The 70,807-nt window shown below is 37.5% G+C and overlaps 1 protein-coding gene across 1 annotated transcript; it reads right to left on the bottom strand.

Moving 5' to 3' along the window:
- Positions 1-18,881: 18,881 nt before the first annotated feature.
- Positions 18,882-62,755, bottom strand: PCSK1 (proprotein convertase subtilisin/kexin type 1). Its single transcript, XM_025923656.2, has 14 exons — positions 62,169-62,755; positions 59,213-59,317; positions 55,758-55,868; positions 53,676-53,822; positions 52,321-52,397; positions 46,791-46,879; positions 43,681-43,853; positions 42,403-42,615; positions 39,807-39,907; positions 30,166-30,399; positions 27,317-27,474; positions 25,847-25,980; positions 24,145-24,306; positions 18,882-21,897 (listed from the first exon to the last, which is right to left on the bottom strand). The coding sequence occupies exons 1-14, from the start codon at positions 62,346-62,348 to the stop codon at positions 21,520-21,522; spliced, it is 2,262 nt and encodes a 753-aa protein (XP_025779441.1). The 5' UTR covers positions 62,349-62,755; the 3' UTR covers positions 18,882-21,519.
- Between the last annotated feature and the right edge of the window lie 8,052 nt (positions 62,756-70,807).

The raw sequence follows: 70,807 nt of genomic DNA, 5'->3' as shown, positions 1-70,807 counted from the left end.
GTGTGTGTGTGTGTGTGTGTGTGTGTGTTAAGAACAATTAAGATCTAGTTCTCTTAACAATTTTGAAGTTTATAATGCAGTACTGGTCACTATAATCATAATCATATATAAATGTATCAAGTCAACACATTGTATACCTAAAACTTACACAGTGTTGTAAGACAATTATATCTCATTTTTTATCCGTTCATTTAATTTTTCTTTTCAATATGTAAAAATACCCATAACACAAAAGTCAAAATCATACAAGTAGGTAGACTCAGAGAAGTCTCCTTCCTATCTATACACCTCTACCCACATCTTACCTGTCCCATATATAAAATATTGTATTGGCTTACAATTTTTCCCTTCTGTATTTCTTTCTGCTTAAAGCAAACATATTCGTAAAATATACACATATATATTTAAATGATCCCTTCTTTCTTTTCTTTCAAGTTTTTTGTTTAAATTTCAGTTAACATACACTATAATATTAGTCAGGTGTAGAATTTAGTTATATCATTTATAAAAAAAGTCCGATGAGAGGTTAAAATCAGGGCCTGATTTTAGTGTTATTTTGAAGAAAGTAGCGTGAGTTGCTTCATGTGACTCAAATACATTTTTCTTAAATTCCTTTTGGGTGCATGTATGTGTATGTGTGGAGGAGCTCCAAGGAATTAGACCTAATGTCATTGACTAGTAATGTACAAGTGTACTGTTTCCAGGGGTTGATGAGGCTTATTGAACTGTGTTACATGAGAAATGTGGCCTCCAAGGTTCATTGCAATAGCAGACCTGGTGTTAAACCTTTTCTCCAAGTAGGAAGTATGTGTTTTCACCAACAAGGTTAAAACATCCTTTTTAATGCAATACCTAGAATAGAATTAATTCTTCCTAAAAGAACCAAAATTTAGGTAAGGAGTACTTAGGTTTTTAGACAGGTGTGCAGCCTTACTGTGGCTGTGGCCAGCATTTACTGAAATACAGAAAGAAGCAAACTCTTGCAAATATTGATTAAAAACCTGAATACTCTTCTCTGAGTAAGTACATAAACAAAAACTAAGACTTAGTTTATTACTATCTACAAAAACAGGTAAAGTGTCTATACTGTTAAAAGGGATAGAAAGGGAAGTGAAGAAACAAACCCAGATTGTATCTTCAGCCTCACTAGAGCAAAGCTCTGGATTTGTGTGTGTAATCTGCCTACTAACCACATCCACTCAGGTATCTTTTTGTTAATGTTTCTTGATTTTTTGAGTGAGAAAGAGAGAGAGCATGAATAGGGGAGGGGCAGAGAGAGACCAAGGATCTGAAGCAGGCTCTGCACTGAAACAAAGAGCCTAATGCAAGGCTTTAATTCATGAACCCTGAGATCATGACCTGAAAGAAGTCAAGTCAATGCTTAACTGACTGAGCCACCCAGGTGCCTCACTTCGATTCAGATATCTTAACAGGCATCCAAACTTATATGTCCCATCTGCATTCTTGATGTGCCCCCTTCTTTAACCTGCTTTCCTGTAGTCTGCCCCATCTCAGGAAACTGAAATTTCATTCTTCCAGCTGCTCAGGCAAAAACTTAGATGTCAGGTTTGACTCTCCTCTTTTTTCCCATATTCTGTATTCCATGCATTGGTACATTTGGTCAGCTTTATTTTAAATCTGTATTCAGAAGCTGACAATTTATCATGGCCTCCATTGTTCTCAATCTGGTGGATGCCATCACCATTCCCCTTCTAGATAAAGCAAGAGCCCCTACTCCTCTCCTTCTTCCAAACTTGTTCTTTTAAAGACGCGTCTCTGAAAAGCAACCATTAGGAATTTTTAATATTTGTGTTTTAAAATATTTCTAATATTTTTAAAAAATATATACACAATTTAAAGGTCAAATAATTTCAGGTTGTTATTAAAACAACAGTCCCTTAACATCACCACCCTTCCTCCCATTTACAGCCTCCCAGAGGTGGCCACTTTGATCTCTTTTATCTGATTCATTTGGTAATGATCACATTTCATTAAATGACAATGCCCATATTTAGATGAGGCAATAAATGTTGCCAGTTACACCAAGACCACCAGTGAGTGAGACATATCCTAATTATGGAGGTGTTGAAATAAATGTGGAAAAATAAGGTGACTCAGAATTGAAGAAATGTGGCACTTTCATTCCTTTGAATAATATGCTTTCATATAAATTTACATATATATATATATATATATATATATATATATATATATATATATATGTAGTGTGTGTGTGTGTGTGTGTGTGTGTGTGTGTGTGTGTATAGTCTTAGGTTTAGGCACTAAACATTGACTTCCACTATGAGAGGTGAAGGTTTATAATGCTTTTATACCCTCTCCCACTGTCCCCCTCATCCACATATAATGCATTTTTTATTATACTAATATCCTATGCTTTCATAGTATGACTGTATAAACATTTTCAGAGCTGGACCATATGATATTCTTTAATTGTATATGTTGTCACTTCCTTTTCTTCCCTTTCTTTCTGTTTTTTTTTCCCCTAGAGTTACTAATTATCTTTTTCTTAATTGCTTGAGTTTCTATATAATTATTCTCAAACTCACTCCCCTATGTACAAATCTTAGAAACATTCAGTTCTTCCTTTCAAAGCTTTATGATGCACTCTAGTCAGGAGTGACTGATCTCTAAGCATGCTTCAGAACTGTGAGCTTGGCATTTCTTTTCACCATCTTCCTGGATTCTTGTTCTCTCTCTCAACAACCCCTGTTCCTTGGATCTTACATATTCTTTCTTGATTTATTTCTTTGTATAGAGTGTTCATTGTTATTTTTATGGGAAAGTTTCAAAGTAATGTTTTGAAAACTTGCTTGTCTAAAAATAATTTAATCTTCCCTACATTTATTTGCCTGGGTATGAAATTTCAAGCTTGAGAATTTCTCTTAATGTTTAGAAAATATTGCTCCATTTTCCCCCCTAAAATCCAGTATAGCTGCTCTGTGAGCCCTGTTTTCTCACTTTTTTGAAAATGCTCATTTCCTTGTGGCCAGAAACTCTGAAACTTTACAATGACTTGTCAGTAGTTCTTTGAATTATTTTTTTTTTTAATTTTTTTTTCAACGTTTATTTATTTTTGGGACAGAGAGAGACAGAGCATGAACGGGGGAGGGGCAGAGAGAGAGGGAGACACAGAATCGGAAACAGGCTCCAGGCTCCGAGCCATCAGCCCAGAGCCCGACGCGGGGCTCGAACTCACGGACCGCAAGATCGTGACCTGGCTGAAGTCGGACGCTTAACCGACTGCGCCACCCAGGCGCCCCAGTTCTTTGAATTATTTAATTGATTTCATCTCCCCCTATTCTCCTCCCATATTCTCTTCTCTCTCTTAAATTTTTATTATTTTGTATATTGATCTTGTGGATTGTTGTCTTTTTTGACATATGCATTTTATAATTTTTTCTATTTCTCTTTTCATTAAAGTTTATTTATTTTGAGAGAGAGAAAGAGAGAAACAGCGAGGAAGGGGCAGAGAAAGAGAGGGAGACAGAGAACCCCAAGCAGGCTTCTTGCTGTCAGCTCAGAGGCTGACGTGGGACTCCGTCTCACGAACAGTGAGATCATGACCTGAGCTGAAATCAAGAGTCTGATGTTTCACTGGCTGAGCCACCCAGGTGCCCCTATTTTTTCTATTTTTGATTTTTCATCTTTGCTTAGTTTTCTATATTTTCTCTATCTTTGACTTATTTCCTAGAAGATTATCATGCAACCTTCTTACTGCATTTTTTTCCTTTTTTAAGGCATACATTTTATTTAAAATTGTCTTACCCAGATGTGTTTTTTAAACATTTAAATATCTGTTTCTTCTCTCAGAACGTTGAAACTTGTTGACATTTTTTTTTCTCCTTATGAAGACTTTGTTTCTTCTACTTACTCTTTCTGCTTTTCAGTTTTCTCTTTGAACCTTGAAATTAATGGCTGTCCTCAAATATGTGTCAGTCCTGGATACCTGTTCATATTTAAACTGGGCACCAGAGGGGCGCCTGGGTGGCGCAGTCGGTTAAGCGTCCGACTTCAGCCAGGTCACGATCTCGCGGTCCGGGAGTTCGAGCCCCGCGTCGGGCCCTGGGCTGATGGCTCAGAGCCTGGAGCCTGTTTCCGATTCTGTGTCTCCGTCTCTCTCTGCCCCTCCCCCGTTCATGCTCTGTCTCTCTCTGTCCTAAAAATAAATAAACGTTGGAAAAAGAAAAAAAAAAAAATTTAAAAAAAAAAAATAATAAAATAAAAAAAAATAAACTGGGCACCAGAAAGCTCTTTTGGAAGCTGTGGGACTGAGCTTCATTCTAATATAACTTGGCTGAGCTATTTTGTTAATGAATACACAACGTGCATCTCTTCAGATCTTTTTTCTTGTAGCAATCATTTTCTTCAGAGAAGGATCTCCTGTTAATCTCCTTTATGATGTCTAGTCACACCACTGTCAGAAATCTGGGAGTAAGGGAAGATAGCTGAGAGTGTCAACTAGTCAACTCACAGTAGGTAAATTTCACTCAATTCCCCTTTTTTCAGTTTGGTACTCCTTCTGTCAAGTGATTATCTCTTTATCCTGCTTTATTTTCCTTCTTAGCACTGTTTACTGCACCGCCATAATATTTTCAGCTGTTAATTTGTTTATTCTTTGTCTTCTCCAGTTAGAATGTAAGGTCAATGAAAACATGGCTTTATCCCTTTTTGTTCACTCCTGTATCCCCAGTGTCTGATAATGCCTTGTAAATAGAAGGTGATCAATAAAAAAGCATGTGATAAGTTAGGTTAAATCATAGGGAACTTGTGCTATTAAACTGTTTTTTGACCTTCAAAATACAACTTCATATAGTTCAAACTAAATAAAAGAAAATCCAAACAGCTAGGGATTATCATCATTTTCCTAGTGAAATGGAAGTGATTTTAGGAGGTATTGAGTATCTCTTATAGTTTATTTTATAAAAGTAACCTAATAGTGAGGAAACTCAAGCCTAGAGAGCTTACATGACTTCCCAAGAACAGACTGTGTTAGGCAGTCAGAGAACCAGGACCAGAATCTTGTGTAAACCTGATGATCTGAAGATAAACCTGTATCTATTTTAGTCTATGGTCTCTGTTGGGTGTTTCTGAAGCAAGAGTGAGAAGAAACAAGCAAACAGAAATAACAGGGCATTGAATGAAATTGTTTTTATTATCTTGCAGTTTCAGCTAAAGGCTACAAACTTGGGTCAATAGGCAATATGAACCCTCATAAACTGAAAAGAACAACTTGGAAATGCCAAACCTCCCCTCCAGGGCCAGCCTTGTTCTTCAACTCACACCCCTACAACTACATCCAGTCTATATATGCTGACTACTGAAATTCATAGGGAGAGGGGCACTGATTCACAGTAATGGGTAGGCCTAGGAAGAGAGGGTAATGCTGCTTTGTCTGTGCCGTGTCCATATTTGGGTTGAGGATATGGTAAAGAGTTTGGATTATAAGTGCCCACCCAGATTGCTTCTACTATATGGCAAAACTGTTACTCTAGAGAGGTTTGTTGTAGTGAAACTTTGAGTACATAAATAAAAACCTTCAAGCAAAGTGATAGAAGGAAGCACATATCCCTACTTCTCCCATCGAAGAATGAGAAAGCTTGAGGTACTAAGTTATAGATTTACCTGTTCATAATGTAAATCAAATTGGAGGGCTCTCCACCCATGTAGGACTAAAAGAAACAAAGTTGATGTCCATAATACAGTCACTTACACTTCCAATTCCTGGTATTTATCTTCATATTTAAAGGAAATGTAAAACATTTATTGAGCAGATGGCAATCTACATAAGGCCCATGAAATACACCTGTGTCTCCCAGGCTGCAGGTACAATGAAAACAGCTGTTGACCTGGACCAGCATGTGTTAGTTTTCCATTAGCTCATAGTGTTCACCAGGCCATCTGTAGCTCAGAGCTAAGTAAATGGAGTCATTTTTCCGTGGTTGGCTCATTTCCATAGGTCGTTATGTAGAAAAGCTGATAAAACATGATTGCTTCGAAAGGTAGAGGGGGAGAAAACCCTCTGAGATTCTGGCAAAGTTTCCAGGAAGGTCATCATTAACAAGGTTGTTCAATAAAATCCCCACTGCCTGTAGATACTTGAATAATCCTGTGGGAGAGGGTAGGTCCACTCAGATTGCTGTCAAATGTCAATGAGGTATGAGTCAGAGGCTTAGCATATTCACTTTTATTTTATTTTCTCATGGTACACTGCTCTTCTCTATCCCTTTCTTTTTCTTTCAGAAACAATTTTTCCAGTAACATCCTGATAGAGTATTCTATAAGGTGACCATATTCTCAGGGTGTGAAATAGCATGTCCCTTCAATTATCTTAAAGAGGCTGTGTCTCTTTCATCTGTTGACCTATACTTTCCAGGAAGGAAGGAACCATTTTGAGTATTGGGTCTTTATTGCCTATGATAGCATTTAGCACACAGTAGGTACTCAATAAATACCCTTTGGCTGAGATTATGAATAAATTATATATATGCATTGGGAGTAATTTTGGTCATAAGCCTAAATGGCCAATCTGTATTAGTCTTTTAATAACACAGCAGATATATGGGCTGAAAATATAATAAAAATGAAGATAAATAGAAAAAATCCTTAAACACAGCAGGATTATACTTGGCTGCCTTTGTTATCACTGCTGTAAATTCCTCTAACTCACTTTCTGATTTTTCCTTTCAACAAATTGCCCTTGTTTAAGTTTCTTTTTCAATTTTAATTTCAGTGCACACTAAAGAAAGCACCTGCATCATCCTTTTAGAAAATTAACTCCTGGATGTCTCACAAATTTAGACTCAATCCCACAAAATAGAACTTCACTGGTTTCCTGACAATCTATGTCTTTACCCAGCTCTTGGGAAACAAGAATGGAGTCACTACATGAGGCTTCCTGTAAGCTTACAGTTATTCTCAGTTCCCCACATCTCTGAAACCCCACTTTGAGCCCATCCTTCTCTTTGTTCTTTATGATCAGTTCCTAAGTTGAACTGCAGTAGTTCTTTGCTCATTGGCTTTGGCATTTCATTTTGAATTTATTTAGTGCAATGTCCAGGCATAGCTAAAAAGGAAATTGTTTGATAATTGGGAAATGAACCCTCTCTCTTTTGAGCTAATCCTCAATTTTTGTTTGCTTTCTTTCTAATGAAAAAAATTCTTAACATCTGCTTGAATTCAGGCATGCATATCTTTCCACTATAATACTTTCCATTTGGCAGGCAGGATTGTCTTACAAGGAAAAGCCGAGCACTGTCAGCTGATTACGTTACTTGCCTTTTAAAATTTTGCTTCTCAAAAGTACTGGATGACAGTGATGATGACCTATGAAAACCAATTAAGGCTTCAGGATCATTTCTACTTGTGATATGGGAATGAGATGGCAGAGAACACTAAGGAACAGTTTATAATGGATAACAGGCTCTTTAGGTAAAGCGCAGGGTAGGACGTGAAATATCTCAGATTCTGGAGCAAGGTGTGTTTTCCTCTGCCAAAATAGGTAGACAAAGGCAGTAGAACTCTCTAATGTCAGTAGATCAACTTAATCTTCTCAGTTTTTGCCAAAAATATTCCATAGAGAGTATAGCTATTTGTCTTTTTCAGGAACATCAGGTTTTTCTTTCTTACTGAGGTATAGAAAGTTTTTTCTCTCTTACTAAGGCTTTCAGAAAATTGTTTAATATACTGGAAGATTTCTGGCCCTGTGGACATTTCCATAGAGAATAGGAACAGCTAGTCCTTTTGAAGACAGACTCGTGAATAACTTCACATTTAAGAAAGGAGTTGTAATATTTCAAAGCACAATAGCAGTTTAGTCATCTGTGAGGCTGGTTGTGCTGGACATGGAACATGTGATTTCATATTTATGGAATGAGTTGTTGGAGTCTTCTCATTCTTTGATTCACTGGAGGAAGTACCTTGAGAGATTATTTTCCTATTTTAGTAGTAGGAAGAAGCCTGAATGAGAATTTTCAATCTTTCACGATTCTAGAAAATTTCGACTCTGTGTGTTATCTTCTTGAACTGGTTAGTTTTGCTAGAAAGAGTTGATATTTTGTCTAATCAGAGTGTGCATAGTAGGATTTGCTATTCAATTTATATATTGAATATATCAATATATTCAAGTTGATATATAACTTCAGTAAAACTTTAGTGAAAACAGTAAGACCAGGCACCTCGTGTAGAGAACCTATTATACTCCACTAAAAATTGGATAATTGCCAGCTATTCAAATGTACTTGGTGGAAAAAATATGAGTTTCCATGGTACCAAAGCAATGTCTGTCTGAGCCATATGTTTTCCAATCCAAATGCAGAGTTTTTTGGATTCAGAATGTTCTCCCCCTAGATTTATCTGATTTTTGCTGATATTACAAGTGAGAAAACAGTAGGAAATGTTTAGGACCACATAACACAGATCTATTTCCAGAAAACAAGCCAGTCCTTTTGAAAAGGATATCCTAGAAAAATCTTTTATATGCCTATGGATATTGAATCTATTCTGGAATTTTTGACATTGAGAAGGTATAATGGAAAGAACCATGCACTGAAATAATTTCTGATTTGACCTTTTCAGGTGAGGAGAATTCCAGACAATGAGAATACTGGCCCAAGCCGCCTTTGTGGCTCACCATATTGTCTACTTTAATCTGAATAATCTTTGTGTCAGTGAATACAGTAGGCACCCATGGCTGCTCAACATCTTTTGAAAACACTCTTGGTCTTAATAGTTTCCACAGTTTGAGTCCTGTCTTGTCAAGATATGATGTACCATGATCAAGTGGTATTCATCCTTGGGATGCAAGGATGATTAAACATATGCAAATCAATAAATATGGTACATCTCACCAATAGACTGAAAGATCAAAAGATCAAAATTAAATGATCTCAATAGATGCAGGAAAAGCTTTTAACAAAACTCAATATCCTTTCATGAAAATAAAAGCCCTCAAATTGAATATAGAAGGACTATACCTCAACATAAGAAAGACCAACTGTAACAAGTCCGCAGCTAACAGCATACTCAGTAGTGAAAGATTGAAAGTTTTTTTGTTTTTTTTTAGGATCAGGAACAAGACAAGGGTGCCCAATCTCACTACTTGTATTCAGCATAGTACTGAAAATCCTGGAGTCCTCTTAAAGTATAGTCTATAGACACCTTATAGTCCCCAAACTCTTGACACCCTTTAAGAGTTTCTGCAAAGCCGAAACTATTTCATTGTAATCATAACACTAGTTGCCTTTTTCACTTGGTTTTCATTTGCATTGATGGTCAGCAGGATAGCAAGAATCAAGGCAGTGGCACCAAACTGTACTAGTAGTCATTGCCTGCCTCACTATCACACACTCATAGATTAAAAACAAAACAAAAAACAACAACAAAAAAAACAATGGCACTCAAGAATACCCTGGTGAAGCACTAAAACACTGACCCTTGAATATGTACCTTTTAAATAATTTAGTTGACAAAATGGGAAATCTATATAAAGTACTTTGCTGTATACCAAATTTTCATGGTTGTCTTGAAGAAAAGCAATTGTTTCAATTGCAGTTTGAACTAATTGGGTTTTTGTTTTAATTTGTTTTCATGGCATACTATTTTTACTTGAAAAACATGACTGACAGACAAACTATGGTTACTCTGGCCTGGATATTTGACAGAAGTTTTCAGGCAAATGAATAAAGAGAGCTTGACTGCTCCTTAATACTTAAAGACTTGTATGAGATTGTTGATGATATTAACTAATGTGTTTTTTAAAAAATATCATAGTGTGAGGAAATGTGTCAACACATGGAATATCTGGATTACTCATGGAATCAATGTTTTCCAAATAACAATGAACAGTGTTATAAAATTATGCATGGGCAAAACTTCTATTCAAAGTTCAGGATAGACCATCAGATTTTAGTTTAAGAGAGTGCAAAAAGCTTGATAGGATTTTAGAGTCTTTATTATATCTACATTTTAAGAAGCTACTTGTTGAGTCTTGGTGTAGTATCAAACAAGAATATCTACAACTATACTCCTTCCTTTTCCAGTTATGTCTATGTGAGGTTACATTTTCTTAATAAACTTCAACGAAAACATAATTTTGTAGTAGGTTGAATGCTGAAGTAGATAACACAATCAAACTTTCTTTTATGAAGCCAGACATTAAAGAGATTTGAAAAAATATAAAACAATGCCATTGTTGTAACTTTTTGTTTTGAAAATATTTATTTTCATAAAAATATGTTATGTAAATGTTATTTGCATTAATATTCAATGGGCTTGTTATTATAATTTTGGAATTAATAAATAGATTTTTTCCATTTTAATTTTTCCAATAGGTATAACCCACGTCAACAAAAATTCTGTGGGACCCTTAATAGTATTGAATGTAAAGGGGACTTGATTTCAAAAAACCTTAAAAACTGCTACCCTAATAAATTATTCCTGGGGAATTTTGCATGTGAATACCATGAGGCTATACCAAGCAAGATATAAATTCAGCAATAGATTAGGATGACCTTCTGATTTGAATGTAAAATTGGGCGTAATGACCAATGATAGTCAAATAAATAATTAAGAGAAGTCTAAAAGAAAACCAAAACTTGAAAAGCCTGTTTAATACTTGGTTCATGTGCCCAGATGACTGCTGGATTTGGCTGCTGACATGTGACATTGACTGCAGCCCTTGGTCTCCTAGGGAGGCTGTTTGCTTTGCCATGTTACATGCTTGCTTTTCAAATCTCACATACTCATCATCTGTCTGGCTTCCTTGTATTTAATACATCTGACATCTGACTGGTTTCTTTGTCTACCTTATAGTATGTTTTTTCATCAGGGTACTTTGAAATCAGTTTGGGAAGTGATCAGCTGACTATAATTTGGTTTTAAGTGCATTTCCTTATTAAAATACTTAGAATTGCAGAATTCTTATGTTATCAGTTGAAGCACTGAATCCTATTATGTAAAGTTGGTTAAAACAATATAGTCTAACATAGTTAAGTATATTATTACTTAATGTAAAACTTAAAAACAGAAGAGGGAAAAGGTTATACAAGATCTTGATAACTAAGCAGCTGGATGAAAATAGCCAGAGAAAGAAAAGAAAGATATTTTCCTGCTGCTTTTCTGATGTCAGTGTTTCCCTTTGTGAGCTTTAAATTTCTATTCCCATTTCTTCTCTCCCTGGGACTTTGGATTCTCACCTAGAGTTTCATATAACTTAAGGATGCAATCAATATAGTGAAGTTACCTGTATGTACTTGGATGCATCTTCACCATTTACTTGACCTTGATCAAGTGACTTCAGCTGTTTGTACTCCACTTCCCTCTCTGTAAAATGAGGATAAGTGGATCTACATCACTGAATGAAGATTAAGTGAAACAACACATGAGCCATGCTTGGCATTCTGCCTGCCACCCATTGAGTCCTCCATGAATATCAGCTTGACTGTTCTCTACTTTTACTCCTTGGCAATTTCATTTCAAATATACATTAAATGGATGGGAAAATAAACTCAATTAGAGAATTCAACAAACTCATATTAAACTATTATATACCAGGCATTGTGCTAGGTCTTCGGATACAGAGATGGATAAAAACAATGTCCATGAGGGGGGAGGCTATGTCCATGTAGCAGATTATTCTATTTCTGGTCTCTGTCAGAGCACTTGACATACAGTAGATGTTTAATAAATATGTGCCAATGAGCAAACAACTAACCTTATGAAGTAAGTGTAATTGCTCTCACCATTTTATAGATGAATAAACTGAGACTTGGAAAGGAAGAGTCATTCAGTATCACCCAGGTAGTAAGTCACAGAATCAGAATTGAAATCACCTCGGCTTGGCTCACCTTGGAGCCAGTACCTATGCTGCATCTCTAGGAAGGGAACGCTAACACTAGCTATCCATGCTGTTTGGGAAGCGTGAATCTGGCTCCCGAGTTTCTCATTTTCAAAGCATAACATTGCCCTGTAGATACACCAAATGCTCAATATAACATTGCCTAAGTATTGACTGAGTATCCACCTCTTCTTTAAGACATTATTTTAATATTTGAGGATATAACAGTTAACATGAGAGATGTCAGTGGAAATCACATTCCATCCACAGGGACAGACCCTAAACAATTAGATATGTGATCACCCTTGTGATGAATGCTATATGGGAGCATTTGGCAGAGGTTCTGACTTAATCTGGCACACTGGTCAGGAAGGCTTCCCCAGTAAAGGGATTTGTAAATTGAGCTCTGAATGGGAAATAGAAAAGAATTAACTAGAAAAGGTATGGAGAAAGAGCATTTCTTGCAGAATAGTTTGTCCCCAAGACTCATTTGGGACATTGCAGTAAAAGAAAAAAGCCAAAGAGTGAATTAGGCAGCAAAATGGCATGAAGCTACAGAGGCAGGTTAGAGCTAAAACTTCTAGGGCTTTCAAGCCAGGCTAATTTTGGTCTTTTCCTGAGTACAGTGGTTTTTAAAGAAGAGAGTGATGTGATAGGACACAGTTTAGAAACATCACAGTATGAAAGTGAGAACTTTGTTGAAAGAAGATGGTAGTGTGGACCAGGATAGTGACATTGGTGATGGAGACAAGTGGGTAGATTAAAACTAGAGTTTATATATTTGGTGACTTAGATTAGGAAGATGAAGAGGAGGCAGATCCAGGTGTTATGAGACCTGAAGCTTATGGAACTAGGGAGCTCCTCCAGAAATCGATTTACTACATAAGGGAAGGTGTCTGGATATCTGGTTAGATCCAGGACAATGAGGTCTGGATGAAGAAGAGAGACTTCCTTCTTTGCATCTCTTTTTAAAAAGGAGCAATACTTCTTCTAGAATCTTCCCCAGCACTCACTCTCAAATGTAGGAAATTAGGTACAAAAATAGATAACTACTTTCTAATTCAGAGACTCTCTGTGGTAGCAAGAAAACAATTTAGGTAAATTCATTATCATCTGCAAGTCAAGAAGGAAAGCCATATGTATGAACTACTAACATGTTGTAACTATTGTCCAAAAAGATATTTTGAAATACTAATTTATGCTGAGACACAGAGATAAACTGAGCTTAATTGGGACAGTGGCCACTCTATCTAGTATGGACACGAGTGACTGGTAGATTCCCTCTTTTTCCCCACATCTCAGTAGTCTTCCCTCAAAAAGATGGGTTCCAGCTATCCTCCTGTATTGGTTGATAGATTTTGACTCATTTCTTTGCCAACAGTTGGCACCTGTTTTCTGTCAGCTGACTGGCACTGCAGCACTTTGCACTGAGGGAGGAGAAGGCATGAGCTGTAAGCTTTCAGAAAAGATCAGGCACGAGGTGAACATAAGCCTAACTTCTGATAAAACCCAGAATCAAGTTGGGAAATGATTAACTGGAGACAGCAGGAAAATAATGCCTCCCCAGAAAAAAAGATTCTGTTTGGAGAAATTCATCCACATCTTGGACAGTCACAATTCATACTAGTATACTAAAAGGACGTCTGGAAAATACAATGAAGAAATATGAAAATATAAATTTTTAAGTCAGTGTTTTACAAATGTATGTGACTAGGGAATCCTTTTTCAATACACACACTCACACATACACACATGCATACCCCACTGATCAATATGTTAAAGAACATATTTTGGGGAAAAAAAGGGCAAATTGGAATCAGCACAGAAAGACCAAGGAATGGGAAGAGAAATAAAATGGTTCAACATAGTAGAAACTCAGACTTTGTGCCCAGAATGTAATGTCCCAATTTTCAATATGGTTTGGCAGCTCTGGGTCTGTACAAATTCATATGAGGTTGATTTTTTTATTCAAAGGATGTCTGAGCTGTCGAGCTGGCCTATTGCTCCCCTAAGAAGAGTTTTGGTTTATTTCAAGATGGGTCACAGAGTGATGACTGACAAGGACAACTCCTTCTATCACTTTTAAATTTATTAGAGTTTCCAAAATTTGAAGGAAAGAAGCAATATAAAATCTATCTAGTTGTTTCTGGAAGCATGAGATTGCCTTTTAAGGCATCAACTTAAAAAAATATATTTTTTAAACAATTTAGATTTAAAGTTAAAAAGTGAAACAGTTTGGCATAGTGAAAATACAGGGTCAGACCGATCAGTTTTAAAATCCTGGCCTAGTTGTGTGACTTTGGGCAGGTGACATAACCTCTCTGAATCTCAGTTTCAAGAGATTCAGGTAAAAATATTTCACTTGCAGAATAATGCAAACTTTAGAAATAATATATCCTATTCTCATGAATTAACTCATCCCTCTGAAAACATAGGATATATGTATTTAATATATTGTAGTAATAATGTAGTAATAATAAAAGCTATTTCTCATTTCAAATAGTAGAGAAAAGTCAGTAGTATAAGATACACAGTACTCATTTGGTTTTCATACTATAAATATCTTTTAAAATGTTAAGTCACCTTTTCATCTTGCTAACATTAGGTATATAACCTGGATTCTGGAATAACTGCTAGATTAAAATTTCAACTCCACCCCTTAGTATCTGTGTGATCTTGAACAAACTACATCACCTCTCACTGCCTCAACTTTCTCTCTACAAAATAAGGACAATTATTTATCTTCTATTTGTTTTATAATTCCAAGAGAGTGCAGTTAGAAAACGTACTCACTGTACTGTGAATATAGTTAAGGACTCATTGATTTTTATTTTTGTCAATATCAGTACTTCTCAATGATTTTTAAATTTTTATATTCGAAAACTAGTACTCCAACTGATACACAAAAGAAGATTGGGCATAAGACAAAATTAAACAAATGATTTCCTTTTCCTGATACCTCCTTTCTCTTGTCACTTCTGGCTTTCTGTGGCCCCTCATGACTACTCTTTTAGTCTCAGCTGTCACTTTGAGAACTCCCTTGTCATTGCAGTCTGGTCTACATTGACTACAATTAAATGGTTTTCATTGTGACGTTAGGAGCAGAAAGTTCACATTGGAATGGCAATTCCCCAGGCAACACCATCTTGACCAGTGACAATTTATGGTATTCCTCTCTTTTTCATGGATTCTAATATTGTCTTCTTTATTGAATTTATAGATAAGAGCTACAAATTTGAATCTATTTGGCTCTAAAGTCCATTTTCTTTTCATGACACCACAATACTAATAAGAGCAGTAGTGTCACTAATAATAAAAATGAACATTTATTGAACATTTACTAGTACAGCAACTGCACTAAATTATCTGCAGTGTTTTACTTAATCCTAATACCAAGCCTGTATGTGGTAGACTTGTTATAGATGAGGAAATAAGGCCTAAAGATGTGAAATAACCTGCTCAAAGGCACACACGTAGGAGATGGTAGAACCAGGATTCAGCTTGACTTGTGGCTGACTGCAGAGCCCACACCCCTAGCCACTTTGTGTTGTTACATTGTCAGACTTTTTTTTTTTTGCCCTTTAATGATTAGAACAACATCATTTACGGCAACTAATTGATAAGCTTAAGGCTTATGGCTTTTTGCTTTGTGTAAGTGCAAATCACATCATAACAAAGTGGCAGCATATTTGGGGCCATTCATGCATGTTTAGTAGATACAGAATGACTGGAGCCAGGGAGTGAATGTTCAGATAAACAAAATGAGCTTGACCCACCTGTGAGAACTCTGTGGTAAAAGATAACGTCTTACATGTGGGTTTTCTTCATTCTGGTTCCCTCTGACATGAGAACTTGAAAAAGCCCATGAATTTCTCTTTCACTGCAAGTCCCTCTTAAAAATTTCAGCTCAAAAATTGTACTATCCAAGAAGCATTCCAAAATAAACTTCCAAACAAACTGGCACACTACTGTGGAACATCCAAGTGACACTCATTGCTGTAAACTGAAAATTGTGCATGAAATAGGGAGAGCACTAGACCCTCTCTAAGTACAAATTTTGGGCTGGGTCCTGGTGGTATCCGGACAAGGAGAAATGATGATACAAGAAGTAACTATAAAGGATTTAAGGCAAAGCCTAGAGGTTATTTTGCTCACTTCTAAACATCATCTAGATGTTTAGAACTCTAGATGTTTAGTCACTGGGACTCCTAGGGACAGTGATAAAGGAACCAAAGGTGGAAGGGAACAATCATGACCACGCTGCAGGAACAAATCTGGGAATGTTTCCCCTGCCTTCTTCCATGAATAAGAACTCCTTCTGAACTTATGTCCCCCTCCCCAGGTAAATATTCACGAAGATACTTACAATATGGGCTTAGGTGGAAGTGGTGGGTATGTGGGTATAGAGGAGAGTAAAAGTGCTTTGTGGAGTTCCAGAAATAACACACATTGTGGAAATAATGTGTGGAAATAACACACATTGTAGAAGTTGGGCATAGAAACCAGGAAAGTGATTTCTGCTTCTCTCTACATGCCTTAAGAATGGTAGACACAAAAATTATAGTCACTTCCTTGTCCTACATTGAGGATAGAGTAATGCTTTCATAATATCTATGTGTAGCAATGGACAGGCAATATAAACTGTTTGTATAAATACAGATTGCAAGCCAAAACTCAGGTGAGCAAAAATTACTTCTTTTTTTTTTTTTTTTGTAACAGAACTGTGTTCTATTAAGAGTTCCCTTTCTAATAAATAGTGTGAACTTGATGTAAGCCAATCAAGTTTTCTTCTCTTGTCCTAGGGTTGCATCTAACTTTGGAGAGAAGATAATATTAAGTATTGAGGCACTGGATTGGGTAGGGATGGGGGAGTAAGGGGAGCCTACGTGTCTGTTCTGAATTATCTTCTGTCAATGCCATTATCAGCTGAAACATCAGTTCTAGTCTTTGGGAAGCCCTGAGCTGATCAGTATTATTCCATGCTACTCTCAAGTATGTGTGAGTCACTTCTGCTCTCCACTATTACCTGAAAAATAAATTACCTGTACAAAAGTCATTCATGATCTCAGCTCTGATTTCAGGAGGAACTAAGCTGAGACTTACCTTTAAAAATGAAACTTTCAAAGCTTGGGCAAGGCCTTTTTCAGCTATGGAATCAGCATTAAGTGGTGTATGATTTGATACTGCCTTTTTATTTATTTATTTATTTTTTTTGTGCTCTAGGCTCAAGAAGGCACAATTTGAAAGGGATGGTATTGATAGCGGAATGAATAAATGGAATTTTTATTGTATTAGTCAGTTTTGTTGCACGTAAGGCTGCATAACAAACTTACTCAGGACTCAATTGCTTACAAATATTTATTCTCATTCTCCTAACTGCCATGGTAACAGTTCAGCTTCTTTAGGTAGTCCTCATCTGGTCAGCTCTGTTTCATGCTGTGAGTTGGTTCGATTTGGATCCAGAATGTAGATCTGCTCCATATATATTTGTTTTGGAAACAGGTTGAAGAGGCAGTAGTTCCCTGGGGCACACTCTTCTCATTGCACTAGATGACCGAAAAGCAAAAGCCAGGCCAAATTGTATAAGCACGCTGAAGGTCTTTGCTTGTATCATGTCCACTGGCCAAAACAAATCACAGGGTCAAGCTTAACATAGATGGCCCAAGAAACTACCCTTGGCCCACAGGGGCAAGAGGATGGAGCAACACAGATGGCAGAAGTTTGGCATAGAAACCAGGAAAGTGATTTCTGCTTCCCTCCACATGCCTTGAGAATGCTGGACCAAAAACTGTCGTCGTCATCATCATCATGTGTATTAGTACTGTAGCCTTACAAAATTATGAGGCAGTTAGGAAAACATTACTCTTCTTTCTTAGGGATTGAAATTGTATTTAAGAATTAATGTTTATCTCACTGTGTATTTGGATTTGGATTTGTAGCCTATACATGGCTAATCTAATAGTTACCAAATGAGCATTCAAAAGTAACCAGAGAGCTATCTTCAGCCCTCCTGGTGGGTAGACTTTAAAGATTGCTGGACTTTGAGGACAAAAGCCAGTTAGAACAGTTCTTCTGGAATTCTGGAAAAATTATTTTATTTTGAATTAATATTTGTAACTCAGAAGAAAGGAATGGAGTCTGGGGGAAAACCACCTCCTGGAAAGAAGACAGATTCTGAAGTGGCTGGGTGGCCATTCCAGGGATGGAGGTTTGAAGCAAGAGAGGAATGTGGGCCTGAAGATGGGAGATTAAACTTGGAAGTTGGGAACTTCTGATAAGTGGCCTCTGGCGGAGCGGGGGTGGTTAATGTGGAGCTACTGTATCTGGCCTATAAAAAAGTCATTTTTGATGAAGTGTTGAAGTCCTTTCTCTCACACATAGTAAGTCCCTTTGGTTTGTGCTTTGCTTTTTTTCCTCAACACTTCAGTGAAGACTCAGTCAAATAACTTGGAATGTTGTCAAAACAAGTAAGAGAGGTACCTGGGTGGCTCAGTCGGTTGGGTGTCTGACTTCGGCTCAGGTCATGATCTCACTGCTCGTGGGTTTGAGCCTGCGACGGGCTCTGTGCTGACAGCTCAGAGACTGGAGCCTGCTTCGGATTCTGTGACCCTCTCTGCCCCTCCCATGCTCGTGCTCTGTCTCTCTCTGTATCTCAAAAATGAATAAGTGTTAAAAAAATTTTTTTAATGAAAAAATAGTAAGAAACTGAGCTATGAAGGAAAATGAAACATACCTGTTGAAGTAAATTCTTAAATTGACTTTGAGAAAGTCCATTTGTCTCAAAAGGAATTAGCTTTTTTTTTCTAAAAGGAATTATCTTCTTAATGTACATCTTCAATTTTTCTTTTTTATAGTTCATTTTAGAAACATAGAGAAGGAGATTTTGTTTTTGTTGGAAACATGAGCTTTTTTTCCTTTTTAACTTAGTGAGAAACCATTTATTCTTCAGATATATAAGCATATTTTACATATTCTGGTTAATACAAGTGTATAATTTGGGAGTTCCCTTAAAAATGCTAAGACCACGCATGTTAAACACATTGTATTAGGCTATTAGACAAATGTCACTTTTAATATCATAACACATACATATTATACATTTATTTTCACTGACAGAGGAACATGCCTTTCAAAAATATTTTATTGGATGAAACTTTCTTATTCTCAGGAAAGTTTTGGTTCTTTAATATAATTTATTATGCTTTTTAAAATTCTGATAAAAGCATTGGTATATTATAAATACCTGTAAAGAAAATATAGTTTAAAATTCTGAGGGAAATATTATATAAGTTTCCTGTTTTACGTTTTCACAAAAATCCACAGGCACTAAGAAAGACTGACAAAAATATTCTATGTCTGAACAATATATTCCAGGTTGGAAACATTCAAACATGACTTTATTTAAATATTAAAGCTTCTCTAGAGTGAACCTTTGGCTACAATCCAATGAGTGGGTTGGGGGTTTCAACCAGGAAAATACATTATTAGAAGGATTAAAAAAAAAAAAAAAAGCTTAATACAATTAGCATGAGAGTAGGAAAGGGGAAAGGATGCGGTTTTGTTTATGACTATGTATTGGCCTCTCTGGGCCTTAGCTTTGTTTTTTAGTTGAAAACTTATCTAATAACTTGTTGGTCCTTTTTGGCTTTAATACTTTTTGATCTACTTCAATTTTCAAAGTCTGTCCAATAGTCTATATTGAACAACATGTGAAACTTCCAAGGATAGCGTGATCCTGGAGTTCTTTTAGGAGAACATACTTGAAGCATCATGGTGATTGCTCTGCACATACTTTTATTCTGCACAACTGCAAACTGTAGACGAGGAGGTGAAACATCGTCTTATTCACTACACTTCAAACCATAGCAAGTGACAGACTCTAGTGTTCTCTTCCCAGTCTAGTTCAATGTAGTTAACCTCCTGGTCCAGTTCATGTGTGACATTGTGAAGTTCAAACTTTAAGAAAGAATTATAAACAGCAGACTCAGTGGGAGAATGCCTGCATCGTAGGTGACTGGAGCTTTTGTGAGCACATAGAGAATGGGAATCCAGAGGTTGTCCATTAATGAGTTAGTGTAAATGAGAATCCAGGGAAGGTGAGATTAAATGAATATGTCAAACTGGATTTCAGAGGTGCTTTCAGGGGTCTAAAATATCATTTCCCCTCACCTATAAATTAACTAGATCATGGCAAGTTCTCATTATGATTGATTATCACACAGATCCTACCTGGAAGAAGTAGAGGATTTTTTTTTTCCTTAATGCATTTATACTTTATGTAAGTTTGTTTAGTGCAGCAGTGGGAAAAATCAAATGCTTTTTGGGTGTTGACCAGTAGGGTAGCCACTTTAAGCCACATGGAGCAGGGCACCTCAGGGACCTGGTACTCAAATCTATCTGGGCAGCTGCTGTTCAGCTCTAGCCAACTGTTGCCAGGAAGGGAAATGCGTCTGAGAATCAAGCTTTATGTGAAATTTCATATTTTTAATAACCACTCATATGTTTAAATCATTTGATGTGCCAAAGGAAATCTACCTGAGGGACAAATGTGGCCCATGGACTGCCAGCTTGTGGCCTCTTGAGCTGAATATTGGAAGCAATTTGGTAAGATTTTGGATACTGTCAGCTGTAAGACTGGGGAAGAGCCTTTAGTGGCAAGGAATGAACACTCAGTTTTAAGGATCCAGAAAAACCTGTTCTAATGAATACAATTTAAAAACAAACAAAACCTACCTTTGGCTCTCCCCATTATAAATATTTTCCTATTTACATTGGTTCCTGGTGTTATGAGTGGTTTTCTGTGATTATTGTGAAAAAATATGACAAGGGATTTGCCAAATCCTGAGCGTAAGTTTATTCTAAGTAGTATAATTACTTCTCTCAGTATTCAGATTGTGGCCGAGGAAGGAGATAGGTAATGAAAATATAAGGGGAAATAGGGAAAGGCCAGAGCACACACCTTAAGTCCTAGTCACCTTTAGGTCCACAGAGGCCTCTGCGTAGCACACCAAACAAAGAAAAATGTTCTAAAACTGCTCAAACCAGATAACACAAATTCTGAGAATTGTTTCTGGATCTAAATTACTCAGTTTCTCTCCCAAATGACGAAATCGCCATTTCCTGAATGAGTCGTACTTTGGGGTAGAAAAGCCAAGGATATGGGTCTAATAGGGAACTCTTTCATTAGAAACTTTCCAAACCTATCTATGGCATCACAGTTCAAAGAACCGTGTGGCAAAGACAAGGGACAAGTTGTAGGAACAGTTTTCTTCCCTCTCATTCTTTGCAGATTTACTTCTTCAAATTAATATGTTACCCAGGCGATGGCATTTCTTTTGAGAAATGAAATCGTGGCTCAAGGAGGCATTCTAATGTGGTATGAGGACCACAAATGAAATGAACTGTGGCTCCGGAAAGAACAAAGCATCTCACTTGTGCAAGCAGGGAATATGTGTTTTGAAAGAGTCATTATCAATTCAGAAAGTTGGATTTTCTACTTGAGCTCATCCCTTTCAAACGCCCAGTCGGGCGAGCAAAAGCAAAAGTACCACAAAGGATATCATAAGTATAAGAACCAATGGCAAAAACAACCACTTCAGACACAGGCAAAATCTAAGGGGAAGGAAGAAGCATGAATATTTCCAACTCAGGACTCCACACTTATTTTAATTTTCTTCCCTCAGAATGTCCACCAGAGCTTGCAACAGCCGGTCATCTCTGTGCTTATAAGGTTTCGTGTTATAGAAAACATCAACATAGTCGTTATATAGACTGTCCTCGGACTCTTTAAGCTGGGAAGGCTTGTTCAACTTTTCCAGGGCTTCATAGAAAGTTTCATAAGGGATGTTGAGCTTTGCACTTGGAGGCTTCTTTGGTGATTGCTTTGGGGGTGAGTTTTTGTTGAAAGCACTTTGAAGGAGTCTCAGCATCGCCTCGGATGGGGCTGCCTCTGCCAGCTCATTCCTCCTGTCCCCTGTACTGTCGCCACTAGGGCTCTTTGACATGAGGGGGTTCTTTTTCAGGTTCTCTTGTGTGGGCTGCTCCTAAAACATAGAACGCCACCGACAAAAGGAAGAAGATTCATTATTTAGAACGTGGCAAGCCAGCTGCAACACATGTCCACTGCACACTTTTTAAGAAACCCTTTGAGAAGCAGAGACAGCATGAGGCTTAGAGACATACTAACTTGGGCTTCAGTTCTCATTTTTGCATTTACTCATGTTCTCCTGGCACCTGTTTAATTTCCCTGAACTTCACTTGTAAAATGAGAACAAGAGTCTTTCATTTCTGGTGGTTCTGAAGACTGAATGGGATCATGTATATGTATTCATACCTTATTGGCCTGCTGTACTTGTCAGCCTTCTATAGTAGAATTCATTTTAGGGAATTTAATAATTTTAGATTCCTTAATTTTAATTTTAATTCTAATGAAAGAAAATATTTTTTTTTAAATAATACAGTTTCATCCTATGGAAAGTAAACAGTTTACCATTCCCACTGCCTTTCCTCCCTGCCCATGTTTTGGGAAGAAATTGGTATTAAAATATTTAATAACTCATACAGAAGACACCAGCAATGTTTCATGTGAATGAAGTTTCCTGTAGGCCCCTTGTTCTGTCATCAGCTACCCTTTTAGCCACTGAGTTTGTTTTGTTTTGTTCTGTTTTATTTCATTTCATTTTATTTCATTTTTTATTTTTTTTTTTATTTTGAGGGGGGTGGTTACAGAGAGAGAGGGAGTGAGAGAATCCCAAGCAGGTTCCAAGGTGTTAGCACAGAGTCCAACGCAGGGCTCTATCCTACGAACCTTGGATCATGACCTGAGTGGAAAGCAAGAGTTGGATGGGTGGCTCAGTTTGTTAACAAACTCAGTTAACAAACTGAGTCACCCATGTGCCCCTCAGCCCGAGTTTTATAAAGGGGTCTTGGGACAGACCAGGGTGATAAGCCACATGGGGTGGAACTGGAGATATCAGAGAAGCAGCTTTGTCAACCAATGTGGAAGTAACTCAACTTTTTAACAACTGTAGGGTCTGATTCATACCCCTTAAGGAATCTTGGAGGGAGAAATACCCATAAAGTCAACTTGCCTCTGGGACTGTGAAGAAAAGGCCTCTGGGGTGGGGGCCCCCAGGGGGCGGGGGTAAGCTGCTTTGCAGAATGTAAATGGAACCAGAATCTGAGCTGAGGACTTCATACAACTAGTTTATAAGTTTCTTAAATAAGTACATCTTTATATCTCCCAAAATACCCATCACTGAGCCAGACTTCATGAAAGGTCATTCTGGAAATTCTGATTACCTACCTACTACATCTGAGGCACTGTGCTAGATGCTGGGGGATTAAGAGATAAACAAAATGTGGTGTCTGCCCACTGTCTGATAAGAGAGAAGCCAGCAGCCTCAGTAGGCTGAGTCTCAGTAGGAACAGGAATGACTGACTAGCTATCGTATGAAATTTTCTCAGAGAAATTGAGACTGGGATTCAGTGGCTTCCCTTAGAGCTGCCAAAAAAGTGACAGTTAAGGAATTAGTAAAGAGAAGCCTACAGGATTTGGTCACTTGAGCCTTGGTTTTCTTTCTGGAAAATGGACATGCTAAATGTCTGTCTTCTCTAGGTTACAGGGATTATTGGTTAAATGAGACAATGTAAAAAAATACTTGAAAAGTATGTGTGATACAGACATTAGGCATATGTGATCATGCATAAAGATAGCTCTTTTTTTAGGGGTGCCTAGGTGGCTCATTCAGTTAAGTGTCCAACATTGGCTCAAATCATGATCTTGCAGTTCGTGGGTTCCAGCCCTGCGTTGGGCTTTGTGCTGACAGCTCAGAGCCTGGATCCTGCTTTGGATTCTGTGTCTCCCTCTATCTCTGCCCCTCCCCTGTTCATACTCACTCACTCAATGACTTCTCTCTCTCTCTCTCTCTATCAAAAATAAATAAGCTTTAATTTTTTTAATTTTTTAAAAGATAGCTCTCTTTACAATTTGATATGTCATACATTTTGATACATGTAAGTTGATATGTTATAAATTCTCATGTTAGAGAATTTCATACCTTTGAATTCATCAACTTTAATCTCTAAATTCTGGACAAAAGAATAAACTTAAATAATATGAGGGTTTTATTTAATGGCAAACAGTTTGGCACTCTCACTCCCTTTTCTCCCCACTCACGTTTGACTTTCTCTCTGTCTGAAAATTAGATACAGCTCTACTCACTACATTGTCTACTACAGTTCAAAGAAAGATGTGCCAAGAATGCTCAAGAGAACAGAGCCACACAGACCTCCCCCGGATCCACCATCTTCTCCACCCCTCTTCTGTCATTCTGAACGGTGTTGTAGGATGTGTACACACGAGGCTGTTTCATGTGTTCTGGCTGAGAAGAGGTCCCATGAAAAATCAACTTCCAGTTGACAATTCTTCCTTCATTTTGCATTCTTCCAGACTACGGATAAGCATACACATAAGTTAAGGGTGTATTCTGAGAAATTTCAAACTCCTTAAAAGTATCTGTAAAATCTATTAAAAATTCTGTACATGCCATGTGTAGAGCACTATGTACAAAGAAGTAAATCATTGGATTCACTGTTGTCATGAAAATGGACAGTTTATAGGTTCGAGGATTTAAAGACTGATTATTTGCTTCATTTAATTAAAAAAGCAAAACTCTTTACATGAATGTTCTTTTCTATTCTGTTCTTGGAAAGTTGACTATACTTTCCATAAATAGAATTATATTTAGTAATTATCAGCTTGTAGAAACATTCCAATTGAGAAAAAGCCTCTTTGGAGTATTATAAATAGACTTCAGTATTAATCAGTACTTAAAAACTGTATATTTATGGGAAGAGTAATAATTTTCAGAGGCTCAACAGTTATGCCAAAAACAATGTGCTGAAATCTAAAAATATCTAAAAAGAATATGAAAGTGTAGGCTCAGATTTTACAGACTTGATATAAAATAGTCTTATCTTGGTAAACAGATTTTTCTTAGTTTTTTAAAGATGAAATTGAGTTAAAGAACAGAGGACAAGTTCAAGAATAGAACTACTTCCTAAGAACATTTTCTTGCTCTCCCTATGAGAGCAGGAATTTTTACAGATTCTGGTTCTAAATCATAATTTTTGCAGTCTGTAGGGGAAAGCTATTCTCAGAGAGAAAAATGTAACAATGACTATAGAATTTGTATTAATTTAATGGAAATCCTTAGGAATTTAAAATAATTTCTTTTAAAAGAGTTATCTAGACTTTGGAATCCGATGCTGCTGAACAGTTCTATCTTGGGAGAACTCAGACCTGAAACACTGTTTGTATATGTGCTCAACCTGTAGAAAATGCTGGAGAAATGATGCAAAAGTAGATAATTCAGCTGTATTTAGCTTTTTGCTCAGACACTCCTTACTCTATTTTTGTTATCATGAGTTACAATTTTAGAAAGATATCAAAGAGTGTTAGTAAACAGAGTGAAAGAGAAGTGAGAAATGCTTTTCAGTTTGTTTCATAACTGAAGAAAAACAAAACAAAAAAGTCATATTAAATAAGATTTCTTGTGTAACAAGTCAATAGCCACTATAGTAAGAAGTGGTAAGAGTTTCTTCATGTGACCCCAGCAGAATGTCATAGCAAGGCTGGTTTAGCATTTAACTGTCTTTGTAAATAGAGGTAATTCTGGTGTCTGAGTAGGTCATATGGCTGGCGGCATTCTGACATTGGAACACTTGGATTTGTCACGTAGTATGTAACATTATTAATACATCTTTTTTTTTTCTTTATTATGGTATGGCTTATTTATTTAATTATTTATTTAGTCAGTCAGTCTATAAAGCCAAGTGGGCAGGGGTTGAAACATTACACCTTTTCCTTACTTTTACTAGAGAGTGACTTGAATGCCTTAGGACCTTGATTAATGATGATACCAATCTTAAAAGTACTTGAAAATGTTTAAAAGTGAGCCTGTGTTTCTATATCTTTTCTTTCATACTTACCATATCCGTAATTCTCAAGGTCCAGGTGCCTATGGGATTCTCTCCCCATGTGTGAACAGACATGAAGTCCCAATTCTTGAAACCATTAGGAGATGTATCCCGTTCTCTTTCAGCCAACAGTACAGTGCTGGTGCCTATTTTCAAGGGACAAATACAAATTAATGAATGTTCTAAATGTACTGAGAGTAGGATACACTTTAGCAACTAATAAATGAAAATGAAAACTGGGAGAGAGTTGCCCTCCTAATTTTCCCTTTTTTGTATAAGATCAGGATAGAAACATTATAAAAAAAAATGTTTTTACCCATAGAAATTAGCATATTGCCTGGCATATAATAAGTTCTCAGTAAATATTTTGGTAAAATAATAATGAGTATATTGATTAAGTTGTTTTTTTTTTTTTTTTTGAATAAGGAGAACTCATAGAACTACATTTACAAATTATGGATTCAGAGACCTAAAATACATTTTAGTGGAACTATCATTTTGAAATTTAAGAGGAAGTCTTGGAAATTTATTTGGTGCCTGTGCCTATAATCTAGTGTAGGCATAAAAAAATAAAGCTATATTAATTTCATAATGTCTTGTCATCTAAAAACTAGTAGTGGGATTTAACTCTAAAATTTCAAATCCAAGTTCTCTGTAGATCTAGTTGAAAGGGTCAAGTGATCTGTAGGGCCATCAATGAGAAAGCATTCCACTCATATTCAGGCCAACTCCAAGATAGCTAGAAAGCATGACTCCAAATCAACAGTGTCTATAGTCCAAACCTCTAAGAAGTTTATATCCTGGAAGGAGATGACAGAGGGAGCTCATCTTTCCTCATAACTCACCTATAGAAATTGAATTTAGTCTAGTGAATCCTACTAAAAAATGAAAGAGTATTAGGATAGCATTTCCTGGTTGGATTAAAGTTTATGGTTTACAACCTCTTCCCTATCCATGATCTCATCTGAGTTAGTACTTTCTCAGGAAAGGGTAATTGCCTGTACATTCTATCATATGGCCTTTGCAATGCCATCATGGAATATTTGTTAGTCTTCTCAATATTCTTTCATGGGTCACAAGTCCTAGTTTTTTGGTTGATGCCTTATATGTGTCTGATATATTTGTCAGCTTTATTAATTATCAGAGTAACTTTCACTAATATGTTGCCTAAGAGAAATGAAGGATAGATCAGTGACCTGGGAAAATGAGCACAGTTTGAAAATGTGTAACTCCATAAAGTTTTATTAATTGGTATTATTTGAATAGACCTCATTCTCTGCTTATCTAAGAACCAGTAGGAATGAGTTGGCAGAGTTCTGATGCCAAAAAAATTAAAAAATAAGCATATTTTCTTAAGTCCTGAAAACATCTATTGGGAAACTCAGCCCTATAAAAAATCATTGATTTAAAATCATTCAATATACTCTTTAAAATTTAACTAAATGATTTAGAATAAATTTTTGAAGTTTTTAAAAAGTTTACCAGCAGCAGAAGTGAGTGTAACATGAAGGTCTCCTCTTCGGGAATATTCAATAGTTGCTTCAAATTGCACATGTTCCAGGGACTTGATGGCATTTTCTTGTTCTTCACAAGCTCTTGTTGGAATTTCAATGATAACTTCTCCATTACCTTTCAGGGCTCTAAATACATTTTGAACAAAATCACTGGATAAAGTACATCTCTTCTTCTTTGTATTTTATGCAAATACATACACATCAGTCTTGACTAGATACTCAGCTAAGCTTGTTGTCTCTCCCTGTTATGAGTAGAACAAAATTCAGGAGTAGCTAGAAATAATGTGTAGAAAATGGTAAGGTTTTTACAGAAATGTAAAAAAATTCTACAATTTTTATGCATCATAAAAGACCACAAATAGCTAAAGTAACCCTGAGAAAGAACAAAGCTTAAGGCATTCCATTTCTTCATTTCAAAATATATTTCAAAACTATAGTAATGAAAATAGTATGGTACTGGCATAAAGACAGACATATAGACCAGTATAACAGAATAGAGAACTTAGAAATAAACCCAAGATTATGTGGTCAACTGATCTTCAACAAGGATGCCAAGAATAGTCAATGGGGAAAGAGCAGTCTGTTCAGCAAAGTGTGCTGGGAGAACTGGATATCCATAGACAAAGTAATAAAATTGGACCCAAATCTAACATTATACACAAAAATCAACTCCAAATGGAGTAAACACCATAAGACGTAAGTCTGGAAGAAAACATAGGAAGAAACTTCATGACATTGGTCTTGGCAGTGATTTAATGGTTATGACACCTAAAGCACAGGCAACCAAAACAAAAGTAAGCAAGTGGGAATACATCAAGCTAAAAATCTTCCGCATAGCAAAGGGAACCATCAACGAAATGAAAATACAACCTAAAAAAATGGGAGAAGATATTGCAAACCGTATATCTGATAAAGGGTTAACCTATAAAAATATAAGGAAACTCCTACAGCTCAATAACCAAAAAATAATAATAATAATTAATAACCTGATTAAAAAGTGAACCAAGTATTTATATAGATATTTTTCGAAAAAGACCTATAAATGACCAGCAGGCATATGAAAAAAACTTCACCTTTGCTAATCATCAGGAAAATGCAAATCCAGACACCTGTCAGGATGGCTGTTAACAAAAAAGCAAAAGACAACAAGTATTGAAGAAGGTGTGGAGAAATGTGAACCCTTGCATATTGGTGGGAATACAAATGGTGCAGTCACTATGGAAAACAGCATAAAGTTTTCTCAAAACATTAAAAATAGAACTATCAAATGATCCAGCAATCCCACTTCTGGATATTTATCCAAAATAACTGAAAACAGGATCTTGAAGAGATCTCATGTTCTTTTTAGCACTATTCCTAATAACCAAGATGTGGAAACAACCTAGATGTCTATCAACAGATGGAAGGTTAAATAAAATGTGGTAAAACACATATAATCTTTAAAAAGAAAAGATATTCTGCTATATGCAACAATATGGATAAGCACTGAAGATATTATGGTAAGCAAAATAAACAAGTCACAGAGAAATACTGCATAAAATTCTACTTAAATGAAGTATCTAAAATAGTCAAATTCATAGATTCAAAAAGTGGAATTGTGGTTGCCTGGGGCTAGGGGAAAATGGAGTTGCTAATCAATGGGCATGTAAGTTACACAAGATGCATAAGTTCTAGAGATCAGTTGTGCAACAATTGTACTTAGAATCAACAATAATGTATTGTATACTTAAAAGTTAAAGAGGGTAGGTCTCATGGTAAGAGTTCTTACTACAATAAAACAAAATAGAAAAGAAAAGAAAAAATTTGGTGAGGAACAGAGATACAAGAATATAGTGCTATTTGCTGTGGAATAGAATTTAGGCAGGTTTGCCTTGGACCCATCAAAAAGTGGTCCATTACTGAAATGGGCCCTCTTAAGAAATGATATTATCTCCATAATGAATGTTCCCCAAGGCTCCCACTCTGAGATTTTTTTCTGTGAGTGGGTCTTTTTTTTTTAGTTTTGAAATGTATGATTTACTTATTTTTTAAAGTTCATTTTTGAGAGAGCACGAGTGAGTGAAGGGCAGAGAGAGAGGGAAAGAGAGAGAATCCCACACAGGCTTACACGGAGCCTGAAGCAGGGCTCAAGCTCACCCGGAAGTGGGGCTAGAACTCACCTGGTGTGGGACTCGAACTCACAGCCGGTGAGATCATGACCTGGGCTCAAGTCAGATGCTTAACTGACTGAGCTACCCAGCCACCCCAATGAGCTGATCTTTAATATAATCATGGTTTCCTTGAAAGAATCAACAAAATAGTTATACCAGATTCTGCTTCTCTGGCCAGATCTGGTAGGCTGGATGTGTTCTTATGTAAAAGCAGCATGGTAAACGATCATTCATGGAAAAAAAAAAATCATGAATCACATAGGACTATAGCGTGAAGAGAGGCTCTTCTGGAAATGGGTTTTGGATAATATTGGTTGGTAAGTATTACATATAATCAATTCTAAGATACATTTTAAAAAAATACTTTAACATCTTTGACTTTGGGATTAATCTTAAAACTAATAGCTAGTAATAGTTTAATTGGCAATGAGTTTTCTTAGTGATATATAAAACAATGAATATAGATAGGCTAGGAAAGGAAAATGCTAAGTTGACTTGCAGATTTCCGATCTTTCGATGATTCCCATGGGCCCACAGGGAACTATGTCAAATGCTCTCTCCATCTACTTCAGAGGGTAGGTGAGAAAAAAATTAGGCAGAGTGACAAACATCATAATCAAATAGTGCCATGGGCACACATTTGTTTAAAATTCCTGCAGATACTTACCTGGGCTCAAATTCATTGTCCTTTACAACACACTCTTTCTTCTCAGGCACACTGGTCCAGGTCCTGGGATCAGCTAAATCCACCAGAGCTTTGGCATTTAGCAACCCAAATCCAAATCGACTATTCACCATCAAGCCTGCTCCATTCTTTTTCCATCCAGGGTTATTGGCCAGTGGGTCATACTCAGAGGTCCAGACAACCAAGTGCTGCATGTCTCGCCATGTAAGATTTGGACTGGAGGGGAAATGACCCAAAATATTTTTCAGGGACAAAAAATGATGTATCCTTGAAAAAGTAAAACAAGTATCTTCTTGTTTTACTTGTAAGTAAAACAAGTAAAAAAAGTAAAAACAAGCATCTTCTATTTATAGATAATGAAGTCCTTTTTGCAACTATACTTTTATTGTTGTATTTCTTTTGGTGTATCTTTTCATTGGGAATTTAAAATACAGTACTGAAAGTTTCTCTCCATACCATATAAATTAAGCTCCTATTATAAGTAAAATTTGGGTTTCAATATTGTAGAAATATGTAATTTTGTCCCCGATTTTTACTGGAACAAAAATTTTAAATGACAAAACTTCCTTTGTGTCTCTGTTTTCTGCTGTCTATTCACAGCCTTGGCACTTTCCACATTATGCATTCAAAGATGAGGCTTTGACTTCCTTCTTAGGAAGACTCAGATTTTAAAGACATAGCTTGGCTCCATAGTCTTAAATATCTTGCCTCTTTTCTTTATATATCAATGTTAAGAATACGCTTATCTTGATGAGCACTGAGTCGAATATGGGTTTGTTGATTCACTATATTTTACACCTGGAACTCATCTAACACTGTATGTTAACTACACTGGAATTAAAATTTAAAACAAATTGTCAAACTCTTAGCTACTTGACATCACTCTTGCAAGACACTATGCTGAATACTGTGGAGATATCAAAGGAGGTGATTCTTATCTTTAAGTACACAATCCAGCAAAAGAACTAAGCTTTTCTATAACTGTAATGTACCTGTTGAATACTTTATTCATGGCATCATGTGTTATAGGAATTTAGAGAAGGAAGAGCTCTGGGGATGGAAAGATCTAGGAAAGCTTTGCTAGGAGGAAATATTTTATCTGAACTTTGAAGTTTGGGTAGAATGTCAAGAAGTGAAGAGATAGAAAAGGGATGAGGCAACAGAACAAAACCTACAAGGGTGAAAGTATAGGATGTGACCAGAATACAGTGAGGTGTTGGTTTTCTGGAGCAGGGAAGAGGTGATAGGGTACTAAGCTGGATGGTGAGGACCTTGGATGCCAGGAAAAGGAGCTTATGCTTTATCCCTTGGGCAACCGGGAATCAAGGATTTTTGAGCAAGGAAACGGCATAATTAGAAGTCTTGATAAGATTAATTTATCAGCAATATAAAGATACATCAGAGATACTTGGGATTTTTGGATCTATTATAATAAAGATGCAGCCTTCCCAGATCTTTCTATTTAAAATTTCAATTCTCCTCACATGCTCCTGAACTCCCTTATCCTTCTTCCCCCCCCCCTTTAATAGTACTCTTCTAACATACTGCGTAATTCATTTGTTTTGTATATTATTAATGTCTGTCTCCCCTGCTATAGCTATGTAGGAAGGGTTGACATTTTTATCTATCTAGTTCTCTGATGTATACCATTCAGAAGAATGCCAGGCACAGGCGATATTCTGAGTTAAATATTTGTTGGTTGGATGACTGAATGTGCCTAAGTATTAAGTAGCCCTAATAATTTTTAAACTTGTGGCATTGTGTCATTAGATTCTTTTAGGATCTGAAGCTTTTCCTTAGCTTTGAGACCTGCATTGTTTCTATCAAGCCAATCAAGCATTATTTAATAAATAAATACCCAAGAGTTTTGTCCTCAAGTTTTATATCTTAGCACTAGGTTGTGAAACAACCATCAGGGGAATCTGGCTTAATTTGCTCTTTTTCCTCAGAGCCCAAAATGTACTGGTTAAACAGTCCCCTGGTGACAAGAAAGAGGCAACACACATCCTTAAACACTGAAGAGTCTGGTTCTTGGTTAAAATTCCACATGTGATTTTCAGGTTTCTTTAGAGGCATGACAAAGGCTCTACCTGGCAGGCTCTATGGAGAAACTTCCCTCCCCACACCAGCCTAGATGTGGTCTCTAAAAGGAGTTGCCATCAAGGACTCAGGCCCCTACCTGGTTAGGTATATTTACTTTACCACCCCTTTTGCCTTCATTCCTAGGTCTCCTTATCTGAGGCCAAGGGTAGAGGTCTTCTTCAGACCTCTGGACTCTACCCAAGGCCTCCTTATGGGGAGAAAGGAGGACACCTTAAGATACTTCTGCCCATTCTGACTCAGTACCCAGTGCCATACTCTCAGCCTTCATTCCTGCCCCACCTCCACCCCAGTCAATAAAACCAGCAGGGCCTTATGTTTGGGCTCCCTCAACAGTGACATGACTCCCCATATCTGTGCTACTTTACCTGCCATTCAACTGGCACACTTTTCCATGGAGGAAAATGGAATAGGAGGAGTTAGCATTTTTTTTCTGATTTTAGACTCTTGTTTAAAACATTGTAGTAAGCAGTTAAAGGCTTAACTCTTTCATTTTGTATTTATTGCTTTAATCTGCTATTCTGACACCTGGCAGCTTAGTTCTCTCTCTCATCTCAGCTCCTGGCAAACATAACACCTAACTCTAGTGAGTGACTGATGGAGTGCTTAGAAAGACTCCAGTTCATTGATTCTTATGGGCCCCAGACTGCTTGCATCATAGTTACCTGTTACACTTGTGAATAGTGAAAATTCCTGAATTCCACCTAAACCTATTGAATCAAAATATCTGAGGGTAGGACATGATTTTGATATTTATATTTAAAAAACTGTCTAGTTAATTCTGTGTCATAGCTAAAATAATAGGAACTGGAAGAAAGCATACAAGCATATAACCAATTAAGACAATTGAAAGTCTTTTCAAATCATGGGGTTGGAATAGGGAGTAATAGAAAGCACATCAAACCATATTTTATACCAAAAAGACCTGTCCTGTCTCAAGCAAGTCACCTCATTTCCCTGAGCCTGAGGTGACTCATCTGTAAGATGAGAGGGCTGAGTATGATAATCTCCAGAATTCTTTCCTATTCATACCTCCTATCTGCCCAGTATCATAAATACCTTATTTAGGTAGTGTTTCCAAGTTGGCCAACCCACACTAAGGAATATTAATTGACTAATTAACTAATAAAAATTAATTATCTTAGCAGAAATGGCTATTTTCTCAGTATAGGAACCAATTCCGTTCTATTAAGCATTTTATTGAAATTCTTTCTTCCTTCCAGTTTTTTTTTAAGCTTATATATTTATTTTGAGACAGAGAAACAGATAGACCAGGGGAGGGGCAGAGAGAGAGAGAGAGAGGAAGAAAATCCCAAACAGGCTCTGCATTGTCAGTGCAGAGCCAGACTCAAGGCTTGATCTCACAAACCATGAGATCATGACCTGAGCTGATATCAGAGTTGGATGCCCAACTGACTGAGCCATCCAAGCACCCTCCTTCCAGTTTTTGAAAGCAAGTTTTAGGTAAAAGCTTCTAATATTTGTGGTCAGTGGGAAACACATCAATTTCTCATTTGGACCATCAGTGCGAGCAGGTGTGTATATGGAGGTTGGGGTGAGGAAGTGTACTAAGGAGATATAAGGCAGGGTTATGAAATCAAACATAAAGCATAGACTTTCTGTAGCAGATAATTTATTTTCTATTTAGGTGCAGGCTTTATTTTTAAAAAATTTTTAACCTAATCTTTGCAAAAGATTCAGGGGAACTTCACCGTCATGCAGTTAGGAAAATTAAGCTTGTTTTCCTAAAGGGTTATTCTCCATTTATGTGATCGCATTTCATAAATGAAAAGAAACTGCTAACAATAGTGCATCTCATTCCTGACAGCCTTCCTTCGTTAATTAGTGCTCAACAGCATCCACAATAATTAAATTTTTAAAAACTGCATTAGGTTGCTAATCAAGGATATGTTTATAGAAAATAAGGAGTATGGAATTAAACATTGAAATTAAGCATTGCTTCTAATTAGTGTAGGTAAAGTAATCTAGAGACAAAATTCTAAAGTGAAAAATCTTACAGGCTACCTGGTTCAGCCTCTAATCACATGTAAGTAAACCTAGATATTAAAGATTTTCTAACCTGGACACTTTCCAACATTTCACAACCCACTGAGTCAAGGATTTCTTTGATGTGTTTTAACCAAAAGTTCCATTGCAGCATCGAAATCGAATCCTATTTCCCTTTCTCTAGCCTTTAATGAAAATAGATTAGTTCATCTGGATGTTTAATACCTCCACAGGTATAAAGGGAGTCAGTGTTTTACTTCAGAATTTTTGTTCTTTATTAAAAATTATTCTGATTCCTCTGCTCTCTCCTCAGAATAACTGAGGCTATGCCAATTAAGTACCCTATTGAGCATCTTTACAACCATACCTAGATGAGATTGTAGGAAAATGCAATTGTAAAGTAACTCTTTACAGAAGTTGTTTCTTGAAATTTAGTTAAGGTACTCCCAGCACTAACACTAGCTGGGATCCTTGTTAAAAATGGGGATTCCCAGGTCAAATACCAGATATTTTTGAATCTGAGCACTGGCATTAGGACTTGGGAATCTGCCTATTAAATAAAGCCCAAAGGATTATGCTGCTGTTCAAGAAACACTCTTCTAGGAAAGAAAAATATTCCTCTACACATATTTGAGCCAATACCTATTCTTTCTCCTCTGTTCTCCTCTTCCCATTCCCTGGCATTCCAGCTATGTCATGCTTAATGTTTAATGTAGTATAATAGGTAATCCTCTTGTGACAAGGAGTCTTTTATGATAAACTCACGAGCACATGAGTTATGACAGTCCTTTATCAGCATCAATCTTCTTAACACCTCTTTCTTTGAGGGTCTGATGGACTGCCAATCCAACATTTCCTCTCCCTTGCAGGCCTGTGGGAGGCAGTGTAGTATGTAGTAGCAGATAGCACAGGATTTGTGGTCAGACAGATCTGAATTTGAATCTGCTTTTGGGATCTTGGTTACATTTCTCAACCTCTCTAAGCCTCAAGTTCTTCTTTTATAAAATGCAAGTAATAATTTCTTTTTCAGAAGGCTGTTGTAAGGGCTAGAATTAGTATTGTATACAAAGAGGTTAGCACAGTGTCCAGCTCATAGTAAGAACCTGACAAATACTGAAGGTTATTATTCTTGATAAATTTAGCCCACAGTTGTTCTCCATAGTTGTTCCTTGAGGAGTGACCCTTGGTTAAATGATTTATCCCAATCTTGATTGTCTAGAGGCACTTTTAGAAATTCTGCCATTCAACAAAAACAGACACATAGACCAATGGAATAGAATAGAAACCCCAGAACTAGACCCACAAACGTATGGCCAACTAATCTTTGACAAAGCAGGAAAGAACATCCAATGGAAAAAAGACAGTCTCTTTAACAAATGGTGCTGGGAGAACTGGACAGCAACATGCAGAAGGATGAAACTAGACCACTTTCTTACAGCGTTCACAAAAACAAACTCAAAATGGATAAAGGACTTGAATGTGAGACAGGAAACCATCAAAACCCTAGAGGAGAAAGCAGGGAAAGACCTCTCTGACCTCAGCCGCAGCAATTTCTTACTTGACACATCTCCAAAGGCAAGGGAATTAAAAGCAAAAATGAACTATTGGGACCTCATGAAGATAAAAAGCTTCTGCAAAGCAAAGGAAACAACCAACAAAACTAAAAGGCAACAAATGGAATGGGAAAAGATATTTGCAAATGACATATCAGTCAAAGAGCTAGTATCCAAAATCTATAAAGAGCTCAACAAACTCCACACCCGAGAAACAAATAATCCAGTGAAGAAATGGGCAGAAAACATGAATAGACACTTCTCTAAAGAAGACATCCAGATGGCCAACAGGCACATGAAAAGATGCTCAATGTCACTTCTCATCAGGGTAATACAAATCAAAACCACACTCAGATACTACATCACGCCAGTCAGAGTGGCCAAAATGAACAAATCAGGAGACTATAGATGCTGGAGAGGATGTGGAGAAATGGGAACCCTCTTGCACTGTTGGTGGGAATGCAAACTGGTGCAGCCGCTCTGGAAAACAGTGTGGAGGTTCCTCAAAAAGTAAAAATAGGCATACCCTATAACCCAGCAGTAGCACTGGTAGGAATTTACCCAAGGGATACGGGAGTACTGATGCATAGGGGCACTTGTACCCCAATGTTCATAGCAGCACTCTCAACAATAGCTAAATTATGGAAAGAGCCTAAATGTCCATCAACTGACGAATGGATAAAGAAATTGTGGTTTATATATACAATGGAATACTACGTGGCAATGAGAAAGAATGAAATATGGCCTTTTGGATGCAACGTGGATGGAACTGGAGAGTGTTATGCTAAGTGAAATAAGCCATACAGAGAAGGACAGATTCCATATGTTTTCACTCCTATGTGGATCCTGAGAAACTTAGCAGAAGGCCATGGGGAGGGGAAGGAAAAAAAATGGTTAGAGAGGGAGGGAGCCAAAACATAAGGGACTCCTAAAAACTGAGAACAAACTGAGGGTTTATGGGGGGTGGGAGGGGAGGGTGGGTGATGGGTATTGAGGAGGGCACTTGTTGGGATGAGCACTGAGTGTTGTATGGAAACCAATTTGACAATAAATTTCGTATTTAAAAAAAAAGAAATTCTGCCATTCAGAGTTTCTGAAATAATCATCTTGGTGTAGACAATTGAATAGAGTTCAGAAACCTGTCTATTTGAGAACAGATGTCTCACTAATTTCCATGTACTTTGTCAGGACGTATATAAAATGTAAGCTACAGTATGTCTATCTTATTGACGATTGAATCAAAATGAAAGGAATTAAATTCTTATTATATGCACCATGGATTCCTAGTATCTCTTATATTATGAACGGTGTGAGAAGCTCATGGAACCCACAAACCATTCCTTCAGAAAAGTGCCATACACATACTCATAAGCAATTCTGCATCTAGTTTCAGTGAAGTTCATCAACTGCTGGTAACTCATTTATGTTATTTCATAGCAACCCATGAAGCTCCTGCTTTAAAAATATTCTCTTAAAAATTAACTGAATTTAATGAGGCTAGATCATTCTTAGATCATTTTCTTCTTGCACAGAAAAAAGTTTGAAATTTTAGAAATCAGAGGTTATAATTTTAATTTTCAGTTCTTACATGAAATTAATATTACATCTGTTCATTGAGATAGGTGTTTCTACTATACTGGTCACTAGACAAGGATGGGTTAGGCCTGGATACTTCTATTTACATGCATCTGATAAGTGTTGGGTAGAAAAGACTTACAATTTTAAGGATAATTTTTTTTATAGCTTCCTGGAACTAACAGCTTATATTCTCAAATCACAACTATCATCAGCCTATTTCACCATCTGTGTGAAACAGCTTGCTTTCATTTGACCTTATTTTCTTCGACTCTGGATGTTCCACCACCAACTTCAGTAATTCGTGTTAGATGATACCTTCAATTTTCAAAAAGGAAGAAATTTGGAAAAAAAAAAAAAAAAAAAGATCTAACCCTTCCCTTTTAGAGCTAGTAAATTGAACCCTCAACTGGAGATTAACTTGCCTAAGGTAGGGATATGCCTAGAACTTGAAGCCATGTGTTCCTTGAACTTTTGAGTGCTTAGATTATTTTTCCTTGAATTTGGGTTGGATCTGCTGATGCGAGTCTGACCTTGTGTTCATAGACTCTGCCTTCTGTTCATTCCTCTCCTGTTACAAGTGAACTCAGATTCTCAATGCAGCTCTTCTCCTGGGCCCCAGAGCTTCAAGTTTCCCTGTTTCTGACTGAGCCCCTGGATTTTCTCTTCCCTTACCAGACATCTTCCCAGTCCCTCCAACTAGGTAAATTCTTATGCAAAACTTCCTAGGCCTGTCTTGCTTAGCCACTGTGGCCATCTCATTGCTGAGATACCACGACGAAACCATAACTTCACAGGTGGCCCCAGGGCTCCTGGATCTACATTGGACTTTCCAGAACAAATACTTCAGAGTTTTTCCAGCCATGGCACAGGCCAAGGTGTTCTATTTTTCTGCTATTATGAACCTCTTCTACTGAATATGATGTGAGGGGAATGCTTTGTTCTTTCTCTAGAGAATACAGATGTTCTTCTATGATAACCTTCTTATTAGGGAGGATAACAGTAACTTGCAAATTTAACCACCTCCTCTATCATGCAACCAGAGCACCTGACTTGATATTGAAAGTTTTCTTGCCACCAGAAAGCAGAAACAAGGACAGATAAAAAGCTGTAGATACACAGTGTGCAACAGTTAGATTTTTTCCTCTGTATTAAGAGTTCTACTATTGGGTAACCAATATGAGGAAAAAAATAATGCCAAATCCTTTTTTAACATCATACACTAAAATTCCAGGGGAATTTAGAATTTAGATATGGCAAAGGAATCATAATAAAAGACATATAAATAAATGTTAATCTAATTTGAGGTCGTAAATATTTTTCTGAGCATGAAAGCAAAGGAAAAAGTCTTAAAGATACTGACAAATATAGGTGTATATATACTCATTTCATTGCAATAAAAATTACATATAAGTAAAATTAAAAGGTAAATGTCAAGCTAACCAAGCATTAATAGCTTTTCTAAACTAAGGTCATAAAACAAAATCAAGGTCATAAACAAGCAATCACAGGTGATAAATGGCCAAAGAATATAAGATATTGAGCTTCATCACTAGTGAAATAAAAGCATATAAAGTTGAGATACCATTTTGCCCTATTAAAATAGCAAACATTTTAAAAGATAATAAAAGTAACTTTGGTAAGGAAACTCGCACTTGGACACAGTATTGAAGGTAATGTAAAATGATATGGTCTTTCTAGATAGTAACTTGTCAGTATGTAGCCAAATCATTAAAACATGCATGCCCTTTGACCCAGAAATTCCAATCAGGGGTGTTTATCCTGAGGAAATTATCAGAGATAACAACCAATATTTATGGACAAGAGTGTGTATCTAAACATGATTAGATGACTTTAATATAATTCTCATTTATATAATGGGATACTACAAACAGATAATTCTGTTTTTAATTTTCATGTTTCCTGATATGTTAGATCAGCTCTAGGATTGGTTTATATAATCTGAAAAAAGAGGGATGTTTTATAAGCTTATTGTTCCTAATACTGCCCACAGGAAATTATCTGGACAAAGTCTTTCCTGGTGGGAACAAACAGAAGTGAGAAGGCCTTGCAGCTAAGTGGGAGAAAAATTGGGAGGAAGGCATGAATTTTTAAAGGTCAAAGAACATTGATTTGGCCATGAGAAAGTGCTCTTAATATATTATAGGGTAGATTTTAAAAATTACAAAATTACGTGTATACTAAGTTCCCAATTTTGTAAGATAAGTGTGTGTGTGTGTTAAATCTACATGGAGATGTTAACAGGAAGAGGACTTATATTTTAATAGTTTTCTAAGTTTCCTACTGTAAGCATAATTGAGAAAGCAATATATGTTATTAAAAAGAAGGAGAGGCAATAAAGGTGATTAGAAGCTTTCTGGGCCTTACTTGGCTTCCAGCGCCAGAGCGAAGATGCCAGCAGCCAGGGGTGCTGAGGCTGAGGTGCCCGTGTGGGTCTCTGTGCAGTCATTGTGCAGGTCGGCACTGGTCTGGGTGGCATCCGGAAGGGAAGAAATGCAGGAGAGCATGTGAGGAGTGTTCTCCATCCCTGGGGGTTAACCATACCTAAGGCTGCATCTGCTACGATCAGGAAACTCAGCTGATTCGATTCCCTACTTCCTCTGTTAAACCATAGGCGGATGTTTGCCATCTGCTGATATTTTAGTTCACTCTCCTCTATATACAACTTGTGTATAATTCTGGCATCAAGATGCCTTTTCTGGGGATGAAGTACTCCCACTATGAATATTTTCTGAGATTCCCAAACGAAATACTGTCTGTAAAGAAGGGACAGTTTCAAAATCACTGTGAATCATGCTGGCCCATTAATCATCAGGTCCATTGTGTTTAGTCTGGCATATTTAGAAATTCTGCTTCATGCAAAATTCCCATTTGCCTTCAAATTGACATCTGACTGTCTCTTCAGCACGAGGATGTAGAGCCATTCTGATTTTGGCCACTTGAACTACTTGCACAAATTTTCTTAGTATGTATGTAGTGTGCACTCACTGTTGATATCATCTGATGGCCATGAGTTAGTGTCCATATTTGCACTATGATGAAAATGGTGTTTTTCAAATAAATGAAAGGTGTGTCAGATTCTGATCTGGTTACAAATTGTAAAACTGCTACTCAGTAGATGTGTCCCATGGGCACATGGTTTCCCCATCTGTAGAATGAGGTTGACATTTCCTGACTCATATTCTGAGGATGAAATGAGATCCTGTCTGTGAAAGCATTCTTACACAATATTACTGCATGTAAGGAATTACCCAGGCTAATTTTATCTTAATGAAGAGGTTGCCAAGACTGAAGGGAAGAAACCAAAAAGACTTCCAATCAGTCTGCCTTAAGGACCATAGCATTGCTGGTTTAGCAAGTAGTCGGGCCAAAGGATTACTAACAAGACACCCACCCAGGCTCCTGCACTATCGTTTTTAGCTAGAGATTTCAATGTGTGGGAGGGAGGTGTAAAAAAATAATTTGTTCTATTATCACCTCCTTTGGCTTCCCACTTTGAGTCGCTGAATTTCTCAAGTTATGGTGGCTCTGCTCCTTAGAGGGCTGCGGAAGCAAGGTTGTCCTTTTTCCCTATTGACGCAAGTAAGCCCCCAGAGATGACTGTGCTGAGGAAAAGGTTTGCGTAAGACAAAGGCTATGTTATTGCAACCATCTCAAATAGAATCCACCAGCTGTCTCTCCTATGGCAGATTTACCTAAGGAGAGAACTTTACAAAGATGGAAACTCTTCCTCCTACTTCACAGCATAATAGCTCAGATGAGGGACAGTCTATGAAATGGTGACTGAAATGTGTAACAGGCCACTTTCTGAAAAGCAACTTTAGATACCCCTAGGGACAACAATAGTCAGGGACTCTGAATATAAGTGGGATACATGTCTGCTATGCCTCTTTCAAAGGCTATAAAATATACCTGTCATAAAGATTTTCTGGGTAGAATATCACCATCTATTATTTGAGTAATTGAATATAAGGGCACGAGAGGGAGGCCAATGTTTCAAGTTGAGGCTAGAGGTTTACTGTCTAAACTAGAGTAAGTTGCAGAAGCAGGCAGAGTTCCAGAATAGTGATCCTGTATGGAAAAGAGAACTAGCAATTTTTTTTGAGACGCCATTAATATGAATCTTACACACATTCCAGTGTCTAATTATCATGGGATTCACCTACAATCTAATTGAATCATGACCTATTATTTCATAGAGATTAGAATTTAGATACTTTAGCTAGATGGTTCTTTCTGTATCAGGAGTTAAAATTTGGGACCATACAGTTTAAAATTAAAAGTACTTCCCTTTGTTTGCAAAGCCCCCGAATGGCCCTTCATCACTGTGCCCTTGAAGGGAAATCCAATAATTGCCCTTGGCAGTCTGACTCATGGAAGTGAAGGCACAGCCAAGTGTGGGCTGGAGATGCTCTCTGAGCATATAACCTTCCTGAGCTGTTTATTCAGATGCTGAGAAGTTCATCTCGGGGGAAATTTAGACCGTTATTTTCCTGCAGGTTATCCATTCATAGGAAACATAGCTATTGTATGTTCTGTATTTTTATCATCTGCTAAAGGGCATGTTAGACCATATCCCCGCTATTAAAGGATCAGTAAGTACAAGGGTGGTGAAGCCCCTACAACCCTGTAATCTCCTTTAAGGCTGTTCTCAGGGAGGCATCACACAAGCAGAATAGATATTTTGATTCTTGGCTGTATGTAATGACAACTTAGTGGCTTCCCAGGGCTGGGTTTAAAGATGACAGAGAGGCAACATCATCTTAGCAGAGGCATCATTATCCTTGAGAGAGAAAACTCCCCAATAGATGCCAGCCTTTCAGGTGAGCAAAGTGTGAATCTCCCCAGCTGAGTCATCAAGCTTAAGCCAAGCAATTTTACCAAAGGTACTGACCAAAGGATCTTGTTGAATGCAAGCCCTGCTCCCCTACCTAAGCAGAGGAGTTAGACAAAAGCAACATACGATTCGCTGGTCGGTGTAATCGCCACTGCTGTATGAGGTGGCCAGGGTGGAGGAGCACTTCTCAGCATACCAGGGAGACAGGCCTTGCTGGGAGGCGCTGCTGATGGAGATGGTGTAGATGCTGTCTGTGTAGCCATCACAATCACAGTTATCTCCCTGACGTCCCCCGTTCCCAGAAGCCCAGACGAAGATGGAGCCCTTTCCTTGTCTTCCCTAAAAGAAAAGCCAGACTATATCACATCTATCATCTGTTGGGATCACTGTCACGTCCCTATAAAATCCCCAACAAATACATGCATGAAGTTCCCAGAGACATTTATTTGGAGTCTGTTTCAATGCCAGGTGCTCCAGCATCCGTGCTGGAAATCTCACAAGACTTCATATTACAAGCCACTGGGCCATGGCTCTGCTAGTCCTCCTTCATCTGGGCCCTCTCTGGGATGAGTCAGTGAGTGCTTTTCTTTCTTTCTTTCTTTCTTTCTTTCTTTCTTTCTTTCTTTCTTTCTTTCTTTCTTTCTTTCTTTCTTTCTTTCTTTCTTTTCCTTATTGTAAGGATTCACAATCTGGCCTTTAGCACTCGCTTGTATTCTCTCACTCTTTCCTTGGCTTATGTTGCTGCGTTTGAATCTTTGAACTTCCTCTCTTTCTGCTTAAATCTTCTGGCTGACTGATAGAATGACAAAATCAGACATTATTCAGATCTGTTTTGCAGCTGCATTAAAAGGGACTCTTCAGTTGAAAGAAATTCGTCAAGGCTACTCTTTCTATGACTTCTCAATTTGTGCTCTCCAAAGTTTCTACTTTTGTTTTATCCTGTGCAGAACAAGGCCTTAGAATCCTGGTAAGAATGCGGTAAATGGAGCAACACAATCAAGGCACAAGTATGTACCAGGCACATACAAAAGAGGAAGTAGCATGTAGCTATATTTAAGGATGTGTCTCTAGAGATTTGAAAGAAGTCTGGGTGGTAGTTTACCTAGTGTAAAAATCTTAAATCAGCAGAAAAATGAGAAAGGACATATTCATAGTATTTTTTAAGTAAATACTCTAAGAGTAATGAATCTCTATTGAATGTCAGACCCAATTAGGGAAAACTCCCTTAACCCTTAAGTTCCATCCCTCTGAAGAATGATTTGGCTCTCTAAATGCATTTCAAATTGTAAGCAACAATAAGAAATTCAAAGCCATTTCTTTTGATATAAACTAAGTGTTCTTCCCTTTCCTTCATATACAAATGGCCAGGTTTCATTTCAGGTAGATCTATATTAAGTATCTAACCTGCTTAACACCAAATTCAAAAGCCTTCTGGGCTAGTCGGCCAGGCCCTTCCACAGTTTTCCCATCATCATTAGGGCCCCAACTGGCACTGTAAATATCCACATGTCCGGGATTGAATCCAATTGAACTGGCTTCAATAGCGTCAGTCACAATGCCATCCAGCATTCTTATGCCTAAACAGAAAGTCAAACAAAAAACACATAAGTGGATGTCAGCATGAACATGTAGAATGGCATAGTGGTCTTAATATTCATTTTATAAAAGACTCGCAAAAGAGTTTAAAAGAAGGTAACCACTGCATGTCTCAGGTGCCCATGACCAGGCTACTATGAGCACAGAAGGAAGATACAAGTCACAGTGTCCATAAACTTTGTTATCTTCCCTTTGGAAATAACTTTATGCACTAAGCAGTGGCCATGATTGTTATTGATTACAAAATACCTCCCCTCCATTCACTACCTCAATAACCTGAAAATGACAGGATAGTTTTCAGAAGGAGCCAACAAACAGCCCTACCTTGACATGTCTGTTCATGACTATACAACAAATAACTGTTGCCCATCCCGTGCTGTATGAAGGATTTTGTATGGAACACTGTGCAGCTTGAAAAGATCTACCCACAATAGGAAACTAACAAACAGGGAAAGAACTCTTGTTTCTAAGCACTGATTAAAAATAACCCAGAGGCCATTCTTTTATATGTTTGCTAAGAAATATTTTCAAGGAACATGCTTCCTTTTCTTCTAAATAATCTCAAGGATGAAATCATTGCCATGGATTTTGCTCCTAAGGGGGAATCATTTTTCATCAGGAGAAGGCAGACATGGTAGTTCTTTGTGCTTTCTAACAGGCTGTCACGCATTATCAGACTCATGTATTCAAGAGCCAGGAAGGCAAAAGCAATTGAGACAAATACGAGCAGCTACCTGGTTATTCCTGGCTTCAGGCTGATAATGTAGTTAACTGCACAGCCTTAGATTTGTACCCCATTATTCACTATGGAGCATAGGTAAAAGAATATGTAATTAACATAATTAGCTAAAGTCACATTGATTAAAACAAAGTTATTTGAAAATTTATTTTGGAAAAAGAAAAATCCCAGCTGTACTTACTAGCTTTGTGATCTTGTGCAAGCCACTCAACCTCTTGTGCCTCAGTTGTTTTTGTTTTTTTTTTTCAGTTTTAAAATGGGGATGATAACAGATAGCAGCTTACATGCATTGAGGATGTACTATACGCAGCTAACATTCTACAGGCCTTGAACATATGGACTCTCTTCTATCCTTTTGACAACCATTTAAGGTAGATGCTATAATTTTCCCAATTTTATAGGTGGACTGTAAGAGGCACAATGGCTTGCTCAGGATCATACAGCTTGATATTGGGGAGCTGAGACCTGAATCCCAGAAATTTGGCACCTAAAATCAACCTGTTAACTAACAGAATACACAACCTACAATGTATTATAGGATCAGTGATGGACATACAGTAAGTCCCTAATAAATGAAAAGTATTATTAAAAAATGCATTTGGGACTAGATCACCAAAGGGTGGAATAATGAAAAAAAATCTCAGTAGACTTGCAATCGGAAGTCTTGTGTTTTGGTTCTACACTGCCACAAATAGCTGTTACCTTGAGAAACTTGTTTCTGATTACTCCTCAATAAAATGAAGGGATCAGAAAATTCTCTCACAAACTATAGCTAGATAGTACATCATCTTAAAAAATGAATTATTTCTCTAAGTGATTACCTAATTTGTGCCCCTGTCTTCATTTTCTTTAAATTAACATGGCACTTAAAAAGGAAAAAAAAAAATCCCATGGCATTTGACTATGCTAGTATCAAAGAAATCAGGAATGACGCAAAGTTTAATAGTATGCTGTATTAGTGATTCATTATCCATGCCAGGATGTGTATTTATTTGATTTCTAAACAGGAAATCATAATCAAATTCAAGGCATCCTCAGGTCGAGTTTAAAGCAGTTTTACTATCATTGGCATGTTCTACAGTTGATCTTTTTTTTATAGCAGTTTTAGAAAACAAACTAAACTCAAAGTTTGTAACCTGCGAAAGACCAAGGTAAGGACAGTGAAAAGAGGAGAGAGAATGTGAGCCAGTGTAGGTCTACTGTCCACCCTTCTTCACAGGGATATGGACCTCACCAATGAGTTCTCTTGCCTTCTCACTGGGTTCAACCAACAGGCAGGAGAATGGGGGGTGGGAAGAGAATGGGCGACTCATTCCCTGGGACACTCCTTGCCTAGAAGAAGCTCTGTTGTAACTCAGGGCTACAGCTCCTGTACAGTGGTTCTCTCCTATGGCCACAGCTTTCTCTCTACAGTTGCCACTGACCTCTCCTTTCCCATGCTCCTTTAGGCCCAAAGGTCATCACATCTGCTCTCATTTATTAGCTCTTGTTGGCTTCCCTTATCTCTTTTTTTTCAAGTTTTTATTTTAATTCCTATTAGTTATATTGTATAATATACACAATATAATATAATGTATATTGTAATATACAATGTGTTATTGTATATTAAGTGTATAATATAATAATGGCTTCCTTTAAGTCTTACAAATAATTCCTTTATTAAACTGCCCCGATGGAACTTACTGTATATTTCCCAATAGAGGCATTGACTGAAACAGCTAGGGACTCTAAATCCGTGCTGTCAAAGATAACCTTTGGCTTCTTCATATAACAAGAACGTATTCATTTATTTTTTTAAGACTGTTATTTGCTATGAAATGAAGAACTACAGAATTGAGAGGCAGGGAAAGTCTTTTCCTAAATTTACCTCCTCCTTCTGTTCCTTTAGCAAGTACTCAATAACAAACCCTTGTAAATTAGCACACAGAGAAAATTAGATTTGGTTCAAAAGCTTTTCAACATTTCCATTTTTCTCCCCACAAAGATGTACAGGCTGTATTCGGCTATCATTTTTTAGGAATCCAGATCCATTGATTTGTTTGCAAATCCTGCAGCATATTCTACATGGAATTCATTTCTTCTTCTGGTTGTTGAAAGCCCCCCTTCCCACCTCATTTACACCAAGTGATGCAAGAGTCAAATTGAAGTGCAGAACTGCAGGAGCAACCCTCTGCTTTACCTCCAACTTTGGAATTGTATGCAACTCCGACCCCACACTTGTGATTATTTGCTTGCATGGCAATTTCTCCTGCACATCTGGTCCCATGTCTGAAGATTAAAAAATAGATATTATAAAACATAAGTGAGGGCAAACTGTTATTTGCACACGAATCCATGGTACATGGTCATATTAACTTTTTGGTCAACCTTTGTTGCTGGTCTCCTTCCCATCAGTATTTGTTGAAGTGCAGGTATCAGATGAAAGGGTACTGGAGTTGAAGTATGTGATTCAAATTCCAGCTTCTGCCACTGACTAGTGGTGTGACCTTAGGTAAGTCATTTGTCCTCAAGAGTATTGTTGCAAACATGTGAGATATTGCATGTATAGCACTTAGAATAGTGGCTGGTATAATATAAGAGTTCAGGAAGTGTTAGCTATGGATACTATCGTGAGCAATTCTGACACTTTTAGAAATCATGGTTTCTATTCCATACTTTTTGGTGAAGTAGCTCCTCACTCCATCCCTAGTGACCTCCTTGGATTAGGTTATTCTGACCAGTCCTAGTAGGGTAAGTAGAACAGAATTCTCCTCTTAAGCTCTCTTCCCTTCCTCTAACCATATACTACCAAACTAAAGCAACTGAGGGTTTTCTGGTACCAAGAGGAGTTTGAGATTTTAATAGGACACTCCAGGCTAATTGGGAAATCAGGGTTCTCCTGTAACTCTGATTGGGGCTGGAAGCCTGAAGAAGACTGGTTTTGTAATCAGGCAAAGAGGGTAATTTATGATTTCAGAGTACTTGGAGGGAAATGTCAATCTCTAAAACAGAGCAGATTCTAGCATTAAAACATCAATTCTGAAAATGTGGGGATAATAATCATCCTTTCCCACCATGACCCTGACCTCAGGAGGGTCAATAAGTCAAGAGAACTTTAATGTGAATTTATTTCACGACGTTACTGCATTTTGGAAGCAGTGTAAAGGCTGTTGATACTTTGGAGGAGCTAACAGAAAAGAGGGGAAAAGTTAGCTCTGAGCAACTCTGTCAACCAGCTACTTTTAGACACTATTATAGTAGACATCTATTTTGCTCAGCATGGAATATAAAAATTTGAAATTGACTATCCAAAATAATTCTCTTTCATGTATCTTTTATTCTAAAGTACCAAAGATCATTTCTTGGTCTCCTTTTACTAAATGATATTTCTGCTTCTTCATATTAATACTGGATAGGAATCCTAAGTCAGAACAATATAATTATATATTTTTTTAACCTTTATTTATTTTTGAGACAGAGAGAGACAGAATGTGAGGTGGGAAGGCGCAGAGAGAGGGAGACGAGAGGGAGACACTGAATATAAAGCAAGCTCTAGGCTCTGAGCTGTCAGCACAGAGCCCAACTTGGGGCTCAAACTCACAAACTGTGAGATCATGACCTGAGCCAAAGTCCCATACTTAACCGACTGAGCCACCCCGGTGCCCCTGTAGTTATCTTTAATTCGAGGTCTTTCCTAATGTAGCAGATATCTGCCACTTTTTTTTTTTTTCCTAGCATTTTGTCCTTTTTGGGAAGGAGCTCTCCCTCACTCCTTTTGATTCTCTCATGAGGCTCCTCTTCCCAGACAGCTTTCAAGGATTGTTGTACATTCCAGGGAAGAGAATTCTAGTCTTTCTTTAAATTCTTCAGCTTTAAGTTCCATGTGAGCCATGTGGAGCTTGCCGCCAGGCAAGATTTCTTTTACTTTTTGAGAATGAAGCTAATTGGAGGCAAGAGACTAAGAGATGGAGACAGTGATTGAAGTCCTGACAGCATATTATTTGAGCTCCCAGATCTTGGAATGCCTGAAGCTAGACCATCCCTTGAGTAATTTTTTTTTAAATGCCCATTTTACTTAATCTTTGAGTTAAGATTCCCTCACTTGCAACTGAAAGTGTCCTGACCAACCACCCATGCTCTGAGAAATGTGTGCACACTGAACACATAAAAGGAAGCTTATGCTTTGATGGATTAACCCTCTTTGCTTTTGTAGAAGGAGAAACTGAGTTGTCACCTTCTGACAAGTGTGTTCCTAGAAGTCCACCACCTGTGTTTCCATTTACACAGAATGGGAACTAAGGCCAGGATAGCAAAGTCTCTCGCCTGAGCCAATAGAATCCAATTGTTGGCAAACATTCCCAGCACAGCACCTCTGTCCTAAAAATGATACACTGTGACACCACCTATTATTTCTCTCTCCTTGTGTACTGAACATTATTTTCTTGAAAGGTCCAGTAGGATCATGGTACAAAAAAGGGTAGATGTTTTTCCCTCCTCTTGCCCTCACTTCCCACCTCCACACTTTTAGAAAAAGGGAAGGCTTTATCAAAGTGGTGCTATGTCATTCTTTGTAGACCTGCAGCTTTTTTTCTTTCCTTAAATTAGGCTCTGAGATAAAAGAACCCTTTATTATCTTAGAACAATGGTAGTAACTGGCATTTAAACAAATTGATTTTTAAAAAATTATTCCACAAGATAGTTTAAAGACTAATATTACACTGGTTAAAACATCCTTGTCACACATGTTATTTAACTAGAAAAATAATCTGTAATTGGTATTGAAATTTTGAATATAGATTCATGGCAGCTTAATAGTAAGAGTTACCTGTACTTTTGGGATTTTATTATTTAGTGATTCCTCTTTTGATTTGCGGAGGAGAATTCAAATGCAGCTTCTATTAATCTCATTTACATAGTAATAAAGAAGAGCAGCAACACAGATAGTTTAGAGAGATAATGCCCTTGGAATTGGGATATAATAGGTCTCTAAATGCTATAAAGTCCAAGGCAAAATGGAGCCATTCATTTTCTAAACCTAAGGGATTTATTTCTGACAACATGCTAGAAGGGTAACTCTATTTTTTATTATACCTCTTGATAAATGATAGGGATGCTACCTTTTTGGTTGATAGTCAAGAGGACCCTGAGAGATAGTTACTTATTGTGTCATTTTCAAAGACCAGATCCTGAATTGGCTCAGAAAATTGACTTGTCTCTGCTTCTGCTCCTCTTGGATATTATTCTTGTCATGCTGATTTCTTACTGGAAGGAGGTCTTAGTTGCTAAATGAGAAAACTTCATCGTCATCATCATCATCAAAACAAACACAACTTTTTCTATGTACCAGATATTATACAAGCCAATTACCTATATAAACCCATTTAAACACCATAATAACCCAACAAAGTAGATACTATTATTATCCCTTTTTAATAGATGATAAAACTGAGGCACAAAAGAAGTTAAGTAATTTGTTCAAGGCCATCCAACTACTAAGTGGCAGATCTAATATTTAATCTAAATCCAGCTGTAAAGCCTATGCTCTTAACTGTTTGGCTATGTCACACTAACTCTATGCTGTGTGGGAGGTCCATGGCAGGCTATGCTCTAGAAACTCACCGGTTTTTAGGCATAAAATAATTACCATCATATGGGCAACTTCTTTGAAGGCTTTGGACCTCCATGAATTAGGGGAAATGTGGCTATTATAAATGCTGGATATGAGACTCCTCCTTTGTAGGGGAGGGGAAAGGGCAATCTGAGTCCCTCTTCTCATGAGTAGAGAAACTCTAGAGAATATCATTTCACCAAGTATTCAGCTATCATGCAGCCACTACACAATTTATCATCCATATTGGATCATGGGGCCAGACCTAGAGTATGCTGCCTAGGAAGAAGGCTGACACTTCCAGCTAACAGTCTTCTCAGCTGCACCCATATGGCTGAGAGAAGATTTCTCTTTTGGTCTTGGCCAAGGGGGTGGAAGGAGAGTTGTCATTTTTACTTCATTCTAAGAAGGGTGCCCCTTTCTTCCAAGAAGCTATTGTTCATTTCCTCAGGAAGTTCCTTTCAGGAGAGTGGAGAGCAAGTGCATTATCACCCATTTGGGGAGATAAAAGTGCAAAATAGAGGCAGAGAGAGGTAAGTGATTTCCTAAAGGTCACTTTCTATACTGATAATTGGCAAAGCAATGACCACCAGCCAAGCTAATATTACAAGATCATGCTCCAAAAGAGCACATATTTCTCCTGGCCCTGTACTGTCCTGGCTCAGAAATATAGCTCCAAGTTTGTCTGGGGTCCCTGCCATAAGTTCCTGAGATATCTCACTTTCTTCCGAGGGCACCCATTGTGGTTCCTGTTGTATTGAGATGGGAATATTTTAACTTTTCAGCATTATTTGCAGTTAGCACCTTTAAGAAATAAACCCTGGAAGTAAATGGTACTGAAAGAAGCAATATCTTGGAACCTTCCCCAAGTTTCCCCTTTTCTCCAAGGAGGAAATATACACCCAGAAGTTGAGGCCAAGTCCATGAGCCTCAGCTCTCTTCCTGGTGTTTGTTGCGCTTCTGGAAAGGGGATCATCCAAAGAAAAACTTTAGATCAACATTACTGCACCAGCCACATAGGAATTTTGAGTGAGAATAAGAGCTAAAGAAAGAGGGAAAGAGGGAGAAAGAGAGCAAGTGAGAGAGAGCTCAATTGACCCAAGTTGGGTAATAGTCCGAAAGAAAGAAAGCCATACAGAGAGAAAAAAGAACCACTTTATGTAGCATCTTTCCATCCCATTTGTAGCAACAAGCCCTGATTTTGCCTTGGCTTTGATCTATTTTTGTGCAAGTCTCTTCTCCGTGGAGCAAATGAAGAAGAAAGTGTGAAAGTTTTCCTGAAGTTATGAAGATAACATGTGCAAAGATGAGTTCTCACATGGCCATGGACATTTGAGGCCACGTGGCTAGAGGGTGTAGTTTCTTTGCAGCTAGGAAAGAAGGTTAGAAAGTCTCCTGGCTCTGGGTTTCATCTGGCCTCTTGCTTTGGCAGGTCTGGCTCTTGGACTCCCTCATCACATTGTGACTGCTACAGAGAATTATTTTAGGAGTCAGAAGGTAATTGTCTTTCCCTTCCCTTTAGCTTTAGAATCTGCAGCAGAAACTCTGGGAAAGGTTACTGACTAGTCCAATGCCCCAGAAAACGTGTTGGATTTGAGAGCCAGGCCTCAGAGTGTATTTCTGTTGTCTGATATCTGGCTTTTGTTGTCTGATATGCTTTTCTGAGGGAACTGACGAGCATGGCTGTGGCCACTAAAAGAAGTCATGGGGAATTGTTATCTTTGTCTTCTATTTTTATTTTCACAACTAACATCAAACATGTTGCAAATAGTAAAGCATTCATTGATGGGGTTGGGGAGGGTAGGCTGGAGGATTTTACTCTTTATGACCCAAACATTCTTTCTAAAGCCATAACTATTCAGTGCCATTTGAGGTGAGCATTTGCAACATAAGAAGAAAGTTTAATTGAACTATGGTCCTGTAAGCCAAAAGAAATATAAAAATAGAAGCGTTGGTTTCTGTTTTAAAAGGAACAAAATATTATGATATGGATTGGTATGCATGAAAACTTTTCTGAGAGCTGAAATATGGTTCATATTTATTGTATAATTTTCTCAAATGAGATAAAAGCATTTTAAATAACTTTTTCCCCCTCTACCCCCCCCCATCCACATTTACTCACTTGTTCTCATTTGTGGGATCATAACGGGGAAATGGATCATGGTCATTATCGTTAAAATCATAGCTAGCCTCTGGATCCTAAAGAGAATAAAAAATAATCCTGTAGCATCATCAAAAAAAGTTAACACCTCCCAAGCCCTCTACCCCTTCCATCCTGGCTGATAGCTCAAATTCTGCATTTCAGAATTTCTGACCCAGTTTCTGATCATTCATTATACCCATAAACTAGGCAAAGATGATATACACAGAAGAGTGAGCAAGCATACAATTAGCACTGAATGTCACCAAACCTGTAGCTCATTAAGCTCATAGTATATTACAACGGAAGGAATCAGAGTTAACTTATTTCAACTGCCTCATTTTTTAAGTGAGAACACTGAGACCCAGAGAAGTTGAATGACAACTAACTACAGAGCTAGTTAGCAACACTTGGATACTCATCTTTCTTATGATTACAGGTACAAATAGGTGACCGTGGGGTGGAGCTCAGGTCCACAGTGATCTCTTTAGCCTTCCCAATTACTCTAAGCATCTAACTTGAATAAAGTGTGCTTGAAATTTAAGGCATGCTTCTAGGTCCCACCTCCTTTTCCAATCAGATAGCACTTAAACATCTCCCATATAGGAATTCTACTACCACTATAGCCTCTTCTCTACACTTTCCATATCTTTTAATAATTCCTACTTTCTACTAATCTTTTTCTTCCTTTCTTTTCCTTTAATTTTCCTTTGCTCTTTAGCTGGAGAATTTTGAATGAATGGAAAGGGTGAGAGAAACACATGGGACAATTTTAAAGATGAAACACTGATCTAAAGACCTAAGATATCACTTAGAACTTAACAATTAAGTAAATAGTTTTCATTTACTTATTTTCCATTTAAGATAAACTTTTCTCTGAGAGCCATTTTTGCATTATTTGAATTTGCATGGAAGGAATCACATTCACATAATTGTATAATGTTAGAGATATTCACCTATAAAGGATGTGAGTGAGGAAGAAGACTGTGAAAAATGATCTAAGGCATTATTCTTTATTTGATTGCTTTAATGCCCTAGATACTGAGTGATATAGAGTCTGAATGGCTTTTAATAATTTAATTTGTATAGGTGCCTTCTCCCTCCCCAGCACACAAGCTTTTGTACAATCCTTGGCTCCACTGAGTTCTTTAAGTGCCTACTCATACAAAAAAAAGTTCATATGTACTGGCAGGAGGGTGAGGGAAATAGCAAAACCTTGGCCCATAGTTCCTAGGGCCAGTATCCGAGAAGTCTTCCACTTGAGGAAAGGAAAGCCTTAACTATGTGTCTGTGTAGACAGCTCCCTAAGTTGCAGTCATGGGAGGGCCCAGACTCACATAATTGGCATAGATGTCTGTGTGATTCCACTCCAAACCATCATCCAGTACTGTGATAACAACTCCTTTGCCTGTGATGCCTTTTTGCCAAACAGGTATCACATGGAGATCCAGCTTGGGCAGGGATGCAGTCATCCTAGTATCTTGCTGGTAAAGAAAAACAAAGAATTGGTAAAATCATGATTTGCTTACTGCAAAATGAAAACTGAAGCTCTAGTCCGAAGACCCATCTTTCTTTTTCCTAGGGTCACTCTACTTTTAGAAAGAATGCAATTAGGTGAAATAAAAAAATAAAGTTGATGGTAGGGCAAGTGAATCATAAGAGTGCTGTTCTTTTCCCAATTGTTCTAATGGAAAAATCATTCGAAAGGATGAATCACCCTGTGCCCCTTCTCACTGAGATACATGGCTTCTAAGAAGTTGATCCCTAAGTTTCATTCATTTATAATGATATGCTCAGGTTTTTTATCTACCAAAGTTTTATGTGATGTCCCATATTTCCATCTCTCCCCAAATCCTGAGCTTCCCTTGCCACACTGAACCTACTTTACATTGTTTGTTTGACAGTTATTCACGGATGTTTTAATAACTTTTCGGAAAGAAAAAGCAGAACCTGGAATGCCCAGGAGGCTGCTGGCTCACCAGGACTTGCAATTTAATTGCCTTTTTCCAAGTATGAGTGATTTAGAGGGTAAGTATCTATGAGAGGAGATGTGGAGTTTTCTTTTTTCAGATAAATTTTCTGATAGTTACAGTGTATGGGACTATAAGGGAAGGGAATAGAGATATGAGCTTGGGAAAGCATATAAGGGAGATGTTTTAGAAAAGTGCCAGGTTTCTGGTGAAGGGGACAGTAAAAAATTTATAAATAATAACAGTCAAAAAATGTCTGAATGAATTGTGCCCTGGCTGATGCTCCTCAGAAAGAAGGAGGGGAAAACTCTTACTAGGCCAATACAAAGCTGAATCACAGGAGGTTGGAACTACAGATAGATTTTTGGACAAAGCCAGAGAAGAAGACCTCTGTGTCAATTGCAAGAACAATCATACGGTGTGGTCATTAAGAGTATGGCCTCTGGAGCCATGAATTATGGCCCCACCACTGGTAACCATATGATTTTGGCAAGTTACTCAACTTGCCCTTGTCTCTGTTTCTTCATCTGCTAAATGGGTATAAGCATCGTATCTACAATATAATGTGAGAATTAAAGGAGTTAATTCATGTCAAACACTTAGGATAGTATTTGGCATAGTCAATACACAGATGTTAATGAGTTTCTTTCACTGCAATGAGCAAGTACTACCTAGGTTAAGAGAATGTCAAGAAGAATTGATCCCTTCTCCCATCTTTTATGCAAAAAGGATGTGTAACCTTAGCTTATAGTTGTCATGAAAACTTATATTTTATAATACTCTCAACAAAAGAACACTTCTATCAATATGTATGACTGCCGTAGAGTCTTAATATTAAAACAGAAGGGAGAATATTCTGCAGGTAAGAAAGAACACTTAAAATTACTCAACACTCACATACCAATGAAGATTTGGTATCTTAAAAGCAAAACAGTTTATAAGTCTATACATCTGCATGTAGATGTCTTTTGTCTCCTTGTATTCTTTCCTTTAGCTTAGCTCAGAAATTCTCACTTATTAGCATGTAAGAATTGCCACTCAGGACCATATATAATGAATCATGTTCACTCTACCTTTTGGATGATTTAAAGGTTCTCAAGAGTAACTTTGACCAAATGTGATTTTTGCCACGATTACTGTTTTTGAACCCTTAACTTGCAAGACACAATTCTGCATTTACTCCAGATAAGCTTAAGAGAAGAAAGTAGCAAACTTTCTTCTCTTTCATAGCAGCTTTCAAAGATCATAGCTTTCATAGCAGCTAAATATCTGTGTTTCAGACACTTTCACCTAGTGAAACGGGAGATCCAGATGATGGAAGTTCCCATCAGCCCTAATTTCCAGGTAACATAGCCTTCTGATGAATTCCCCATCATTAAAAAAATCTATTGTGCAGATTTAATAAAATAAGTATCCCAGGTCCTATACAGTCTTTTTGGAAGTACTTACCAAGTACCACTGCTGATTCCACATCGGATCATTGAAGAGATTTAGTGCTGAGTCTCTTAGAACTGAACGCTTACTTCTCTCTTTTTCATATTGTTGTTCAGCCCATATCACCTACAAGGAGTTAAAATAAATATTCATAGCAAGAAAATCAGCACTCAGATACCCACCTTTGTGTAACCATCTTCCCTTTAACTAGTTACAGTACCCTCCCCATCAGAGGTGAGGCAGCTCTAAAATGTTTTCATTTGACTACAGATAACACTGGCAGCTCAGTGAGAAGACGGGATTGCCCACTGGGCAGTAGGAGATGAACATTTCCTCTATTACAGTAAACTGTACCTTTAGGGGGAGGAGAAGGAGTCAGTGAAGTGATGATTCCCTCAAATTATTTACGCTGTGATTCCAGTGGAAGTAAAAGTTCAGTCTGCTTTCATCAGCAAATGGACCATAATACCCATTTTTTATTGAGATCTCAGAGTTTTGTAGCTGAAAATTTGTCCATTTTCATGGAATGAGTCAACAGGCTAAGAGATTCCAGCGACTGCTGTTAAGGTGCTCTTACAGCTTAATTTCTCTTTCTTTACATGCAAAAGGTAGAAGTTGCAAATGTTATGCATGACAAGAAAGGTGCTTTGTCTTTGCAAATCTGAAACTCTGGCTCCCCTGTGCTTCTGCCTCCTGCTTAAGAGTATTTAATATGAGAAACAGATCCAGGGTGATGAATGAGTACTACTGACCATGCACACTTACCATTAATTTAGTCTCATGTATTATGCATAGAGATTTGACAATACAAAAATTACCTTTCCCACATTTATGGCATAATCCTGTTATACTTGAGACCCTGAGGGAGAGGGACTGCCTTATGGTTATATTCATTATGAAGTAATACCATGCTCTTATTTCGCTGGGCAACATGACTGTTTCCTACCCAAAACATTCTCTCTGTCATACACGTGATGATAGTCCAGTGTCTGGTGGGATGTTTTTAATGTGAGAACAATCTGACACGAGTCAGAATCAAAAATAAAAACTAAACCATAATTTGCAGCTAAAGAATAAAACTATCCACTAAGACTGTCCTGAATTTGTAATTAGAAAAATCTACTGCAAACCTATAATAAATATTGGGAGGTACTTGAAAGCTAGAAATTAGTCACTGTGATTTATTTTTAAAGAGTCTGTATGTTCAAGCTTAATTGTTTTGGTTTAAAATACCTCAATGCTTGGAATATACTGCCTGTCATCTGAGTTGGTCTTTGGAAGCTGGCTGCTAGGAAACAAGTACTAGTCTTTGATGAAGAGAGTCACTTACAGTTGGAAATTTCATTAAAAGACTTGTAACGATAGCCTATTGCTGCATTACAGAGGGCTAATTTGAAAGAATATTATCCTCCATCAAAAAGAAGGCAATAAAATGAAAATCAAAAGCAATTTTTTTAAAAAAATGGAATATAAGAAGAGGTACTCTGCCATCTGATCAGATAAACATCCAATTGTTGGAAACAGTGTTATGATTAATGTCATTAACTCCAAATCCCATATTAATCTCTATAAGAACAGCACAAATGGAATAGAAGAAATTGGTGGTGTCTTTCTATTATGTACATAATAGGTAGCATGTACTTAATTATAAATAATCCTTTTGATATGGGAAGAGCATTAAAGATCATCTAGTCCAACTTTCCACTACTGGCTTCTATGGGTTCTAGGATTTTTCCTAAAATAAAGTTATTCTGTGGATAATTTTTCATAATATTATATACACTCCCTTTTTTATGAAGTTATATTGCAGACTAAATTCTTAGCTTTCCTTCATTATTCCTGAGATATTCCCCTCCAAATCAACTATTAAACAATATCTAAATAGCCCAATAGAACTGGGCTATCTGTTCACTTTAGTGAGACACTTGCAGTAATAATAACAGGTATGCTCCACTCTGTCCAATTTTCTTCTGTGAATATGAGAAGGGAGTTAGTTTGACTTCTTGTGCATTAATGTCAGGCATGCATTTAGGCAGACAAGGAAATCTCTTTCTTGCTATGCCCAAGGACTAAGCTTAGCCAGAGTCTTGGAAGTTGTCCTACTTTACAGAGCCCATACAATGAGTCATCTGCTCTGGGATGGCAAAAGGAAGACTTCACTGGACAAGAACCCTTTCAAGTAATGTTCAGCCTTTGAATTGGTCTCACACATCTAGCCATTAACCTTAGTAAAGGCTAGCCTTAGGTGCATAGGAGCTGTGGGTCGCTATACAATGTACTCATACAGCATTCTTTGCCCAGGTGTGGTTGCTGGTAACCCAGGCCCAGTCATTCCTTACCCTCATAATTTGTCTTTTTATTCTTCCTTTTAAAATTCTATCAGTTTCAGAACAAATAAAATAGCAAATTATCTCACAGGGTTTATAAATTCCATGTACTTTCAACAGTTCTATCACCTTTCTGTACTTATATTTTCTTTCTAGCAAGTTGAACGGATGTATTCTATCTCTCACAAAGCTTCCGTAATTCTTTAGAGTGTCCTAGACAACAGATATCATAATAACAGAAAACAGGCCAGCCAGGTTACATTTCTACCAGTATGGCACATTCTTGAGAAAATGCAACACTGTATGCAAATTTCGATGCTCCTGATATAGTCAACATTTCTATTGATATGTTTGCTGACCTTGAAAACAGACTTCAAAAATCATTAGGTACATTAGGTATACATTCAAATCATCCTCACACTATTTACCTAGACTCATTCTAGACATTTCCTGCTCTTGCCTAATCATTGAATATATATACAAACCAGGATAAAAAGAAATCAAATGCTTTCAGTGAAACAATATAATACTTGTGGAAACATTTGGCTCATGAAGGCATGGATTTAAAGTGTCCTCATAAACACTAGTTCTCCATATAATGAAATCAAAGACATGGCAGAATGTGTTTTCAGTTATTCTGAAATGTTATTAAAATCAATGATCATGTATTACATTTCTTTGGCATCCCCACATTGGATATCAAAGTGCTTGGTACATAATAGGCATATAATAACAGGTTGTTAATTGATTGTATTGGCAAACATTTTTATTAGAGCTGCCATCTAATTTTCACCATTCATTTTCATACTCTTAGACTAGATTTGTGAGTTAGTGTTTTAAACATATTATATATATTAAATGTAATTAAATTGAATAAATTAAAATAAATTAAAATAAAATATGATTTAATATATTAATATATCAAATATGTATAGTACATAAATTTTATTTAACTCAGTCTATCCAATCCAGTTTTAATAATGTGCAATCATAACCCTATGGAAACAACAAGAAGCACTACAGATAAATATTTGTGATCACAATAAAAAATATTCATATTTGCAAAGTGCTTTTTGCTCTTGTCGGAAATCATTAAACAGGTAAGTCAGGTTACCAGTTTGAAGACAAATGCACAACACTTACACGATCATCATCAGATAATCTCTTAGTAATATGAAAAGCACTCCTTCGAGACCTTCGGGGATGGTTTTTATGTTTGAATAAGTAGTGATTTTCAAGTGATCCAATCTATGAAAGAAAAATAAAATAAAAATTCACTTTCCAAAATAAGTACATATGGGTTAGCTTGTAACCCAAGTAACTTAGAGACAGGCAATTTTTATTAAGCTCATTCAGTGTGCTTGAAGTTAACTTTTTTTTTTTTCTTTATGAGGAAAACACTGATAGAAGCCTTCCCTCTCTTGTCATTGTGTTGAGTGAGAGGAGCTCACAATATTATCGCTTGAGCTCATAGTATATTTGGGCACTGGTGATACTTCTTTTTCACAGATTTCAGAGGAACTACACTTGTTTTGGTGTGAGACAATATTGTGTAGATAGACATTTCTTTTAAAAAAAATACCCATTTTATCAAATTTATCCTGTCAGAGAAGAATAATTTGTGGAAATCTGGTAAACCCTTTGAATACTATATATGGTCAGTGTTACATCCAGCTAAAATGATTTGTTGTTGTTGTAAAATATAGCTATTGAATCTATAGCCATAATTGTTATAAGCTACTAGTGGAGACTATTTGACTTTACACTAGTTCAAGGCTTTCCATATATGGAGTTGGGAAGAGGGAAGAGTAGCCATACAAAAAGATCACCAATGCTTAGCTCTTTTTCTGCAATCAACTGGTTTTGCTTCTGGTCACCTCTTTAATTCTAGCTTTATCCTGAGACCTTCAGGAGCTTAGGATAGTGATGCTAAATTACTGTAAACAAAGGGAGAAATAAACAGAATCAAGAAAGCACTGTCTTTCACAAAGAATTATTTTTTTAAAATGTTTTTAGTAATATCATTTTATCTGGAAGAGGCTAGAGAAAATATAGCATATGCAAATCATATGTCAATGTAGATTTCCCCCCCTCTATTTCTTAAAGCTTCTTGTGACTATTCCATCCTTTCTTTGGAGATCCTACCAAGAATGCTGATTTGTTGTTGTTTGGTTTTGGGATTTATAATTTTGAAAGCAATTCCCATAATGAATGGTCCAGGTTAGGATGTATGTGTGGAGCTAACAGTGAGTAAAGAAAAAGGGAATTTTTTTTTTTTTTTACTGTTACCCAATCTCTTTCCACATAGTTACCAGTGCTCTTTAACTGCCCAGAAGATATAGGATTAAGTCCCCAGCTACCCCCCATAGGATGCACAAGATTTCCATAATGTCCACAGTAACTACCAGTACAATTCCACCTACTGCTTGCACTCTGTTTTAAGATGCCAACAATTCCCTGCTGTTTCTTCTAAGCTGCTTTATTTGTATCTTCTTGGTTTGCCACAATCTGGTTTCTATGCCTTGAGTGCCTCTCCAATCTCAACATGTTCTCCTGGCAACTTTTGAGTCTTCCTAAACTCTGTTCAAAAATGTTTCCTCCACTGGGCAGTCATTTTTTCACTCCTCCCCAATTCCCTTCCATCTTCAATCCCTCCATCAACAAATGTTAAGAATCCAGGTGCAACTTCTCCATCAGTTACATGCAGTTCCAATTATTTGTTCCTAAACGGTCTCCTCTAGATTCTTGATTCTTTGAAAGTTTCTTTTCCTATTATTCCTCAGCCCCTAACATGGAGCCTGGCACAGAACAGAGTCTGGGCAAAAGCAAAAAGTCTTGGTCTGCTACTAGGACATGGAGAAGTCAATCTGCGTATTGACTTTTCTGCTGGGCACTTTAAAGACAATTTAGCTCATAAAATTGGAGAATGAAGCCTCTGGCAAGGACAGTCGTATTCCCCAGCAGATTTGATCTATGGATTCGCCAACGCCTACACCGATTACGATTACTCATCCGTGACTTCAGCGGCCTCTCTAAAACCACCTCCAGAAAAAGAAAAACCGCGCCAAAATGTTTTACAACTCCCTCCTCCCCCGCTTTGAAAGCACACTTCCAAGGCAAGGGGAGAGGGCTTGATTCTAAGCCAAAGAAAATGAAAGCTTAGATTAGAAATCACGCTCCCTGGGATTCCCCGGAAATCCCACACCTAAACTGTCACTCTCATAATGCTTTACGCCCTACCCTTCCCCCCAGCTATTAAACCAGCTGTCACTTGGACAGGCAAGTTTTTATCACAGGCTGAAATCCTCAGGGAAGCTATTAGGCATTTGGCTGAGGAACAAGAAAAAAAGATAACTTTTCCCCACAGTCATTTTGGCAGCTTGACCCTTCAGGGAGACTGACCCAGCAAAGTTGTGAAGCTCGGACTTTACAAGTTCCCCGTGAAGACTCGGACCTCCCAGTAGAGGCGCGGAGAGTTGGTCCCCTGTCTTTCACCTACCTCTTCTCCCACCAGCTCCCCAGGCTATTCCGCAGGCCCCCAGCCTCTAGGTCTCGAGTCTCTGCCGCAGGCGTTCTCCCAACTCCCTGAGCGTGCCTGAAAGGCTGCCGGCGGATATCACCAAGCTTGCTTGACCCCATGCATCAGGACTTGGATCTGATGCTGCCATATTGAAAAAAAGGAAACAGCCGGATCCTGACGCAGAGACCAGCTGAGTCCCAGGGGGCAAGAGCAGTAAGCCTCTCCCGGGGGCGCTTGGTCGGTAAGAGCCCGCGTGCATCTCAAGTTCGGTGAACAAGTGTGGAGGGATTTGTCTCCCAAACCACGCGGGAATGGATTTAAATGCCAAAGCGGACGGCAGCAAGAATAGGCTCTACCCAGCTGCAGCGGCTTCGTTCTGCCTGGCTGCTTCCAGCCCAAACAATAAATAATGCAAGCCTTCTTTCTCCAAGCGCGCCAGGGGCGAGAGCTGCAGAAGCTCCGGCTCTTTGCCAATGGGTTCAGGAGAGTGCGACTTGGGGCTCCCACTTGGGAGATCGCGCTTCAGTCCCGCCAGTCCCCTTGGGCCCCAGAAAGTTTCTGGAAAGTGCAAACTCTTACCTGACCCAAAAGGTCATAGCCCAGCTCCTCGGCTATGGCTGAAGCTGCCTCCGGTCCCCCGGGGATCTCCGCTGCCCATTCATTCACAAACTGCCTCTTAGCTTTTACACTGTTCAATGCATACCAAGCGCAAAAGAGAGCGAAAGCAGTACACTGCAGAGTCCAGGCTCTTCGCTCCATGGCTCACACACTCGCTCTCACACAAGTCGAAGGAGACGAGGAAAAGAAGCAAGACAAGAAGCAAGAAAGAAGAAAAGCCAGAAAGACTCGCCCTTTTCACCCTCGGACTCTAGACCACTTCTCGCTCGGGGTTGCTCTGCTAGGAGATAGGAGGCGCGCGAGTAGAGGCTGGGCGGTGGCGAGCGCTCTTTGGTCTCCCGGCTGAGTGGAGCCCCAGCCCTTCCTAGCCGGAATGGAAATGAGTGTTTACACGTCAAATCGACGAAAGCCATCTCTTGACGTCAGATCTACCTGGACTAAGATCTGGATGGTATTCCCGGCGGGGTGGAGAAGCGGCTAAAATAAGCAGCGAAGGATTAAGAAAAGGAAGGAACCGTTTGCTGGGATCAGTTAAGTCGGCTCCCTGACTGACTGTAAATTCTGTAGCTATGAGAAACACCTTCACTTCTCAAAGAGAAGTGCCCCCATTTAAATGTAACTACTAAGAACCAAAGGCTGGGAGTTAAGCACACTTTCCCTCCCTTCTGTCCGTTTTCTTTATATTTACTTAATTATCTCATGGGTTGGGAGGAGGGCAAGGGGTGGATTCTTATAATAGCCCTCTGGACATCAGCACTTGGTAGGAAGAACAGCAGTTTTAAATCCGAAATTGGACAGAGGCTGGTAGAGCAGAAAGGAGAAAACTCCTATTGCCTAGATTCTGATTTAAATTGCCTAAGAAAATGAGCATGTCTGGAAGACATTGTTAAAGCAATACTTTTAAAAATATTTTTTTAAACCATTGAAACCATCTTAAAAAGCAAGTTTACTTCCTCCTCTCCTCTGTTTCTCAACTCAGTAAAACAATATCTAGAATTCTAGAATTCTATTCCAGATATTGCAAAGCCTAGCATCACCCCTTTTTTACTGTGCTTATCTGAAAATGATTAGTGACGTGATTTTTTAACAGAAAATTATTTCATTTATCCATCAACAAGGGGGTCTAGGAACCCAAAACCTGTTGTGTTAACTCAGGAAGAGAAAAAGCAGGTTTATTAACTCTGAACTTTCCTTTTTTCTTCAGTAGAGGTCTTCACTTTGGTGTTGAACTGAAGCTGTGCCATTATTTTTCCATAAAATGCACAGTGTCACTTTGTGGAAGAATGTTTTTTTCCTGGAAAGAGAAAAAGCAAAAGTCTAAATGACCCCCTCGCACCCCACCCCACCTCCTATCCCCCGGAAATGAATTCAGTCTACCGTAGCTGAGCCTATTTTGATACTGAGGGCTTGAGCTGGCTGGAAATGACCCCGTGTGTAGTATTCAGCACCAAGGAATGGACAGCGCCACACGCGTCTGTGGTCAGTGCTACCCTTCCTTTAGAGCTTCAAAAACTGCTGTCGTTTTGCAACTAGCCAGGATCAAGCTATTTCTCATTTCATCTGTATCTTTCCCCTCTTTTAAATAGAACAATAGGAAATTGACTGCAGGGGGGAAGCGTGGTTAGGTTCATGATCGTGACTACTTGTGTCGAGCTCCGGGAGGCTTGTTGAACTCAACCCAAAAGTAAAATTGTGGAGGATTAAAAGTCTTGTCTGAGAAAGGTTTTTCTTCTCTTTTCTTCTATTTTTTTCTTTTCCGTTCTTTCTTTCGTGTTTTTTTTTTTTTTTTTTTTTTTTTTTTTTTTTTTTAGCTCCCAACCACCGGGGGGCGCAGCTTATTATGGAGAAAGAAGAAAAGGGATAAGATTGGAAAGAAGGCATAGGAGATTGAGGAAAAAGGAAGTGAGAGATACTCTATACAGAAAGCAAATGAGACTTGGTGGAGGATGAGACTGAGTAGTGCTAATTCTTCATTTGCTCATGTTTGCAAAAATGTAGACTAGGTTGATAATTTCCTTAAACATAAAGCTTCTCAACAAAAATGCCAAATGCCAAGGTTAATAAGCCATGTGATCCAGTTAAGTGTACAATAATAATGTGTAACCCTCACACAAGATGTTGTGGAATGGGCTCAGATTAATAGCTCTTCTACCTGTTCTGTAAATTCACATGTGTGAGTGTTGATGGCTGGGTAAGCTTTCTTTTTTTTCCCCCTTCATATCTCAGCCTGAGTGGCCTCAAGCTCTCTAGGGTGTTTCATTTTCACAGCAGACAGATGCTAACTGTGTGCTAGTAAGGCAAAAGAAACCCCTGGCACATATTCAATAAAGGTAGGTATGGTTAGAACAGGAACATATTTGCCCCTTTCTTATTATTGATCTAGTAAATCAGAGTGTTGGCAGTGAGTGTCAAATTAATGAGGCATTTGTCTTAAATGGAGCACTGTACAGATCTGAAGTAAACATTTGATGATATACTTAATACGGTAAATTAAATTCTCACAGCAAAAACAGAATATCCCCATCCAAACTCTCTCTCTCTCTCTCTCTCTCTCTCTCTCTCTCTATATATATATATATATACATATATATATACATATATATATAATCAGTAATTTATTTTGAAATTGTGTCACTTTATGGACCTTATTTGCCACAATTTCTGGGATGCAGAAGAAATGAATGTTTGCCAAAGCTAAACATGCAAATAGATGCAGAATTCATCTTTGTCATATCAAGTGCTAACCCAATTCGGCTATGTGCATCATGGTAATAACCTCCAGGCCTATCAATGTTGTATTTTATACCATGAAATAAAAGACCAAATTATCTCCCTTAAGTTGGTTTTAATAGCATTTGATTCATCTTATTAATTTATGTAAGAAACAGGATAATTCAGAAACTAAAGAAAACTCTGTGTCTATTATGAATTATCAAGTGAGTGTTATGCCTTTCATGACTGCTCCCAACTGCCTGCTGATATGGTTAATCATTTATTAACTTTTCTTGGACAGTAATAAAAGCAAGGCTAGTATAAGCAGGAAGTAAAAATATACTCAGAACCATAGTCACCATATCTCTTCCGTCTTAGAGAACAAATTTTTAATGTGTTTTTTTTTTTTTTACTGTGAAATAAAATATGTACACTAAAGTGCACAAAACAATGTGCTCTATGATTTATCAAAAGTGAACACTGTGTAACCATTCAGGTCAAGAAAAAGAACATTGCTAGCTCTTCAAAACAATATCCCAGTATTTTCAAGGGGCATAGAAGGAGTAAGGAAATAACTTAGGTTTAGCATTTTTCCGTTGTTATGCAAACTTACTTGTTTCCTTTGAGTAACAGTAACTGTATATTAAGGTAAGTGTGCAATTAATTTGTTTGCAATTAAAGTAGAAAATATTTGGTAACAGAACATATTGTGGAAGTAAATCTACCTATTGCAGTGTTTCCCGACATAGAAAATAGCAACATTTATATGGAGTACTGGGGTACACTAAAGAAATTTGGGGGCATATGTATGGGACACAGTAAAGAGATTCATTACATTGTCTTTATATGATGCAATTTTGATGAGAAAATAAATGAGAATATTTGAGGAAGGACATTAAAACTGAATGTAGATAAGTTTAAATTTAGAAATATAAATATACTTCCATTGATATTACTTTTTGTTTCAGTTTTTGTGCTTGAAAACTTATATATCATTTCTAATCAAAACATTTTAACAGTGATCTTTTCAAGTTTATATATAGCTGCTGTCTATAAAAAATTTTACTTGCACAAGTAGAGAATAAAAATTTTGAAGCAACTTTTATAGCTATTAAAATTTTTTCAACATTTTATTTATTTTTTTAAACACTTTATTTTAAATATAGCAACTCTTCCATTTATTTCTTTTCCAAATTTACCCTTGGAATTTCATGAGGGTGCTATAGGTTGAAATTTTACCTTAATTTATATGTCAAGTATTGAAAAATTAATATTGAAGTTTTAAATTAGAAAATATATGTCCTTTAGAGATGTTACTATGCACCTACATTACGACAAATTGATAAAAGTATTTAACGTATGAGAAAACGCCTAAAGATACACCTAACAAGAACTCTTAAGTTTCTTTCTCATTATCTGTCCTCTTGTGGCCAAATTTTGGTAGGTATGCTATGCTAATTAATCACTCCTTCAGCAAATCCACAGATCCCTTTTTCATGATGAAAAGGGACATGCTTGCAGCAAGTTGCTAACATAGATATTGAGGTGATAGACTCATAGCTAGGTTGAGCTCACAGTCTTGAGACCAGACCAATGAGTGCTAATTATGATTACCTAAATGCCAATCCAGTTGGGTCTTGTTCTCAGAAGCCCAGGATAGAACTCTTTTCCCTGGCCTTCCCAAAAGTTGAGAAGACCAAATATCCTGAGGGACATCTGTAATGCCACCATTTGGAAAGTTCTGATCTATAGAAATGGAAGCAAGAAAATAATGGAGCAAAGACTGTACACTGGAAGGCTATGAGACGGATGAATAATTATGAAGGACTTTTGTTGAAGAAACTAGACAAACACTTAAAGTCTTGACTTTAATACAGAATTGAATTATTAACATTGAAGAAATAAGTGCTATTGATTCCAATTCTTAAAAATGATGGGTCATTTATAGTAAAAGTAGATAATTAAATACAGTCATATATAAGTGTTTATTAACAATTTTTCTTTGTTTAGAGTAGGTTCTTTTAAAATATGCATTTACTGAGTGAGTTTTGGAATATCTCTGGTTCCATTTCCAAACATGCTTTTGCTTCCTTTACACTCTCAACCACTGAAACTTTCATATGGAAAGCCCAAGATAGAACTGCTTTCTAGGTTCCAGAAGTGTATTTTCTATGAGAATGGTAGTAGTGAAAAGTGATCTTAAAAGTTATCTAGTTCCTTGGTTCTCAGAGTGTGGTCCATATATTAGCATGATAGGCATTGCTTTGGAGCTTGTGAGAAATTGAGTTTCTCAGCCTCCATCCCAGAACTATTGAATGAGAATCTGAATTTTTAATAAGTCCCTGGTGACTCACATGCAATTCAAGTTTGAAACGCATTGATCTAGTTAACCACCTTCCCACCCCAAATACATGATATTCCTTGGGAATATTCCTGTCAACAGTTAGGTAACTCATGGTCTCCCAAAACAGTCCTTTCTTTAGTTTGGATTGGCTCAAATGGTTACAGAGTCCTTCCTTATAATGACATAAATCTTCTCGCATTACCTACTTCCAGTCAAGCATGCTAATTTTGCCCTATAGCACCACACTGATAAGTCTCAATCTCTTTCATATGTGACAGCTCTTCAGACTTTGAAGACAGATTATTATGTCTTGCCTAATATTTTTCTACTTTCAGTTAAACATCCTCAGTCTTTTTTTTTTCTTTAATGATTTTGCACCCTGGTTGGTCTTATCTGAATCTTTTTACATATACTTTTTAAAAATATGGCATGTAAAATGAAATGTAGTATTTTTGGCTAAACCTGTGCTGATTAGGGAAAGAATTTCACCTCTTTTTGGAAGCTATTCTTCTGCCACAATAGCCTAAAATTGAGTTAGCTTTATTTTTTTCTTATTGAACTTATAGTCCACTAGAATCTTTATTTGTTGTCACATGTGCTACTAAGTCACATTTTCCCCCAGACTGGTACAGTTTTTATGTTTTTGTTATCTGTGTGTTTGGAGGCAGGGGTCTAAGTATAAGACTAATTTCAGCCTCTCAAGATATTGTGAATCTTGACTTTACCATCCAGTTATTCTCTCCTAGCTTTATACTATACGTAAATGTAGTCAGTTTTCTACTGATATCTTCATTCAGGCTATTAATAAAAAGATTTGCAAAGACAGGACAGAAGATAGAGCCACCAGAAACTTCCCTACAAGTTAATTGACTTAATAATTATTATACATTAGAAACAGTTACTAATTGGGGCAGCTAGGTGGCTCAATTGGTTAAGTGTCCAACTTTGGCTCAGGTCATGATCTCACGGTTTGTGGGTTCGAGCCCCTCATCGGGCTCTGTGCTGACAGCTTGGAGCCTGGAGCTTGTTTCAGATTATGTGTCTCCCTCTCTCTCTCTTACCCTCCCCTGCTCACATTCTGTCTCTCAAAAATAAATAAACATTAAATTTTTTTAAAAGAAAAAGTTAATAATTTATCTTACTGATGACTGTTCAAAAGGATAGCAGAAAGACCTTGCCACATGACATGCTGAAATCCAGATATTTAGTGACTGTAGGACTAACTCTCATTGGCATTAGTATGACTTACTCTATGTAATGCTGGGTGCCAGTGATCAATATTTATATTGTGAGTAATAGAAACCAAGATTTTAATAATTTATTATGAAATTAATGGTAATCCACTGATCTAGTTCATGTAATTTGCTTCTTTTTATTCTTGAAAGAGAATTTTTTTTATCATATCCAGTCTTTGAGTACTGATCCTTGTTCTGCTTTCTAATATTCCTCAGTGATCTCTGGCACTGGGTTCAGGTGCCTCCTTTTTAGAATGAATTCATTCTTGAATTGAAATTTACCCATATTACCTGTCTCCTCCTCTTGAATCAGCCCCAAGTGGTAATGGTATAAACAGTATCATCTGATACATATAATATTTTCATCTATCAAAACAAAAGTCATCTTGTATAAATCAAAATTACTTTGGTTTCAAAAGACCAAGAGATATATCATACTTGAATCTAGCTTAAGCAAGAAAAAAGAAATGTATTGGCTTATGTAATTGAAGCATGAAAAAACAGCTGGCCAAGGACATTGAACCCAGAGACTTAAATAGCATTAGTGAGTGTCTCCTTATCTTTCACTTTTCCATTCTCTCTCTCTCTCTCTCTCTCTCTCTCTCTCTCTGTTTCTCTCTCTCTCTCTCATGCTTTCCCTCTCCCTCTCTCTCCCTCCTCACTTCTCAGTTGCTGTATCTTTGCAGCTTTCATTTCTAAGGCTCTTCTACTGGGTGAATATGTAACTATTGTCACTTCTGGGATCAGGAGCTATCCAGTTCATAATTCAAAGAGAAGAAGAGGATCTCTTTTCCATGCTCAATATGTAAATCCCAGAGAAGAACTCTAGGTTCTAGACGTGGTCAATATGTTCACTTTGGACCAATCACTTTAGCCAAGAAGTTTTAAATTTTTTTTTTTCAACGTTTATTTATTTTTGGGACAGAGAGAGACAGAGCATGAACGGGGGAGGGGCAGAGAGAGGGAGACACAGAATCGGAAACAGGCTCCAGGCTCTGAGCCATCAGCCCAGAGCCTGACGCGGGGCTCGAACTCCGGGACCGCGAGATCGTGACCTGGTTGAAGTCGGACGCTTAACCGACTGCGCCACCCAGGCGCCCCTAGCCAAGAAGTTTTAATATTGTGATTGGCCATATGTAGGTCATGTGGCCAAGCTCACTTTTGAAAGTTGGGAGGATGGCATTATTTGCACTGAACTTGAAGACACATCATTATTTCACGGAATAATTCCCCAAAGAAGGGGCAGGGTGGAGGTCCCTATAATAATGGAATAAAAGTGTTTAGAAACATGAATGACAATCACTATGCAAGTAAAGAACAGACAATGTAAATCCTTATTTTTCCATCCTGAATATTATCCCTTCTATAGTTCATGTATTTAACCATCATTCAAAAATTTTAAAGTAAATCTCAATTTGAATTAATTTAGATAAAATAATATAAATATAACATAATAGACTTAAATTCTTTAAATTTATTTAAAGTAGACAGGGTTATGAAAATTTTTTTTTCTCATTTTTAATTTGACACAATTTTAGGTTTATAGAAAGTTGCAAAAATAGTACACATAGATCTTATATATCTTTTCTTAAGCTTCCTCAAAGGTTTCCATCTTACCTTTAGTACACTTAGCTAAACAAGGACATTATTATTGATAGAATACTATTAACTTATCTTTATCTTTCTTCAAGTTTTCTCATTATTAGATTGGAGTTATGCATTTTTTAGCAATAAGTGATGTTATGCTCATTCTCCCTGCCCTTTATCAGAAGGTATAGATATCCATATGGCTAATTACTAGTGATGCTACCTCTTTTTATTTTTTTAAAGCTTATTTATTTTGAGCGAGAGAGAAAGGGAGAGACAGTGTGAGTGAGGGGCAAAGAGAGGGAGAGAGAGAATCCCAAGCAGGCTCCCTGATGCCAGTGCAGAGCCCAACACAGGACTCAATCTCAGGAACCATGAGATCATGACCTGAGCCAAAATTAAGAGTTGGACACTTAACCAACTAAGCCACCCAGGTGCCCCATAGTGATGCTATCTCTGATTATTTGATCAAGATGGCATTGGCCAGGTTATTTTCCACTATCAAATTACTATTTGAGAAAGAATATTTCAGTGCAAAAATAGTTGGTGAAGTCATGATGAGAAGAACCACAGTATATGAATTTCCAAATTTATATTTTTTAGATAAAATGAATGTAATTTAACTTCCATAGATATTTGGGTTTATGACCCTAACTACTTATTATTCTACATGTCAGGAGATTGCTTTTCAGTCTTGCTGATTGTATTTCTTGCCTGTCATA

This window comes from Puma concolor, chromosome A1, assembly GCF_028749965.1.
Source record: "Puma concolor isolate L17-30 chromosome A1, mPumCon1.1.hap2, whole genome shotgun sequence".
In the NCBI taxonomy this organism is placed as follows: domain Eukaryota; kingdom Metazoa; phylum Chordata; class Mammalia; order Carnivora; family Felidae; genus Puma; species Puma concolor.
Note: the sequence above shows the minus strand (reverse complement) of the source record. Positions and strands in the feature narration are given on the sequence as shown.

Bases quoted from the DNA above. Each gene is read 5' to 3' on its own strand.
- PCSK1 (XM_025923656.2), bottom strand. From the start codon at position 62,348: ATGGAGCGAAGAGCCTGGACTCTGCAGTGTACTGCTTTCGCTCTCTTT. The intron at 55,869-59,212 runs GTAAGTGTTGTG...AACTCCTTGTAG, and splicing joins GATTATCTGATGATGATCGT to GTGATATGGGCTGAACAACA. The intron at 46,880-52,320 runs GTGAGTAAATGT...TTTAATCTTCAG, and splicing joins GATCCCACAAATGAGAACAA to ACATGGGACCAGATGTGCAG.